General features: G+C 39.9%; 2 long non-coding RNA genes and 1 pseudogene across 2 annotated transcripts; 2 read left to right on the top strand and 1 right to left on the bottom strand.

Moving 5' to 3' along the window:
- Nucleotides 1-41,031: 41,031 nt before the first annotated feature.
- Nucleotides 41,032-42,503, bottom strand: LOC119524019 (annotated as a pseudogene).
- A 4,511-nt stretch (nucleotides 42,504-47,014) lies between these two features.
- On the top strand, nucleotides 47,015-50,542 carry LOC119524240. The gene is made up of 6 exons (XR_005214770.1): nucleotides 47,015-47,084; nucleotides 49,454-49,569; nucleotides 49,823-49,888; nucleotides 49,995-50,116; nucleotides 50,379-50,408; nucleotides 50,513-50,542. It is a non-coding gene; the product is annotated as an uncharacterized LOC119524240 (long non-coding RNA).
- A 58-nt stretch (nucleotides 50,543-50,600) lies between these two features.
- LOC119524238 lies at nucleotides 50,601-55,042 on the top strand. Its single transcript, XR_005214769.1, has 8 exons — nucleotides 50,601-50,636; nucleotides 50,863-50,922; nucleotides 51,034-51,640; nucleotides 52,073-52,619; nucleotides 53,886-53,949; nucleotides 54,055-54,168; nucleotides 54,278-54,343; nucleotides 54,883-55,042. It is a non-coding gene; the product is annotated as an uncharacterized LOC119524238 (long non-coding RNA).
- The last annotated feature ends 17,047 nt before the right edge of the window (nucleotides 55,043-72,089 follow it).

Consider the following 72,089-nt stretch of genomic DNA (forward strand, 5'->3'; position numbering starts at 1 on the left):
CTTTCAAGATATTAATAATTTAGTAGAAGCACAGAAACATAAGCAAATGCTGTAATACATCATGTTTTATGCTGTAACAGAAATGTATAAACTAGTAGAAGACAGAAGAAGCAATGAAAAGTCTGTTTTCCCAAATTGTGGTTAAGCATCTGGAGAAACTTCTGATACAGATTACCTAAAAATACTGGATAAAATACAAGAAAAAAAATTTTTTTTAATGCATGATGAGGCAGACAGGAAAGTAAGGAAAACTCCCCGAGACCAGAACACAACGAGAAATCTAAATCCCAAATATCAGAGAAGTCTGGAGCCAGTGTTTGCCCCGAGGGCATCTGCCATGCCTGGTGGCCTCCAGCTTGGCCTTTCCCCCACAACCTGGGAGACGGAGACAAAGCTTGGGGTTCGCACATGGTGGAAGGCTGCCGGGACTCCCAGGTATCCAGTGGAGACTATCACAGGCAACAGAATCAGCAGGTGAACTGGGAGGTAGCAGGGACATTTTCCTGTCTCAGTGTTGATAGAGGGAGGAAGAGAATCACCTACAAGAATGCATTTGGTATGCAACAATTTAGCAGTGATTGATTTTTTAAATTGCCTTCCTGAATGATAAAATCTCCCTGGGGAACTAAGAGTGACAGAGTAGTATAATGCAGGAATGCTGAAGCCCAAAAAAGGTCTGCCTCTTACCCCAGGTGAGCTCTGCCAAGCCCCTTGCTTCCCTGACCTCAGCTTATTCACCTATAAAATGAAGGAGGTTGAGTATATGATGCCTATTGTTTCTGTTCCATTTAGAGAGAAAATTAACTAAACGTGATGATGAATTTAGAAAATTTTTTAAAGAATTAAAAATTTAAAAATTTTTCAATAAATTTACAAAGCTCTGTCTAGTAGAATAATACATAATTTATAAAATGTTTTTTGGCCAAGTATTTTGTAATTAAGACAAACTTCATCATAGCAGAAAAATGACCTAGCCTTTTGGCTATATTTCTATAGATAAATATATCTTTTTTGAAAATAGATAATTATATCTTAAACCCCCATTAACAGTCCTAATCCATAAATCTGCAGATGAGGAAAGCGCTTATTCACAGGTGTGTCGGGGGTTTGTAGTACAAGTTTATACATCCTCTGGATATGATAAATTCTGGAAGTTATAAAGAAACACAGCCCAACCTTATTACTCAGAAATGACAGGGAGTATAATTACTTCCTGGCTTAATTGGACACGTGCTATGAATCCAGCTGTGAGCCTAACTAGGAAGAAAAAGATTACTAGTAGAAACTATAATACAGTGTATATTTTGTTTTTATATATATATATGTGTGTATATATATATAATATATTATATAATGGCCAGGCAGTTATAACTGCCAGCAATAAAAGCAGAAACCATTTTCTCAGCATGCTTTTATTATGTGCACCTGTGATATCATTATCATTAATTTGAATCAAGATTGAAAGCTCAAGGGTCAAAAAGCTATTTCTTCTAGCACCTTGTCTTGAAATCCAGGGGAGCTTTGTTAGGAGCAAATGATTTTCTAATTGTACTTTATAAAAATAGGAACCCTTCTTAGACCACAAATATTTAAAAAAAAAAACAAAAAACAAAGAAAACAGAGCTGATAGTTTCAGAAGATGCCATTGGGTAAAACAAAATCAAGGATTCAATTTAGAACCCTTTGCAATGTTCTTTCATGGTTATTAATTTATTCCAATTCTAATCCTATGTTCAGAGCTTCATTTGTGTCCCATCCCATTTGGTATTTCACAGCATTTTAATACCTAAATTCTCACACCATTGGTGTGTGTGCATGTTTAATTTTTCTAAATTATTTTCTGAGCTAAACCTAAATTTGGGAACTTCTTTTTCTTAATGGCCTCTCTGTAGAGGCCTATATAAATAGGTGAGGACTTCTCCTGTTCCCTGGCCCAAATTTTCCACTGAACAACTGCCGAGATTCAACCCCACCCAAACCCCACCTTGAGACCTCAGCCAAATGGCCCTACTGACCTTTCTACTGCCCCCCACTCCCAAAGGTCAAATACCTGACTTAAATATTTTTTACACCAGGGTCTATTTCATACTTCCCTGCTATTCTCTGTTAGCAGGGCCAATCCTGCTACCCTTGGATCCCAGGTTAACTCAGGAGCACAGCCCTCTCTTTCTGTACTATCTTCTTAGACTGCTTATTAAACCATAGGCTCTCAGCTCAAACCTTCCCTTCCACTCTGCTCTGTGCCTTTCTACTGCCCCCCACTCCCAAAGGTCAAATACCTGACTTAAATATTTTTTACACCAGGGTCTATTTCATACTTCCCTGCTATTCTCTGTTAGCAGGGCCAATCCTGCTACCCTTGGATCCCAGGTTAACTCAGGAGCACAGCCCTCTCTTTCTGTACTATCTTCTTAGACTGCTTATTAAACCATAGGCTCTCAGCTCAAACCTTCCCTTCCACTCTGCTCTGTGATGCTGGGCCTGGGACTCGGCAGACCTCACTGCCCCTTTGCCATCTGGCACCCTGTTAGATTCTGCCAGGAGGGGTTGCTAGATGGTGATGGAAGGATGGAGGAGGGAGAATGGGGCTCCTTCCTATTTGCTTGCTGGTCTTCCTGTCAGTCTTATTCCAGACATGCTTTCTGCTCCTTGGCAGCAGCAGTTGCTTCCAACTTCAAGTATTTTTCTCCATCCCCTCAGAGGTACCAGTCCCAGCTGACTCAGAGCTGCCTCCTCCGAGATCTGGGCCCCAGGCTCTATAGACCTCTTCTCAGAAATTTTAGGTTCTGATAGCCCCAACTTCTTCCATTTGTTCCCATAGGCCTAGGTGGCCACTGATTTCTGTGGTAGTGACTATCTCTGTGTTGCCTCAGTGTTCTCTTCTTGTCTTTTCAGTCCTCGGATACCTATTTAACCTAGTGCCTATGTTAAATTTTCTCTGTTAAAATAACTGGTATGTTTCCTCCTTTCTTGGCTGCATCTTGACTAAGACTCTTCTCCAGAGCCCTCTAAGTTTCTGACTTCTCACACATGCCACATATTGATAGAAGGGAGCCTGGAAATATCCCTGGCAACTTGCCTAGGGTTTACCGTCCCTTGTTGAGATCTATGTGATCAACCAGTTGGGATTATTGTCCAACCCCCTCCCCCCTTCCCCCCCCACACACACTGTAGACCCATAAACCCAACGACTCTGTCCAAGGGCTCTTTTTGGCCTTTGCTCAGAAAAACCAAGTTCGCTGCCATGGAACTATAGCAACTAGCTTGGGTCCAGGGCACCCCTATCTTTGAGTCCAGCCTTAGCAGGATCACCTATGTCTTACTCAGTGTCAGTCTGCTTTCCATTCCTACTGTTTAGGAGCGAGTTGGCCCCTCCCTGGAGAGTCACACCCTAGCTGATGGGGTGGGGGTGGGGTGGGGGGGCACTTCTAGACAAACCCAAATATTCCTCATCTTAGTCCCATGGGGCACATTTTCTTAGGTACATTTATATTCTTCAAGACAAAATGGGCCTTAAAAGTTATCTATCATCTACTCCAACCTTTCATTCTAGGGAAAATCTATAAATTCTATACTTTACAAAATGACAACAGTAGATAAATAAAATTTTAAAAAATGGTTGACTAGATAATCTGTATATATAATTTTCCCTTTACCTGATGCTGTCAGGCAGCCAAGAAATCAAAAGGAACTCTTACAAAATACATATATATTTTATTTTGATCTTTAAGCCATGAGGTTATAATCTCAAAAAATGCCAGATTTAAGAATATGTAAATTCTATGGAGGAGCACTAAAGCAATTTTCCTACAACCATTCAGAGCTGTCGTTCCTACAAATTGTAATTGTAGTGAAATAGAATGTTTCCAAATCATGATGAGGGGAGGCAGTGTTCTGTGATCTGGGACATGCAATGCCAGCTAAGAATGCAGTACATAATCTGAATATCTAGAATACAAAATGGAAACAATAAGAATATGCTAGGGCATATTAAGCTAATATTATACAGTTATTCAAAACAGTTTACAATGGTTTGGTCCTTTGAGCATCCAGAGCCAAATTCTGACAAGATCCCATTTAATCCTATGCATGTTCTAGTCTCATACTTGATTATGACAGTCTCACCACTATTAAAACAACCATGGTTATGTACATTTAAAAAGCACTTTAAACAACGAATTTTGAGTTTCTTTTCCTCAGAAATGTAAAAGAGCAGCTGGAGTTGAAAAATCAGGATGGTTATCTGTAGTTACATTTAAATGTCCTTATTCCATTCAGAATGTTAGTTATCTATTAGCTATCAATTGCTGCATTAAAAAAAAAACAAAAAACAAAAAAAAACAACTACCCCAAATCTTAGCAGCTTAAATCAACATTTATTAACTCCGTTTCTGTGGGCCAGGAATTCCAGAGCCCCTTATCTGAGAGGGTCTGGCTGAAATGCTCTCATGTGGTTGCAGTCCAGCTATGGACCAGGGCTGCGATCATCTGAAGGCTTGACTGGGGCTAAGGACCTGCTTGCAGGCTCACTTACATGGCTACTGGCAGGCCTCGTGGCCCAGTGGGATGTTGGTCAGAGGCTTCCGTTCCTCCACAGGGCTACACAAAACATAGCAGTTTGCTTCCTTTACAGGGAGTAATCAGAAGAGAGCAAGCAAGAGAAAGAATATGTCCCCAAGATGGAAACCGCAGTCTTTTTAGAACCTAATCTCAGAAATAACATCCTATCACTTCAGTCACATTCTATTCATTGGAAGCGAATCAGTAAGTCCAGTCACACTGAAAGAACAGGGATTATGGTCTACCAGGAGGTGGGCATCACCGGGGCCTTCTTGGAGGCTGCCTACAAAACTCATAATCACCGAGGAGAAACTGGATATAGTTGACTTGAAAGCAAAATAGATTCCATAGTTTAGCAAAGTGACTCTGGCCTCCACCAAAGAGAAACTGTCTATTCAATTACAGATATATATGGGTGTTGGGAGTGATAAGGAAATTTCACTTTAAGGTCAGACAGAAATACTCTCATTTCAATTTTATGTAACCACCCCTCCTCTTCTTAAAGAGCTCAAAATATTTATTTTTTGGTCTCTCATTTATCCTGGGTCTTTTTAGGAAAGATAAGGGATGGCAGCAGTATTGGCTCAACTGTGGTTTTGAGTCCCTAAATGCATTGTTAGTTTCATTATTGAGATTATTTGACTTGCATGATTCACTCAGACCACATCCCCAGCTGACATTTTGACTGCAGTTTTGTAAGACCCAAAAGCAGAAGACCCAGCTAAGCCACACCAAGACCCTTGACACAAAAAATCTGCGAGATAATAAGTGTGTTGTTTTAAGCCACTAAGTTTATGGTAATATTGTTATACACAAACAGATTTCTAACACAGATGGCCAATGATTAGTTTAATTTGCAACCTCCAATCACTGGAACAATGAATGAGGTATTCACTATCCTTCTCAATGAATTTTTTCTATCCCAGATTAATAGCTCACTAAATATTCAGAGCTGAAAGGAGCCTTGGACAACATCCAATCCAACCTCTAATGTCCGGATGAGGAAACTGAGGTATGGACAGGCAAGTGACTTGCCCAAGCTCATACTAAGTCAGACCTCCTGACACCCTGTTTAAGCTTTAATCATAACACAGTTGGCTTTCCTATCTGCTTTCCTCAGCCTCAATGAGATATTTTGGATGTATCAGTCATCTTTTCCTGCATAAAAAACAATTTCAAAAATCTGATTGTCATACAACCACAGGCAGTTATTTCTTCTTTACAGGTAAGCTGGAGGTGAACTGGAGTTTACTTTATCTTGGCTGGGCTGGGCTGACTCCAAGCTGAGAACTGGTCTAAGTCTGTTCTGTTCCATCTGTCTCATTGTCTTTAGAGTGGTAGCTACCCGATGTATGCTTTTTGCAGAGTGAAAAGTAGGACTGAAAGCGCTTTTCAAGCTTTTATTTTCTTCATGCCCACTAACATATTACCGGCCACGCTCAACATTAATCAATGGGCAAGGAAGTATCCCATAGAGGTGAGGTGGGGGAGTGAATATTAGCTGAACAATAAGTCAATTCATCACACAGAGCTAATGAGAAAAGAGAAGAGGAACTCCCAGAGCCTGCATTTTTCTCTGCTTAGGTAATACTTGCACATTCTTAAAAAAAAAAAAAAAAAAAAAACTTTTAGAGGTGAATGACTCACATTTGTATAATTCAAAGGAACATCTTCAATGCAGGATCCAGGCCATGTAGAGGGTTCCTTGCATGACTTACCACAAAGATGATGTTTTGGAATCTTGTGCTATTCCTCATCCACACCAAGTTGGAAGCAGACTGTGGCCTTATAAGGCCTTATGCAGGCTTACTAACATAGACTCTGATGAGAACTTGTTAAACTTTTTGGTGGCAGCCAAACTTATATAGTAGTTGTCGAAGCCCACATCATATATTACAGGGCCTTGCATTGAAAGGTACATTGTAAACTTGCAAAAAAACAGCCTCTTTCTTGAAACCTTTTAACAATGACCTCTACCAGGGAATCGACAAAATATGGCCTGTGGATCAAATCTAGCCTGCTAATTTTTTTATGTAATTCTATTGCGATATATTCACATACCATAAAATCATCCAAAGTGTACAATCAGTTGTTCACAGTATCATCATATAGTTGTGCATTCATCACCACAATCAATTTTTTTTAACATTTTCATTACTCCAAGAAATAAAAACAAAAAAAAGAATAAAAATTAAAAGTAAAAAAGAATACCCAAAACATCTTATACTCCTTTCCGCCCCCCCATTATTCATTTACTTTTTGTCCTCCTTTTTTCTACTCATCTGTCCATATACCGGATAAACGGAGTGTGGGCCACAAGGTTTTCACAATCACACAATCATCCCGTATAAGCTATATAGTTATACAATCATCTTCAAGAATCAAGGATACTGGATTGCAGTTCAACAGTTTCAGGTATTTCCTTCTAGCTATTCTAGTACACTAAAAACTAAAAAGGGATATCTATATAATGCATAAGAATAACCTCCAGAATGACCTCTCAACTCCATTTGAAATCTCTCAGACACTGAGACTTTATTTTGTTTCATTATTCTTCCCCATTTTGGTCAAGAAGGCTTTCTCAATCCCACGATGCCAGGACTAGGCTCATCTCTGGGAGTCATGTCCCATGTAGCGGGGGAGGGCAATGAGTTTACCTGCAGTGTTCACTTAGGGAGAGACAGGCCACATCTGAGCAACAAAAGAGGTTCTTTGGGGGTGACTCTTAGGCACAATTATAAGTAGGCTTAGCCTCTCCTTTGCAGTAACAAGCTTCATAAGAGAAAGCCCCAAGATCGAGGGATTGGCCTACTACAATGGTAGTCCCCAATACTTGCGAGAATATCAGGAATTCCCCAGGTAGGAAAGTTTAATATTTCCAGTTTTACACCAGTCCCTCAAGGGGGCTTTGGAAATACTTTTTATACTCTGTCCAAATTACTCTTGGATGTTTCGGGGTTTCATGCTAAGTTGTAGAAACCAACCAGATCTTAACCCCTATTCAAAGTTCCACATAATTGTGGTATTTGACAAAACTGACCATACAAGTTACACTATATAGCATGCTGCAGAAAATATAGATTTTCCACCAAATAATCATCTCTTCCTTTGGTTTCACATGGAAGTCGAAGTTTTAAAGCACAGTCAATATCATCCTTTTCCCTTTATTCTGGTTTACCTTAGTCTTAACAAAGTCCATTTTGTTCATATCTCTAATTAATGTCTGATCTCTTTTTCAGCTTCTTTAACATTTGCTGTATGGGATAATGCTGACATTCATAGCTACCAAACTCAGGCTCTGAGTCTTAGGTGTCACACAGATACCTGAAGTTCCAGGGACCAACCAGGTTATACACAAACAGCTGATCATCTCAGAATTTAGAAATAACCATTACAACTCATATATAGATGTGACTGCTATAAGACTTTACAATCTAGGAACCTCTACTGTAAGCCTTCCCCTGATAACCTATGCTCTCAGATTCAATTCTCAGAGTTTGCACATTGTGGTTAGTCCATATTAGTGAGGCGTTATAATGTGTGTCTTTTCAATTCTGGCTTATTTCACTCAACATATTGTCCTCAAGGTCCATTCAGGGATAAGGCTGGATTGGTTCACACAGCTGAGGTTCACACAGTTTTCCTCTTACAGGTCTATTTTAACTTATCCAGGATTCGAAATCCAAAAAGCTCTGAAAACCAACCTTTGCCCTAAGTTTGATGCAAATTCATTTGGTGGCAAAACTTGACCTGAATCGACATGTGGCAATTTTAGTCTCAATTTATTCTATTCAACATGGATATTCATATGTTTTACTGAGAAATAATAAGGATTGGATTCTGGATCCTGCTGAGACATATAGGTGCAATGTCTGTACTTCACTGCCTTTCTAAAATCTGAACTCTGAATTTTGCTGGCCTTGTAGGTGTCATAAAAGGAGTAGTGGTCTTTACTCCTCACTTACCTCCCCACCACACACAGACTCACCCCAAGGTTAGACCTTGAATTAATCTGCCCAAAGGAGCCTTTGGGTTTGCAAAGCAAACACACTTGCTCAAAATCACTGCTTCAGGGACCATAATTAATAGGAATACCATACTAGTATCACACAAATACTAGGGACAAATAATTAAGGGCTGAAAAGAACTACGAGGTGTTTCGGGTCATGAGAATTGTTTAAAATGTAGAGTGATGAGGATTGTACAACTAAGTGATAATAATATGAGATATGGATGGATTATCATGGACATAACATATGCTTTGTGAACTTAGGAACCCCCTACTTAATAAATCAAGCCTTCAATGGTAAGGCTTGCTCTGGTGAAACTTATGGTTGACAAGGGGAGGCTAAGCCCACCTGTAATTGTGCCTAGGAATCACCTCCAGAGAACCTCTTTTGTTGCTCAAATGTGGACTTTTTCTCTCTAAGCCCTACTCTGCAAATAAATTCCTCCTCCCCCCCACCCTGCCCCAACATGGGACAGGACCTCCCAGGTGAGTGAGTCTCCCTGGTGACATGGGACACGGATTCCAGGATGAGCCTGACCCTGGCATCAAGGGATTGAGAATGCTTTTTTAACCAAAAAAGGGAAAAGAACGGCAATAAAATAAGGTTTTAGTGGCTAGGAGAATTCAAATAGAGTCAAGAGGCTATCCTGGAGGTTACTCCTATACAAACTTCACCGAGATATGCCAAATGACCACAGTATGATAAGCCCAAGTCAACAGTAGTCCCCCAAACCCTAAAGAATACCCAGATCCCTATCTGAGGCTCTATAAAAGTTTCACTCACTAACTTTATTCTTCGGAAACTTAAATCCTTCAGAGAACTCCTATGACAGCTAAGTCCCAAAACCCAGAGGCAATAACCTCTTCAAGAACATCAACCAGGTGTGTTCTCTTGTTGCATAAATCTTTTCAACATGAACAAGTCAGAGTGGTTACTGCCTAGACATCCCTGAAATTCAGGAAAGTGTTTAAACTAGAAAAAGGGGTAGCAACAGACAAGATGGAATTTAACAAAGGATTATGAATACTGAATCACTGTATAATTTTCTTTTCCTTAGTTTCTAGGATATTAGAATAGTTAGAAGGAAAGGATTGAAATGGTGGAACTGTTGCCCATAGCGTCCTTTGAAATTTGCTCTATAGCTACTTGTTAAATTGTAATGTGAAAGTTATCACCTTTTTGTATATATATTTCACAATAAGGAAATAACTGAAACTATGGTGCTGTAACTCATAACATTTTTGGAAATTTCCTATATAACTACTTGTTAAATCATACTTTGAAAGATATTATCTTTTTGTATATGTATTTCACAATAAGGAAATAACTGCAATTGTGGAATTGTAACCCATAACATTCATTGAAATTTGCTAACTACTTATTAAATTGCACTTGGAAAGTTATCACTTCTATTTATATATGTTATATTCTACCATTTAAAAAGATGATTAAAAAAAAAAATCACTGCTTCGGGCCTGAAAATTTCCAATAGGGAGGACAGAGAGGAATGGCCATGAGACCCATGCTCTAAAGAAGGCAGATCTAGGCCCTGACCTTGGAGTATCACTCATTCTTGGACAGGAAAATGCAGAAAAGGAAACAAAGCAGTGGCTGAACTGGGCCCATTTAGTTCATCCCCCAGCTTCTCCTATCAGATAAGCTGTTCCCCTTCTTCATGAATAAAAGTCAGAAGCCATTTTTCTTCCCAGTGAAATCCATCATAAAAACAGGAGGCCAGAGGACTGGCATACCATCCTCACTGTGGGAATCACTGGGTTGTGACCTTGGATCCAACTTTCTACATCTCTGGGCCTCAGTTTCCTCACCTGTCAACTGAGGGATGAGGAAAGGACACTGGTCTTTACTGGTCATGTTTATATGCATTCTACATGTATTATCTTATATAATCATCAAAGAAGATACAAAATTCTAGGCAGCAAGAACAGAGAGGTTAAGCAATCACCCACCATGTAGTAGCCAATTATAGGTCCAGGAGTCAAATCCAGGCCTGCCTTACCATAAAACCAACTGCCCCAAGTGCACACAACTAGCTTTCAAACCCTGTGATTTCCACAAGGTGTCCATATACTTTATTTATTTTGAGTTCTGCCATTCCAGAGAATTGCTTTTCAATGTTAAATGAGGTCATCTGAATGCACACCATTTGTATCATTCCCTTTATTTTCTTTTTCCCTATGGAAACCAGCCACTTTTGTATAGAGAGTTAATTTGTAATTCAGGAAAGAAAGAAAATAAACGATTGGTATGTAGTCAGTTCCTGGTTCTGCCTGCATTAGAAACAAAAGATCAGCTAGATAGTGGCACAGGGCCACTCTTCCTTAATGTGCTCATTGCTATGGATGCTCAGGTCCACTTCACCTCCCTCTTCCCTTGTGACCCAGAGATAATAAACCTCCAAAGAGCTTGCCGGAGGCTAGTAAGAGTCTAAGTTGATCACATCTTGGATGAATCTAATCTTATTTGAGGCTTTTGAGAACCTTCTTCTGACCTCATTAAACCAGCTTTCTTTCTGGGCACAGACATGCATGGGCTGTTTAAAAATGAACTTCACATGGTTATTTAAGAGAATGTGTTTTTCTGCAAGCTAAATAATTACTATAAGATTTCAAGCATATCATTCAGACTTTACTACATAATCTCTCAAAACATTCAAGGAATATATAGGGTCTTATGGTTTGCTTTATGTTACCTTCCCCCTTATGAAGCCTCCCCGGAGCCCTGACCACTTTTCCCCAGCTTTGCACACCATTCACACACACCTTACCAATTGGTAGCTTTCTATTCAAAGCTTCAATGGATTATAGATAAATTTTCCACTGTGGGAACATTTTCATGTTTAAAATTAAAATTACAGCATAGCTCTGAGTAGCATTTTAAACTGAGACACCAAGTCATACCTGATACAGATGAATCATTTTATAGTGTGCAACAAACTTGACAGGCAGAGCAAGATGTATCTGAAAATGTAGGCATTGGCTTCTAGCATCTGTCCACGTAAACCTATCTTTAAAAAATGTTCACATCCAACCTTCTTTGGGGAGATCGGGAAGCATCGGGATGACTTTTTACCCAATCAAATATCAGATTTTCCTATGAATCAGGAAGAAGGTTCTAATGTTTATTTAAAAGGGATGTCTTCTCTTTTTTTTTGTAAAGGGACTTCTTAACAGAATTGTGTCTAGTGGAGTGCTGGAGCTTCGCATACTGACCCACAAGAGCTGATTGTTAGATGCTCAGAAATTTTGCGGTTTGGCTGACATCACATTGGTAGCTTGAATTTGTCCAGGGTCAGAGTATTTACACCACAAGAATCAGTAAATGCTACAATTCAGGGCTATTATTACGATTATTATTATTATTTTGGAGAGCTGGTTTACAAAGATACTACAGATTTGGTCTCTTCTTAAAAAAAACAAACCAAACCAAACAAAAACACAACTCACTAACAATCAACATTATGCATGAAATGCCTACCATGTCCTTTTTAAGATGGTGGATCCACCCCCACCCCTCGAAAAGAACAATTTTTGTATTGTGGAATTTACAACCCATTTGAGAAAAGAAAGCAACAAAGGAATGCAGCAGTGACCATGAGGATGCTAGGAGTTAAAAGAAGAGAGAGAAAGAGGTGGGCACACACATGGCACCAGGCCTGAAGGTCAGGCAGGACAGGAAAATGGACAATAAGGCAGAGAAAGCCATGGAAAAGTGGCAGTAAGCTACAGAAGGAATAAAATCCACCAGGAATAAGAAAAGAAAATGTGGAGTGAGAAAGTACAGTGGTGTGGGGATAGCTTGCAACTGCCTTGTGAAGCCTTTCTCATACAACATCTCATTCTGATCCTCAAACCAAGCCTGAGAGATGACAGCAATTGAGGCTCAGAGAATTCATGTGACACAGCTGTACGAGCACCTGGTCTGAACAAAAGATTTGTCTTATCCTGAGTTCAGTATTTTTCTCACTGTACCAGGTTGACTCTGCCCATATACATTTTTAATCAAGTAACAAAGAAAAGCAGCAATGGAAAACACTATTAAACAAATATTTAACACATCCTGGTTTACTTTAAATGTGCAAATAGGATGTACTCGGTTGCTTTGACTGACTGGAAAGTGTAACTTCCAAGTATAATTGCTTTCAAGAGTTAAGCTACACTTTCTCTGCAAGGCATCCAAAGTACCCAAGCCCACAACCTCACCGTATTCAATCCTAACTCTTGACGGGAAACAGAATAATAACTAGAGCTCAATTTCTAAGAAAAAGACAACATGGGACAAGTAAAAAATAGTGTTATCTAAACTATGAGGGCTGGATTCTTAGGTCCCCTGAGAGTCAACTTCTCTAAAAGAAATATTTTTGTTCTTCTCCCCAAACCATACACTAAACCTCAAAATGAAGAGACAAGAACTGAACTTTGGGGTTTAAAATTTTCCAGTAACCTGAATCTCACAAACAATGTTGAGTGACAGAAGCCAGACACAAATGAAATACTTTCTCATTTCATTTCTATAAAGTACCAAGAACAGGCAAAACTGATCTGTGCTGTTAGAAGTCAGCTCAGTGGTTACCCTTGGTGGGGCAAGGGGTGTAGTGACAAGAAGTGGTCACTAAAGAGACTTTTGGAATTTAGGTAATAGTCAGTTTCTCCATGTTTACACAGGTATGTTCATTTTGTAAAAATTCATTAAGCAGTATAGATATAGGATGTACACTTTTTTAATGTAGGTTATACTTCAATAAAAAGGTACTTAAATATTTCCTTCATCCTTAAATAGGATAGAGCCAGGATTGCAATACTTTAAGGCACAAAAAAATGACACTGGAAAATGCTTGGTAGTAAGAACGTGAATTATGGGAAGCTTGGTCCAGCAGACTCTGGGAAGGAGCAATATTAGGAGGTTGAAGGGAAGAGGGCGATGAAAACAGGAACACTGTCATGTAGCATCCTTCCAAGTGTGTGCCAGATTCTAGCTGAAGGATACTCAAGAGGATTAGAGATGCGGTAAGAGGTGGTCTCAGGCCCCTGGATGACACATAAATAATATCAGGATCTGGTCCAGCCCAGGGCCATTTTCCCATACTTCAGCAGACTGGTTGCCCCTTGAGATCTTAATTCAGAAAGACATGATTTCAGATAAAGATGGTAAAGGCCAGTCCCATCCAGACCAAATAAAATAGATGTTCAACAGGAAAAAGTGGAGCATAGGACCCCTTGAATCTCACTCTTCATTACTCCAGCAGATACTAAAGATTGTAGGATTTTCAAGCAGAAAGAGATATATAATTTAAGAGACATACAATCTTATCCCCTTTCTAGGCTGTCTAAGCGTATTCTTACACAGAGTTAGATCATTAGGGAGGTCCAGGTTACATTAGTCTCTTACCCCACCCCCCCACTCCCCAATCAAAATTGCTTTCTCCAGGTTATACCTTGGAGTAGGCATCTGACTCTTTTTCTATGCTGTGGAGCCCACTGGCTGTCTCGAGAAGCCCATGGGACCCTTCTCAGTATAAGGGTTTAAATGCATAAATAAAATGTATAGGCTTACAAAGAAGACCACTTATACTGAAATTCAGTTCTCAAATTATTTTTAAAATTTGATATAGCAACATGCATGCATTCATTAATGCATTACAAATAAGAGCTGGCTGGGGTCTTAAAACAATCATAATTTCAAAGTAGTGGTGGGAACAAAGGAAAATTTCAAGCTATCTGCAACAACTGTATTGTGATAAGATTATATCTGTGATTTCTATTGGTGGCAAAGTTAAAGCTATTACTAAAACTCTGTGAAGGCTTCATTCACAGTGGAAGGAAATGCTAAATGTCAGTTAAAGGTCAGTGGAAATAAGGATGTAATTTTTTTCTGTCCAAGTCCATGGACCCCATGAATTCTACCCACAGACTTGGTATCTGTGGATCTTTGTCAACAACCTCTATTTTAAAGTATATTCTCAGCCTATTTTCAGATATAATATCCACTTGAAAATAACATAACTGTTTTTTTTTTGTAAAACAGTTTAACATTGTGCAATGTATGATTCAAAGTCTCCTGAATAAAGGGCTTAGATTTTAGTATTAAGAGAAACTTTTCTCTGTAAAATAAGCAGGGTTATGTGGAAAAGTCCTGCTTACATTTTTACCCATATCAAATTTTGTATTTATTAACAGTAACTATATTTATTCTTATGGCTTGCATATTCAGTTCCTCTACCTTTTCATGAGTTTAGATTTCCACTGCTATTGGATGAGCCTAATTTTACTTGTGTCTTTTATTGTAAGCCATCACATGGTTTTTGCTTTGTTTAAGCAGGGTAGTATAAATACATAAGTAACAATAATTGTCCCATCATGTTTTTGGCTGCAGGGCCACCATGAGGATCCAGGTCTCCTGTTTCTAAGCTCCTGGCCCACAGGCCCCGTGAACTTTCCTGGGCACAAATACTTGCTTACCACTTCATTATTTGCTTGCAAAACTAACTAACAAACTAGATATTTTAATCCTGAAAAGATAAGGATAGAAGGTTTCATTTCTAGGGACAGATGAAAATGACATCTGAAAGCCCATTGAGGCAGACAGGCAGAAGGAACAAAATCTGCTAAGGATAACATATACATCAAAACTCACATCCTTCCAGTGTAGGAAAAGTTTCATAGATGCTTTCCATTGTAAAGAAAGGATGAAATCATTTTTAAGTGAAGCAGTTGTGCTTTTTACTTAATCTGTCCATCACATGAGAATTTGAAGTGGCTTTATGAAAATTCCAAAACGTTAGCAAGGTGGCTAGCTTAGGAAGGACCAAATATCCTGCTCAAGAGAACACCATTGAGACTCTCTATTCTCTCTGGAACATTCTTGAGATTTAAAATTTAATGTGGATCATTCTATCCTTACCTTTAGGTTGGAGGAAGAAAATGAGCCCATCATCAATGCCATATTTCCATATATTTGAAAATCCTAGTAAATAATAGGCATAAGATTTAGAACTACCTTGTGCTATAATCGAATATGGATTTGTATTTACATAGGAGGGATTGGTCTCCAGTGGACAGGAGTTGCCTTTGAAAAATATCCAAATATAAGAAACAGTTTGTATGCTGGAGGGTCCACCGGGGCTGACTTCTGGGCAACAGTATAATTTCCTCTCATGTTCTAATCTTCCCAATCCATATTTAAATGTGATTTCTTTTTCTTGAACTCATTTCAATTTTAAAATTCTAGGCTTTAGGGAGAAAAATTAGCAGAAGAATGCATTCGTTATCTTTAAAGATACTAAAGTGACAGGAAAGGTCTTATCATTCTTTGTATTCCCTTCATTGTACTGCTTTCATGATATATAATAAATCTATTTACTGGACCAGAAAGGAGCCTTCTGAGGCAGTCAAGAGAGAAGAGAGATGAATTGTGATAATTTTCTTTGCCCTTATTTCACAAATGCTGTGGGTGTGACTTTCTTCACCATTCAGCTTGAAAGTGACCGTTACAGCAGATGACTCCACCCGAGAGAGGCAAGACTATAAATGTTTTCTCCATCCTTTTGCCTCTACATTTGAAGTGGGCACTACATGGGTCATTGCTACTGGGTTTCGGTGATAATCATCAGAGCCAGCTCCCTGAAACTTTTGGGTCTGGCCACCCACCCTGCCCGCCAGACCTTCAGACGCCTTAAAGTAGTCCTCTCTATTAGAGTCCTCAGGAGACGTTCATAACTTCAGGGTAGACATTTTAACAGTTTTGTCAAAGAGACAAGAATTTTTCTCACTGCCCCTTCCCCCACCTATTTTATTTAAAGCTTTCTGGTTTAATGTCTTTCTCCTCCATTGTAGCCCAGACACCAGGCGCCTCATGGGTGCGAGCCTCAAGGTCTTTGTGCAGGCAGGCCTGGTACTTGAGAAGATGAAAATCTAAATTGCAGATCTAGAGCCAAATCCATACAAATAAGACATAGGATGATCTATAAATGCTATAAATGCAATCAGAACAACAGGAAGCAGGTCCTGAAGGATTAGAAAGTACCACTCAACTCTCCTATCTAATCTTATGGAAAATTGTCCAAAAACAAAAAGCAAAATTAAACTTCCCCCGAGACTTTTATGACTCTCTTGTCTTCCACCTGCCTGTTGCTTTCTTGTATCACAGAGTAATAATAATACCAACCACTGATGGAGAGCTTCCCATTGCCAGGCACTGTGCTTTACATGCATGGCTTCATCTAATTCTTGCACCAACTCTGTGGTATGTGCTGCTCCTTTCCACATTATCCAGATGAAGAAACCGAAAATTAGAAAAGCTGGGTAAAGTGCTGTGGAAGTCACAAAACATTTCTAGCTTTCTGCTTTCTGGGAACATGTCAGGCTTGCACCTTGTGGTTGAGCAAGGCCACATTGACCAGTTCTGGCTGAGGAGATGCTAGTGGAAGTGACAGGTATCATTTGCAGGCTGAGAGCTAATTGTAGGTTTAAGACCCTCCAGAGCTCTCAGTTCCTCTCTGCCTCGGCAACTGGCAACATTCAAGATGGTGGCTGCTTCATCAGCCTGGGTCTTAGATTGAGGAGATGCAGGGAGGGCTGCCAGCTGCCCTGCAATGGACATGTAGTGTAAGAGAGAAATAAGCATTTGTATTACAAGCTGCTAAGAACTGGGGCTGTTTGTTGCTCCAGCACAACCTGTCCTCTCCTGACTGACACAGATGCCTCTTAGAGCCCATGGCTGGCCAAAGCAGAGATTATCTGATCCCCAAGTCCAAGCTCTCAAACAGAATGATATATTATCTCATGTGATATTAGGCAGGCCAGCCAGATCCTCTTTCTCAGGCATTTAAACAGGAAATGTTAGGAGAGAGCTTAGCAGCAGTCAAAGAAGTGAAAGATAAATGAAAGGGGGTCCAGGAACTCTTAAAGGTGAAGGATGGCAGAATGAGCTGATCACCCCAGTTGCCCTTGACCCTGCCAGTTCTCCAGATTTGTTCCTGTCTATGTGGGGCCTGGATGTGTGAACATTTCTGGGATCTCATGAAATTTGGGTCCACGTAATTGCCTCATTGCAACCAATGGAGTTTAATACCAAAACAAACTGTGTTTGAGATACAGGGTATGTAAGAAAGGAATAAGTTTCGTTTTCACATAGAGACAGCATGGAATAAGGGAAATGGAGGCAAAACCAGTTTAAACAAGCCCCAGACAAAGAGAAGAGAGAATCTGCCTGCTCCTTATATGGAAAAGTAACCATAGTTACTGGAATGTAAAGAGATATGAGGTAATATCAGAGGCGGGAACTCACAGCAAAAAAAATAAAAATAAAAATTTGGGGGGGATAGGCTGATCAGTTCAAAATCTCAATAATGAGCTAGTTGGCTCTCTGGGATTGGCTGTACAAATTAAAATCTCAAAAGATGAATTAGTGTTCTCGGATAGGCTGTAACCTCTGTAGTACCCAGTCAATGGGGAAACAGGGGAGGGACTTGCGAATTAGGAGTAGGAGATTTAAAGATCGCCATTCTCTTCCTCTGGCGCGCCAGCCTTCCACGTGTTTGGCTGGACGCCCTATCTTGCAAGATCGTAAATAAATTCTTTTCTCCTCCAGAACCGAGAGAGCGTTTATTCCCTTACAGGTACCGCTTTATTTCCGACAACTTGGGGGCTCATCCGGGATCCAAAGCTTCGGAGGGGGACCCCCGAGGTGGACAAAGGGAAGGCGCGCCCCGCTGATTGAGCGGTCTCGGACTCTGCCATTGGGGGCCCATCTCTGGCAGCTAAAGGGCCCGAGACCAGACGCTTGGATCTGCCGGTTGTGGATGAGAAAAGGGGGAAAAGGAAAGGCTTGCCTCTGTTTGACCAGGCAACTCCGTGCACGGACCAAGGTAAGGAAAGTAATATATTGCCTTGGTGGTCGGGAATTCCTGATGAGTCTGGAGCTGCTTGTGTGTGACTGAGACGTGCGACATACTGCACGAAGCGAGTGCGGAGTCTCAATCTGCGGTTCCCTTCTCCCGCGAGGGAAAGGGCCAGAGACGGACGAAGCAAAAGGAACTGAGAGAAAGAAGCCCAGACAAGACTCAGGATGGGAAATAGAGGCAGTTGGCTGGCCAGGGAAGAAGAAAAGGGGGCACCTATAGAGTCCCTCGGGGACATCCCTCCAGATAGCCCACTAGGTAGGATGTTAAAATATTGGACTGATAGCGATCAGAACAAGGGAAGGGACAAAAAGAAAATGATTAAATATTGTTGTTACATTTGGACTGAAGAAAGCATTTCACCGTCAGATGTATTCTGGCCAAAGTATGGGACAGAGGAGGACTGGCTCTGTGCCAACCTTGTAATTTATGTTAATGAGAAGAAACCCTTTTCTAAGGAGGAGTCTGATTATGCCATGTGCTGGCTAAAGAACAAAAAAACTCCCCTCTACCCTGTGAAAGATAAAAACCCAAACTTGGAAGATGAGTTGGTAGAATCTAAACCCTGGGACCCCTTATTAAGCCTTCCTCCTCCCTACTATTCCCCTCCTCCTCCAGGGCAGAGATTGTTAGAGTCTGAGGACCTAATAAAGTCCACACAGGTTCCAGGGGAATCAGGAGGCCCATCGGCGCCAACTGCCCCACCAGATATGACCCATCAATGGTTGAGGAAAGAATTAACACAGTGCAAAAAGGATGTACAGAATTTTCCATTTCCAAAAACTCTTGAAGGAAAGAGAGTAAGGGAACATCACCCCGTTAAATCCCTTTACCCCTTGAGGGAGGTGCCTATGGGGCCAAAGGAAGTCGGGTATGTAAATGCCCCATTAACGAGTGCAGAAGTAAGAAATTTTAAGAAGGAGATGAAATCGCTAATAGAGGACCCAATGGGGCTGACTGAGCAAATAGATCAGTTCCTAGGCTCTAGCCTATACACGTGGTCTGAACTTATGTCCATATTAAACATCCTCTTTACGAAAGAGGAGAGAGGAATGATAAGAGGGGCTGCTATGAAAGAATGGGAAAGGCAACACCCGCCAGGGCAAGGGGTGATGGCAGCAGAGCAAAAATTTCCAAATACTGACCCCGATTGGTATAATAATGATAAAGAGGATAGGGCACAAATGAAGGATCTCAGAGACCTCATTGTAGAGGGAATAAAATTGGCAGTACCCAAATCTCAAAATTTGGATAAGGCCTTTGAGGTAAATCAAGAGAAAGATGAGTCTCCCTCTGCTTATCTACAAAGATTGAGAGAACAAGTAAGGAAATATTCAGGTATGGACCCTGATGACCCTGTAGCCCAGGGAATGTTAAAGGTCAGCTATGTGAGGGGATCTTGGCCTGATATTCGGAAAAAGATCCAGAAAATAGATGGATGGATGAATAAGCCATTGGAGGAGTTATTAAGGGAAGCACAGAAAGCATTTGTAAGAAGGGAGGACGAAAAACAAAAGCAGCAGGCTAAAGTCATGATAGCCACTGTTGACCACTTGGTCAAGAAAAGATTAGAAACAGGAAATGGAGGATGCAGACAGAGGGGAGATAGGGGAGGGGGCTGGGCTGATTTAAAAAAAAGGAGCAAGGAAAATGCAGAACTCTGCAGGGTGTTATCATTGTGAAAAGCCTGGCCATTTCAAAAGGGAGTGCCCAGACTTACAGAAGGAGGGTCGAGTTATACCGCTAATGAATTTTGAAGACTAGGAGAGTCAGAGGCTCCTCATCTCAGAAGCCCACCGGGAGCCTTTAGTAAATTTAAAGGTGGGCCCATATCAAGAGGAAATTACATTCTTGGTAGACACTGGAGCAGCTTGCTCCTCTGTAAATCATCTTCCAAAGGGGGCCAGGCTCTCTGGCAGTTCCCTCACCGTCACAGGGGTAAAAGGGGAGGGATTTAAAGTTCCCATTCTTGAACCTACTAACATTTGTTGGGAAAATAATCAAATCATAGCTCCCTTGTTGCACATCCCAGAAGCTGGGAGTAATTTATTAGGAAGAGACCTAATAATACCTATGGGACTGGATTTAGAGGTAAGGAATGGACGGATTGAGGTTTTGGCCCTGCTCACTGAAGAAGATGAAAAAGACATTAAGGAGGAGGTATGGGTAAAAGAAGGAAACAGGGGAGGGTTGCAAATTCCCCCAATTAAAATCAAGTTAAAAAAGGAAGGGGAGGTTGTGTGCCAGAAACAATATCCTATTCCTCTTAAAGGAAGACAGGGATTCCAACCCATCATTGAGGGTCTCCTTCGAGATGGACTCTTGGAAACCTGTATGTCCTCTTTTAATACTCCCATTCTCCCCATTCAGAAACCAGATGGTAGCTGGAGAATGGTGCAGGATCTAAGGGCCCTACCCTCCCTCGAAGGATTTAGTTCCTGCAAGTCTGTGCAGGATTCATGAGTAGAGAAGAGAATGATTGCTTTATTGGCTCTGGACCTCGATGGCTACATAATTATACTCTTTACTCATGAGATGGAACGGAAGTGACTGTGTAAACATATTACATGTCATTACCGAAAATCACAATGTGGCTTCTTCCTGGCTGCCCGGCTAAATGCTAAATTACCAGCTGTGCCAGGGAGGGCAGAACCAAAGAAAAACACAGGGAAGAGATTGGCTACCAAGATGGGAACATTAGTGGAAACTTTGATGTGTGATTAAAGTGCTTTTAAAATATATGAGAGACATTAAAAAATGCATACATAATTCCAATATCTTAACAAAGATTTTCATTTGTTTGATGTTCCTTCAAACTTATCCATATGAACTTATTTGTTTCTAAGTTTGATCAAACTATATACATTTTATTCATTTGGCTTCTTTAACATTATTTTATAAACACTTTCCCTTGATCTTACATTTTCATCAAAAAATTTTTAATAACAATGTTATATCTCATTGTATTTATACACTAACACCTCCTTTATTTAATCATTTTCTTGTTACTGGATGCAGATGCTTGTGTTTGTTTTTTTTTAATCCATTGTAAAAAAAATTCTGCTGTAAATATCTTCATACATATGCAATTTTCTCCTTTTGAATATTCCTACTTCCTCCATTCTAAGATGCACATTTTTCTTTTTTAAATATATATCAGGTTACATTTTGGTATCAAGATGATGGTATTTCTTTTTTTCCTTTAAAAAGTTATAATTACATTGATGTTGCATTTTTAACTGTCTTAGAATTGGAGAAATATAATGCTTCTATAATATAAATTTGGAATAGAGGGTTTACTGAGGCAAAAGATATAAAGAGATTTATGAAGCTTGATATGTATATTAAAATGTATTCTAAAAGAACTTTGCCAGTAACAACTTTAGCAATATATGTATGTTGCTATTTTCCCTACAGCTTTGCCAGCATGAGAGATTTTACTTTTTTCTTTGATTTTAATAGTTTTAAAAGATGCAAATTGTTCCCTCATTATTATTTTTACTTTAATTTATTTAGGTATTCTACTCTTTGCATGTGTAGGAGCTCTGATGTAAGAAGAACAAAAGACAAAATTGAAAGACATCCCAGAAACCATTCAAAAGAAAAGGCCTTGATGTTCAGTCACTAATTTAGAAGGAAAAAAGTAAGAGGTTCCATCCAGCTCCCTGGCTCTTCGCTTTTCATGTTGTTATTATCGGTTCCTCTGCCATAGGCAAAACCAGAAGAATCCTGGGCAGCCATTTCTTTACAGAATCATAGTTTTTGAGCTAGATGAACCCTTAGAGACCTCTGGTCAAACCCCTCATTTTGCATATGATTAAATGAAAATCCAGTGAGATTCAAACTGTTCAGGATGTTGCAGCTACTAAGTGGCAGGGCTGAAATTTGAAACCAAGGTTTAGGACTTTTCTACCATGCTACTCTACCTCTTTGGTGCAAATGCCATTTGAGGGCAGGGCAGTATAATATTTAGGCTCAGGACATTATTAGTCAAGAAAGTAAATTTTTATGATTCTAGATTTAAGATTACAAAACTAAACATTATAGAATTAACCTACATCTGAATCTGTTGCACAAAACTAGAAGCAAATGTCATCATTCCCTATAAAAGTCTTAGGCAATGAATTCTAAATAAGATGTCTTAAGTTTAGCAACTCAGATTACTAGGTGATTAAGCCCTCTGGGGAACTGAATCACCGTGCACTTGAATTTTTCTCACTGTAGATTCAGCCTTATTACTTACTAAATATTGATGCTATGCTCACCTTTTCCAAACCAAAATTAACACTTGAATTTTACATCTAAACAATGGCATATTTTTATCCCATCACCTTTAGCATTTTTCTATTTCTAATCTTTCATGATCTTATAAAATTTTCCAAAACTGTTAACCCAAGACATAGGCTTTATCAGTCTGTGACAACAAAATTAAGTCACATTTCCATTACAAACCCAAATTGCTATGGCATGAACTTAGATCAGCAAAATTTCTGGAACTGGCCCTCCTCAAAATGTTTTGACAGCTATTTTTGAGGTCCCTAGGGTAATGTCTCGTGAATATCTAGGACTAGACGTCATCTTTCCCCCTGCCTCCTCATCTTTCTTCCACATGGTCACCTTTCTGTGCAGTAGTGCCACTGGACACCACTGTCCTCCACTGGTGACCATTCTCAATCCGTGCCTATTGTAGTCTCAAAGCAAGGTTAGCACTTTTCTGAATTTCCCATATCTAAACTGTGAGGATGCCAGTTTAAAAAGCATGTCTTGAAGCCTCCAGGAAAAGGAAACTGAAGACAGAGAATAACTTAAAACAGCAGATATCTTTAGATAAAAAAGCAGATATCTTTAGAGCTGATAAGTCCAAACCCAAAATATAAAACCCTAACTAATTTCCAGCAGTCCCTCACATGGCAGGGAGCCAGCTTAAAAGGAATCAGGGTACTCCAGGTACTTCCCTACCTTGGAGTTCAGGCCTATTACCCCTGAAAGATCAAGTCCTCCCAACTTTCCCAAGCCCAAGCCTGGCTTTATTTCCTATTTAGAACAACTGACAAGGAAAATACCCATTCCCTTTGTGTGTGTGGTGGTGGCGGTAGTAGGCGGGGAACACTATACCCATTCAAAGGATGGGTCTGGGCTCCACAGCCTGAACAAGATAACCACAGTGGCAGGCAGGCCATTTTCCAAAGTCTGAATTTTATACAGTCTTAAATTTACCCTGCCGGAGGGAAAAACTTTCCCTTCAGTGGAAAACTATGCATTGTCTAGGGCAGAGGGCACTCGTTTGAATGATCTGAATCTATGGGAGCTCTCTTACAACTCGATAAATTGTTGATAACTGATGCAAAATGTTTGTTGTCTGTAGATATGCAAATTCTGTCCTGTCTGGTAGAAAGGTAGAGACTCAATTGACTTCCCTTCCCCACTGTAGAAAAGGCCAGTTTTGTCCCAATTTGCATATTTATTTCAATATTCCCGATTTATAACTCTGTCTATTCCTTATATTTCCCTTTGAACTGGTTGTAGTACCTCACTGTTTTCCCCATTAATGAGTTGAATAAAATCTTTAACCAGTGTTCATTTTCCTATCTCTATGAAAGTCATGATTTTGCCTGTTGACCAAGAAATAACAAACTAAACTACAAGGAAACAAATGTTTATTTGGGATCTTAGAATTGCAATTATGGGAGCACAGATTCAGGTAGCAACCCAATTTGTATATCATCTTGGTATTTCCCAGCAAGGGTTTTTAAAGAAAAAGATTACATAAGTTGTTTGTGATCGGTGGATATTTGGGGTGCTCCAAATGTCCTTCAGTTTACATAGTTTACTTAGTCCCTTACCTTGTGTTTTGTGGCTGGTGTCTGGATATCTTTAGGGTTTTGAGGAACATTGTTGCTAGAGGCTTTGCATACTTTGGTAGTTTGTGGTATCTGGCTGAGACCTGCATCAGAGTAACCTCTAGAATGACCTCCCAATTCCATTTGAAGTGTCTTAGCCAAAGTAACTCTATTTTGTTTTATTTCTTTTTACGGACTCTAAAGAAAACTCTTTAACACCATGTATGGGACCATAAAGCCTTGTTAGTTTTTGCTACATCAAGTCTAGTTTAGTTCTTGTTATATTTTTCCATCAGTATGAGGAATGTAGAAGGTCAGGTCCACCCGTCCCACACCACCTCCTCCCACTGCATAACACACACACACACAATATACAGGCACATATACACAATTCCAAAAAATAAGCAATCTTTTTTAGCCATAAAACAGTCTAAAATTCACCTGTAAGAAGACAGTGTTCTCTAATTCAACAGAGGCACAGTCCTGGTGATATACCAAGTTGAACATGAAATATCTCAGTTGGAAGGGTCTGTATCTGGGTTACTTCCCTATATCTGGGACTTCTTTAAGAAGGCTGAGTACTTTACTTTCATCTATACCAGAGTTCCTCAACCTCCGCACCATTGACATCTTGGAGTGGATAATTCTTCGTTGTGGGATGTCCTGTGCATTGTAGGATGTTTAGCCACACCCCCACGAGATGCCAGTAGCACACCCGCCTTTCCCAGGTTGTGACAATCAAAAAAACTTTAGTTATTGCCAAATGTCCCTTGGGGGCAAAATCACTCCCAGTTGAGAACTACTGATTTATGTCATTAAAAGTCTCCCAAAATGGTTCCTTCTAGAGTACAAGGAGAATCTCCCCAAAGATAAAAGTAAATGTATGCAGTGAATACATATCAACATGAATGAGTCTCAGAAATAGTGTTGAGTGAACACAGCAAGTTGCAGAATGCTTTGCACAGTGACATCCTACTTACGTAAATCTGAAAATCACAAAACCTTATAATGTATATTGTTTATTGAAACATACATATGGAGTGTCGAAAGACAAATTGGAGTCGAGTTTGGAGATGACAGCATTTTATTCAGGACACCAAAAGTTTTGCTACAGCAAGGAAGCAAGATCACTTGTAAAAACAGAAGTAGCTTTGAGCTTCTAGGGATGGCATGCAATTTTTATAGACATAAAAAAGGAAGTTAGCTTGAGTCCTATTGATTGGACAAGGGGTTGTCCGTCTTATAGGGGTGGGTTTAGGACAGGCAGGCTGTATTTTGTATTGGGTCAAATGAAACTAACTCGAGGCTTGATTGCCTATCTGGGTCGGCTGCCTTGGTGGGAATTTCAAATTTCCAAAGATTTCAAGAGGAAACTCAAGTAGGAGTTCAAAGAGAAAATAGGGTACAGGTTTGTTAGTTTGTTTTGCTTTTGCTCTGAGATGTCCCCAGGGCTTTCTCTATATAATTTTATCAAGAGTAAAAGCAAAAAACTATGAGCATCAAGAACACATACCAATTTAATGAGTAGAGTTTCCTACGGGAAGGGAGGAAGGGAATTATGACAGGCAAGGCTTACAAAGGAAAATGCAATTGTATCTGTAATGTTAGGCTTATTTTTAAAAGAGAGCTAAAACAAGTACTGCAAAACATTATCATTTTTTTTCCCTTTTGGGCAGTGAATATTATGTTACTGTACATACTTAACTGCATTTTTTAAAAATTCACAATAAAATAAGAAAAATACATCTTAAATTTCTAATATTCTTTGAACCCATGTGTTATTAATTTTTCAATCATCTGTTGTATATTGTTCATACTGCTGCTTGCCTCCACAATTATAGGTAGCTATGAGTTGGCAGTGTTTATAGAGTGGTTTCTGGGCTCAGAATCTAATGACAACCATAATTTAATGCTATCACCTTATATTTATGGAGCGCTTTATATTTCTCCAGTACACTTATGTCTATCTTCTCATTTTATATTCACAACTTCCATCACTTTCAGTCTTAGGCTCAAGTATATTCACCATGTAAATTTTTTTTTCCCAAGGGGCACAGAGCTTTATTCTTTCCTTCCAAGGGGGTCTACACTTACTCAAATTTGAGAAATACTGAACTAAAGGAAACCCATCAATCTGAAGATGAAGGCACGAGGCTCAGACCAGTCACACAACTGGGAGGTGGCAGAATACAGGAACTGGACCCCAGACTTACAATTCTAAGTCCACTGCTCTTGGAACTAGGCACCACACAGTCAACTTCATTTGCTACCTAAGAGGGTAGGTTACATCGCCAAGGTCCTTTTGGAATCTAGAATTTTAATTATGGGTCCTAATGAAAAACAAAAGCAAAGAATTAAGTCAGGTTTTCTCAGTAGTATTAGATTAATGATTTAAATTTGGCAATAAATCACAAGCTTGTATTACTGAGAGTCATAATATAAAAAGAATGGCTGAGAAATCCAATTAGACTGTCTATGTGTAGGACCTTGTACGTATTCCTGTCCCTTTCCTGCATGTGCCTTGAGGCCATGTTTCTGTCTACTGCTATTTTTGTAGTTCTTACAGATTTTCTATGGGCACTGGTACAGGTTTGTTTCATTTAAATGAGGATGGTCTGGCTAAATTCCTAAGAGCAAAATGGTAAACACAAACCAGTTATTTCCGCTCACCAAAGGGAAAACTCCTGAAATAACGACAACATAGCATTTTTGACAAGACTCTTCAATTTTTAAAAAGGAACCCAAACATAGGAGCTGTGATATTAGAAACACTGCTGACACACATGTAGGTATTGATAACTTTTAGAAGAATACTTATATATCCAGAGGCCTAGGCCAACTACTATAGGAAAGTAACTTACTGTGAAAATAGTATTTTTAACAAGACTGTGATGAATTCCAGAACAGCTGTCAGAAGACACTCCATGCTAATCAGATGCTTTAAATACAGTCAAGCCTATATGCGGAATGGGGGCTTCTCTCCAACATTCAGTCAAAGGTAGCAAACAGTGTTACAATGATGCACCTGATGCACCTTAATTCTTCACCTTTCTTCTGGAGAGAAAAGTTCACGGCCTCTTGTGCACTTAATTAGCAAAACAAAGCACCACAGGGAAGCCCTGCTGACCAGAGGAGAGTTTCTGCAGAAGTTAATTTCTTTCTTTACTCTTTTCTTAAAATATATTCACTATATATGTCTATGTATTTACAAAACATTTAAATTAAATATGAACCTTGTATTTAAGGATGAAGTTACCAGTAATATTTCATCTTTCTGTGTGGCTTAAAAAGCCTGATGGCCAGCAGGATTTTTTTGTTGTTTCTTTTTTAATGGACCATATGCCAGAATGTCATTTGGTCTACTGAGCCTTTGGTTCTGCCTCTCTGTCTCATTGTTTCTTTAAAAGAGTCATCCCTTCTCTAAAGGCTGCATGTGAAAATACACAGTGGAATGGAGCTTTAAAATGCACACCACTTTCGTATGTGTTATGTGTAAAAGAGACAGAAGGTATTTTATTATTGTATCTTGACTGTAGAATAAGCAAGATATACTGACTTTATGCTCAATATCCACGTTTTAAAACAATGCTTCCTTCAACTGCAAAAAGGTGCTGTTCCACCCCGCATGCATGTTATCAGTGGGACCATCCAGAGGACGATGGCTATCTTCTCCACTGGTCATGTTCATATTGTCTGCTTCCTGATCCTCTGTCTCTCCAGTACTGTCCTTGACTTGAGTGACCAGACCCATAGCCTGTTCTTTGGTAATTAGAGCCTTGTCTTCACCATGTTGCTATAAGCTCACAAGTTGACTAGTTGATTTTCCTTGGAGGCACACAGCCTGGAGCAATAAAAGCATGCAAATCCTTGGGGCAAAGAGGTATATCAAGAGGCAGCATAAAGCTTTAAATGGGTTTTCTAAAGTCTGCAGCTCTCCTCTTGCGGAGGCAAGATTGAAACAGGCCAGGAATGTGTCAAAGCGCAGGCCTTGGATTCCCGGCTACTGGTTCAGCCACAGTCTTTTCAAACTAGGTGTTCCCCCTGGAATGTTCATCTGTAGAGGCTTAACCAGGTCTGGATGCTTCAGTGGGTTCCCCGAGTACACAAACCACTCCTTTACTGTGGAGCAGGCGCTAGCACCATCTCTACAGTCTCCCAGCGTGAGTGAGTAAACTCTCTGTGGAACACGACCGTAAATGAAGGCCTGGCTCGGTAGAGCCTGATCAAGCTCATCTTTCAAGGTGTTGCCGCATTTGATCTCTCCACTGCACATAATACTGTACACCAGATAGCTTTCCACTTGGACATGATGTATTCTTACAACCACGAATCCCTGCAAGCCTCTCACACCCACAACGGAACTCCTGGAAAGGATCCTTCATCTTAAAGGTCGGTTCATTTCACTCTCTTCTTTAGGAGTCCTGAGGGCTTTAAAAGGGTGCCTAGTATTATTACGCTCCAGGTCTCATGCTACAAGCTGCGGATACAACAATGAAGAAGACAAAGCCCCTAAAGGAGATGTTGAATTTTGAAAGAAGGCGGCAAATTGAAGTTAGTTGGAGAAGAAGAAAGCAGATCAGTGGTTGCCTAGAGACGTGCGCGCGACCACCTGGAGACTCGCCTGCAACCTGGGCCGCTGCCGCTGCACCACCGCAGCCTCCGCCGCAAATGCTCCAGTCACCGGGTAAATTCATAAAAAACGCTTTTTTTTTTTTTTTTTTGCCATCTACTTTAGTTTGGGTTCCTCCTGAAGCAGACTGAGACAAGGGTCCTAGTGCAAGTGGTTTCAGAGGTGATCTCAGCAAGCACTGATAGGGGAAGTGAGAGGGAAGGGAACTAATAAAGGACACACTATATATAGAGCAGGTTACAGCTGGGGGCAATTGAGGCTAATTCTGCTGGGGAAGTTTGGGAAACAACTTAGAACATGCCTCAGAACTCGGCTCATGGAGAAACATGGAAGCTGGGGTATTTTGATCCAACTCCCAGCCCTCATTGGCTGAGGACTGCTCTGAGTTGACAACTTTCAATTACTCGGCCTGCCCCTCTCTGGGTCAAGAGAGAGCCTGTGGGTGGAGAGTCACAGGTGGTTGTAAAATGGATGTCACTAGCTTGTGCTGGAACCATGAGTGCTGGGGAGAAATGGGCAGAGCATGGAAAACATCTGCTACAACACCTTCCTAGAGGTGTGTACTGTATTTTCATATACTGTCTTACATTTACAGTTTATGTAACATTTTCACAAATATCACAATAAATCAGATGAGTAGGACCTTATTTTATTTGTAATGATAAATCCCAGCTAAATCAATTTACTTGCCTGAGGCTTGAAACAGTGTCTTTTGACCCCAAGTCCAATGCCCACTAAGTTGCCATATAATGGTCCACTAACTTGCATGGCTGCTGTCTCCCTATCCTGGGGGTTATTAAACTATGGTCTGTCGAGCAAATCTAGCCTGCCATTTTTTTTTTTTTTTTTTTTTTTTTTTTAATCTTCATTTTATTGAGATATATTCACATACCACGCAGTCATACAAAACAAATCGTACTTTCGATTGTTTACAGTACCATTACATAGTGGTACATTCATCACCCAAATCAATCCCTGACACCTTCATTAGCACATACACAAAAATAACAAGAATAATAATTAGAGTGAAAAAGAGCAATTGAAGTAAAAAAGAACACTGGGTACCTTTGTCTGTTTGTTTCCTTCCCCTATTTTTCTACTCATCCATCCATAAACTAGACAAAGTGGAGTGTGGTCCTTATGGCTTTCCCAATCCCATTGTCACCCCTCATAAGCTACATTTTTATACAACTGTCTTCGAGATTCATGGGTTCTGGGTTGTAGTTTGATAGTTTCAGGTATCCACCACCAGCTACCCCAATTCTTTAGAACCTAAAAAGGGTTGTCTAAAGTGTACATAAGAGTGCCCACCAGAGTGACCTCTCGGCTCCTTTTGGAATCTCTCTGCCACTAAAGCTTATTTCATTTCCTTTCACATCCCCCTTTTGGTCAAGAAGATGTTCTCCGTCCCACGATGCCAGGTCTACATTCCTCCCCGGGAGTCATATTCCACGTTGCCAGGGAGCTTCACTCCCCTGGGTGTCTGATCCCACGTAGGGGGAAGGGCAGTGATTTCACCTTTCAAGTTGGCTTAGCTAGAGAGACAGGGCCACATCTGAGCAACAAAGAGGCATTCGGGAGGAGGCTCTTAGGCACAACCATAGGGAGGCCTAGCCTCTCCTTTGCAGCAACCGTCTTCCCAAGGGTAAAAACTGTGGTAGAGGGCTCAACCCATCAAACCACCAGTCCCCTATGTCTGTGGTCATGTTAGCAACCATGGAGGTGGGGTAGGCGAATACCCCTGCATTCTCCACAGGCTCCTCAAGGGGGCACTACATCTTTTCTTTTTCCTTGTTTTTCTCTTTTTTTTTTTTTTATAACTTTTCCTTCTTTTTTAAATCAACTGTATGAAAAAAAGTTAAAAAGAAAACAAACATACAATAAAAGAACATTTCAAAGAGACCATAACAAGGGAGTAAGAAAAAGACAACTAACCTAAGATAACTGCTTTACTTCCAACATGTTCCTACTTTACCCCAAGAAAGTTACCTAATATAGCAACATTTCTGTGAACTTGCTCCTACTATATCCATCAGAAATTAACAGACCATAGTCATTCCTGGGCATCCCCAGAACGTTAAATAGCTTATCTGTTCTTCTTGGATTATTGTTCCCCCTTCCTTAATTGCTCTCTATTGCTAGTTCCCCTACATTCTACATTATAAACCATTTGTTTTACATTTTTCAAAGTTCACATTAGTGGTAGCATATAATATTTCTCTTTTTGTGCCTGGCTTATTTCGCTCAGCATTATGTCTTCAAGGTTCATCCATGTTGTCATATGTTTCACGAGATCGTTCCTTCTTACTGCCGCGTAGTATTCCATCGTGTGTATATACCACATTTTATTTATCCACTCATCTGTTGAAGGACATTTGGGTTGTTTCCATCTCTTGGCAATTGTGAATAATGCTGCTATGAACATTGGCGTGCAGATATCTGTTCGTGTCACTGCTTTCCGATCTTCCGGGTATATACCGAGAAGTGCAATCGCTGGATCGAATGGTAACTCTATATCTAATTTTCTAAGGAACTGCCAGACTGACTTCCAGAGTGGCTGAACCATTATACAGTCCCACCAACAATGAATAAAAGTCCCAGTTTCTCCACATCCCCTCCAGCATTTGTAGTTTCCTGTTTGTTTAATGGCAGCCATTCTAACCGGTGTTAGATGGTATCTCATTGTGGTCTTAATTTGCATCTCTCTAATAGCTAGTGAAGCTGAACATTTTTTCATGTGTTTCTTGGCCATTTGTATTTCCTCTTCAGAGAACTGTCTTTTCATATCTTTAGCCCATTTTATAATTGGGCCGACTGTACTATTGTCATTGAGTTGTAGGATTTCTTTATATATGCAAGATATCAGTCTTTTGTCAGATACATGGTTTCCAAAAATTTTTTCCCATTGAGTTGGCTGCCTCTTTACCTTTTTGAGAAATTCCTTTGAGGTGCAGAAACTTCTAATCTTGAGGAGTTCCCATTTGTCTATTTTCTCTTTTGTTGCTTGTGCTTTGGGTGTAAAGTCTAGGAAGTGGCCGCCTAATACAAGGTCTTGAAGATGTTTTCCTACATTATCTTCTAGGAGTTTTATGGTACTTTCTTTTATATTGAGATCTTTGGTCCATTTTGAGTTAATTTTTGTGTAGGGGGTGAGGTAGGGGTCCTCTTTCATTCTTTTGGATATGGATATCCAACTCTCCCAGCCCCATTTGTTGAAAAGACCATTATGACTCAGTTCAGTGACTTTGGGGGCCTTAGCAAAGATCAGTCGACCATAGATCTGAGGGTCTATCTCTGAATTCTCAATTTGATTCCATTGATCTATATGTCTATCTTTGTGCCAGTACCATGCTGTTTTGGCAACTGTGGCTTTATAATAAGCTTCAAAGTCAGGCAGTGTAAGTCCTCCCACTTCGTTTTTCTTTTTCAGAGTGTCTTTAGCAATTCGAGGCATCTTCCCTTTCCAAATAAATTTGATAACTAGCTTTTCCAAGTCTGCAAAGTAGGTTGTTGGAATTTTGATTGGGATTGCATTGAATCTGTAGATGAGTTTGGGTAGAATTGACATCTTAATGACATTTAGTCTTCCTATCCATGAACATGGAATATTTTTCCATCTTTTCAGGTCCCCTTCTATTTCTTTTAGTAGAGTTATGTAGTTTTCTTTGTATAGGTCTTTTACATCTTTGGTTAAGTTTATTCCTAGGTACTCGATTTTTTTAGTTGCTATTGAAAATGGTATCTTTTTCTTGAGTGTCTCTTCAATTTGTTCATTTCTAGCATATAGAAACATTACTGACTTATGTGCATTAACCTTGTATCCCGCTACTTTGCTAAATTTGTTTATAGCTCTAGTAGCTGTATCGTCGATTTCTCAGGGTTTTCTAGATATAAGATCATATCATCTGCAAACAATGACAGTTTTACTTCTTCTTTTCCAATTTGGATGCCTTTTATTTCTTCGTCTTGCCGGATTGCCCTGGCTAGCACTTCCAGCACAATGTTGAATAACAGTGGTGACAGCGGGCATCCTTGTCTTGTTCCTGATCTTAGAGGGAAGGCTTTCAGTCTCTCACCATTGAGTACTATGCTGGCTGTGGGTTTTTCATATATGCTCTTTATCATGTTGAGGAAGTTTCCTTCAATTCCTACCTTTTGAAGTGTTTTTATCAAAAAGGGATGTTGGATTTTGTCAAATGCTTTTTCAGCATCTATTGAGATGATCAATTGATTTTTCCCTTTTGACTTGTTAATGTGTTGTAATACATTGATTGATTTTCTTATGTTGAACCATCCTTGCATGCCTGGAATGAACCCCACTTGGTCATGGTGTATGATTTTTTTAATGTGTCTTTGGATTCGATTTGCAAGTATTTTGTTGAGGATTTTTGCATCTATATTCATTAGGGAGATTGGCCGGTAGTTTTCCTTTTTTGTAGCATCTTTGCCTGGTTTTGGTATTAGATTGATGTTAGCTTCATAGAATGAGTTAGGTAGTGTTCCATTTTCTTCAATGTTTTGAAAGAGTTTGAGTAAGATTGGTGTCAGTTCTTTCTGGAAAGTTTGGTAGAATTCCCCTGTGAAGCCATCTGGCCCTGGGCATTTATTTGTGGGAAGATTTTTGATGACTGATTGGATCTCTTTGCTTGTGATGGGTTGGTTGAGGTCTTCTATTTCTTCTCTGGTCAGTCTAGGTTGTTCATATGTTTCCAGGAAATTGTCCATTTCCTCTACATTATCCAGTTTGTTGCCATACAGTTGTTCATAGTATCCTCTTAGAATTTTTTAAATTTCTTCAGGATCTGCAGTTATGTCACCTTTTTCATTCATTATTTTGTTTATATGGGTCTTCTCTCTTTTTGATTTTGTCAGTCTAGCTAGGGGCTTGTCAATCTTGTTGATCTTCTCAAAGAACCAACTTTTGGTGATATTTATCCTCTCTATTGTTTTTTTGTTCTCTATGTCATTTATTTCTGCTTTAATCCTTGTTATTTCTTTTCTTCTACTTGGTTTAGGATTGGTTTGCTGTTCATTTTCTAGCTTCTTCAGTTGATCCATTAGTTCTTTGATTTTGGCTCTTTCTTCCTTTTTAATGTATGCGTTTAGTGCTATAAATTTCCCCCTCAGCACTGCTTTTGCTGCATCCCATAGGTTTTGGTATGTTGTGTTCTCATTTTCATTCGTCTCTATATATTTAGCAATTTCTCTTGCTATTTCTTCTTTAACCCACTGATTGTTTAGGAGTGTGTTGTTTAACCTCCAGGTATTTGTGAATTTTCTAAGTCTCTGATGGTTATTGACTTCTAATTGTATTCCATTGTGGTCAGAGAATGTGCTTTGAATAATTTCAATCTTTTTAAATTTATTGAGGCTTGTTTTATGTCCCAGCATATGATCTATTCTGGAGAAAGTTCCATGAGCACTAGAAAAGTATGTGTATCCTGGTGATTTGGGATGTAATGTCCTGTATATGTCTGTTAAATCTAATTCATTTATCAGATTGTTTAGGTTTTCAATTTCCTTATTGGTCTTCTGTCTGTTTGATCTATCTATAGGAGAGAGTGATGTGTTGAAGTCTCCCACAATTATTGTGGAAACATCAATTGCTTCCTTTAGTTTTGCCAGTGTTTCTCTCATGTATTTTGTGGCACCTTGATTGGGTGCATAGACATTTACGATTGTTATTTCTTCTTGCTGAATTGCCCCTTTTATTAGTATGTAGTGGCCTTCTTTGTCTCTCAAAACATCCCTGCATTTGAAGTCTATTTTATCTGAGATTAATATTGCTACACCTGCTTTCTTTTGGCTGTAGCTTGCATGAAATATTTTTTTCCATCCTTTCACTTTCAGTTTCTTTGTGTCCCTGTGTCTAAGATGAGTCTCTTGTATGCAACATATTGATGGTTCATTTTTTTTTATCCATTCTGCGAATCTATATCTTTTAATTGGGGAGTTTAATCCATTTACATTCAGCGTTATAACCGTGAAGGCATTTCTTGAATCAGCCATCTTATCCTTTGGTTTATGTTTGTCATATTTTTCCCCTCTGTCTATTAATATCCTTTATTGGACCCATACCGAATCTCTTTAGTACTGAACCTTTCTCCAAGTCTCTCTGTCCTTTCTTTGTTTCTCTGTCTGTAGGGCTCCCTTTAGTATCTCCAGTAGGGCAAGTCTCTTGTTAGCAAATTCTCTCAGCATTTGTTTGTCTGTGAAAAATTTAAGCTCTCCCTCAAATTTGAAGGAGAGCTTTGCTGGATAAAGTATTCTTGGCTGGAAATTTTTCTCACTCAGAATTTGAAATATATCGTGCCACTGCCTTCTTGCCTCCATGGTGGCTGCTGAGTAGTCACTACTTAGTCTTATGCTGTTTCCTTTGTATGTGGTGAATTGCTTTTCTCTTGCTGCTTTCAGAACTTGCTCCTTCTCTTCTGTGTTTGACAGTGTGATCAGTATATGTCTTGGAGTGGGTTTATTTGGATTTATTCTATTTGGAGTTCGCTGAGCATTTATGATTTGTATATTTATGTTGTTTAGAAGATTTGGGAAGTTTTCCCCAACAATTTCTTTGAATACTCTTCCTAGACCTTTACCCTTTTCTTCCCCTTCTGGGACACCAATGAGTCTTATATTTGGACGTTTCATATTATCTATCATATCCCTGAGGTCCATTTCGATTTTTTCAATTTTTTTCCCCATTCTTTCTTTTATGCTTTCATTTTCCATTCTGTCATCTTCCAGGTCACTGATTCGTTGTTCAACTTCCTCTAGTCTTCTACTATGAGTGTCCAGAATCTTTTTAATTTGGTCAACAGTTTCTTTAATTTCCATAAGATCATCCATTTTTTTATTTAGTCTTGCAATGTCTTCTTTATGCTCTTCTAGAGTCTTCTTGATTTCCTTCATATCCCGTACTATGGTCTCATTGTTCATCTTTAGTTCTTTGAGTAGCTGCTCTAGGTGCTGTGTCTCTTCTGGTCTTTTGATTTGGGTGCTTGGGCTTGGGTTATCCATATCGTCTGGTTTTTTCATATGCTTTATAATTTTCTGTTGTTTTTGGACTCGTGGCATTTGCTGAACTTGATAGGGTTCTTTTAGGATTTGTAGACCAATTGAAGTCCTTATCTTTAATTTATCAGATCAACAGCTTCGTGGAGTACACTTTCTCTAACTAACCAGCAGGTGGCGTCCACGAGCCACCTGTTCTCCACAAGCCAGTTCTCCCCTGCTTAGCCTTTTTGGTGAGTGGGGGAGTGAGTCTTGTGGGGTCCAATTGGTGTACCAAGCTTGCGTGTGTATTTGGTGTTGCCTGCCCTGTATATGGGGCGTGTTTCTGGGCAGTCAGGGAGGGGGGGTGGCTCTAACAATCAAATCTCCCTGGTGATCCTAGAGTTTTAAAGCTGCTGCAATAGTCTAATCCTTCAGTTCAGTCCTGCCACAGTTTGTCTCTGCCACTGACCCACAAGTCCTTGGTATTGGCGTATGGCTCCTGAGACTTGCAAGTGGGCCCCTCTTCCAGGCTGTGCACCCCGGGTCCTCTGTTGAGGGATGACTGTGCTATGTCACAGGTGAGTGCCGTCCCCCCAGGGCAGTTCTGGGCTGCTGGGCTGTGTAGGGAGGCTCCCCGTCTGCTCAAATGATGGCTGAATGGGGCTTTGTTAATTCACACTGCTCTACCTTCCCAACTCTGGGACAATTAGCTGAGGTTGCAGGGAAGGCTAATGTCCACGCCCAGTTTTGTGGTGTGTGCCTGTTATTTGAAGCACTTCTGTCACACAGGGTTGTCTGGGGCAGTTCTGGGCTATGGGGCTGGCGATGGGCAGGAGTGTTTCCTGTCCACCAGGATGATGGCTGTGAGCGGACACCCCCCTTTTCTTGGGAAGTTGTGGTGTTTAGTGAATTTTCTCAGCCACTGGATTATTGCCTTTTGTCTCAGAGCTCTCCTAGTTCTGCTCTTGACTTGACCTGCCCAAATTGCAAGTCTTTGAAGCTTTCTGTATTGGGCTTCTTAGAGTAATTGTTTTAGAAAAAGAAAAAAGGATTAAAGAAAAAAAAAAAAAAAAAGGGCCCTCCTCAGAGATCTAATGGGTTATTGAAATGCTAAGAGACAAAGCAACCAGGGCCATTAAGGAAAGGTCCACAGGGCAGAGAGATCAGCTTTTCTTTGGGATTTGCATATGCGCCTCAGGGCCTGAGCTCGGGCCTGAGCTCTGCCCTTCCCCTTTCTATGTTCACCAGAACTCCAAAAATCCTCCGCTTTTATTTTGGAGTTTTTCGTGTTGTTTTTTTTCTATGCCTGTCTCCTCTCTGCTGGGCTGGCTGCTCTGAGATTCTCTGGTGTCTGGTCTCCGTCTATCTATGGTTGGAGTTTGGATCAGCAGAATGAGTTTCCGATAAGGGCTGCCACTGCAGTTCTCCCTTCTCCTTCCTGGAGCTGACAGCCCCTCCTCCCATGGGACTGAGCCTGGCAGGGAGGGGCGCGGGTCCCCTGGCCGCAAAAACTTACAGATTTCTCTGATCTCAGCAGTTCCACGTTTTCATGAGTGTTGTATGAAGTATGCCCAAAGTCAGATTGCTCTGTGGTGTCCAGTCCACGCAGTTCCTGGCTTTCTACCTACTTTCCTGGAGGAGTAACCAAAACATACAGCTCACCAGTCTGCCATCTTGCCCCGCCCCCTGCCATCTTGCCCCGCCCCCCATTTGTTTTTGTAAATAAAGTTTTATTAGAACTCAGCCATGCCCACTCATTTTCATACCATCTATAGCTGCTCTCATGCTACACTGGCAGTATTGTGTAGTTGCAACAGAGGCCTGCAAAGCTGAAAATATTTACTGTCTTACCCTTTACAAGAAAAGTTTACCAACCCCTGCTCTATACTATAAGTTAGCAGAAAAGTTAACATTTTCGAGAATTTTGTGAACAAGCTTGTAAGATGAAAAATACTTTTATTACTTATAAAAATTCCATTTTTATAAAGTGGGTTAAGGGCAAGATAGTCTTTAAAAACCCCTTCCATAAGAACAAATGTTGGCCATTTGCCTTAAAACATGTATCAAGAGCCAGGAACAAACTTGAGGCATTTCCATCTCTATAGAGGAATGAATTATAAACACCTAGTCCAGACACAGAAAATAGTTATCATTCATTGTGCCAAATCCCAACTGTTTAAAGATTGTGTGGATAATGATTCCAAACCTATGTCCAGGCTTAGTGAAAGAGAGGGTCATAATTGGGGAGTAATGTCTGCAATGGGCGTAGGAGGGGACACAGAGTCACCTGTCATGGGATGGCAGGAGAAAAGAGCAAGGAGAGGAAAGCATGCACTTAGAGTAGATAGTCAGAGCAGGCTTTATCTTCTGTGATCACAGGGAAATGAGGAAGACTGCTGAAAGAGAAGCATACAATAAGCAGGAAAAACCGAGCTGGGGTCTTAGGCTCCTATTTGGAAGGTGTTCAAAACTGGCAGCCTTCTTTGGTTTTGTTTTGTTTTCATTAATAGACTTTATTTTTTTTTTTTTTTGGTGTATTTTTTTTATTAAATTCAGTTTTATTGAAATACATTCACACACCATACAATCATCCATGGTGTACAATCCACTGTCCACAGTATGATAACATAGTTATGCGTTCATCACCACAATCTATCTCTGAACATTTTCCTTACATCAGAAAGAACCAGAACAAGAATAAAAAATAAAAGTGAAAAAAGAACACCCAAATCATCCCCCCATCCCACCCCATTTGTCCTTTAGTTTTTATCCCCATTTTTCTACTCATCCATACACTAGATAAAGGGGGTGTGATCCACAAGGTCTTCACAATCACACTGTCACCCCTTGTAATCTACATTATTATATAATTGTTTTCAGGAGTCCAGACTGCTGGGTTGGAGTTTGGTAGTTTCAGGTATTTACTTCTAGCTATTCCAATACATTGAAACCTAAGAGGTGTTAAATAGACTTTATTTTTAAGAGCAATTTTAGTTTTACAGAAAAATTGAGCTGATAATATAGAGTTCCCATCTACTCTTCTCCCCCACTCACGGTTTCCACTTTTATTAACATCTTGCCTTGGTATCATACATTTGTTACAATGAATGAACCAATATTGATACACTATTATTAACTGAAGTCCATAGTTTACAATAAGGTTCACTCTTCCTGTTGTATAATCCTTTGTTACAGAGAACAGAATATTCTGGGCATATTTCGAAATGGTTACTTTCCCTCTCCCGTTGCCCAAAGCAGTGGAGATCTTTTCCAATGTTCACCTTGAGAACCTGGTGGGGCCCCTGAAGTTAAAACACGTGAAAGTATGGGGGCCTCACCAGGATTGTCAAGCCAGTCCACATTCAGAATCCAGCAATTCGTCAATTTATCAATTACTATTTAAGTGTTTCTACCAGTTATTGGTGCCAGAGGCTTCTGCTCCCAGTAAACTGTGATTTTCTGTTTTTGCCTATCTCTTCAGTTTTACGGGTGTCAATTTGCCCTGGGACCACAATTCTCTGGTGGATCTAAGAAGAGTTGTTCATTTTCAGTTTGTTCAGCTTTTTTTCCTATTGTAAGGATGGGAGTGATGACTTCCAAGCTCTTTACATGTCAGAAATCAGGAGGCATGACCAGTATACAAGACGCATCACCAGTATACAACAAGAGGCAGTATATACCTGAGTGTGATTAGCTGATGACCCATGGGGATTAGATATATTGATTACTGCCAACAGCTACTGACCCGTTCATAAAACCAACTCTTCATCTAAAATCATATTCTACAAATACAGGATTTTTCTGAATTATTGGTCAAATTAAATGCAATTTTCAAAAGAGGGACCTTTTAGTGAGATGTGGTTTTATGGTTGGACAAGATTTCTATTTCTGCTGTAATAAATTCCAATGGACCTTTCAGTGACAGAATGAGTTTCTTGAAAATTCTGTGCATGGCAGTTGTTCATTCTCAAGCAATGTTGCTCTGGAACGTGCTTTCTCTGAGTTGTAAGCAGTCCTCCACCCCACCTCATGAGTTTCCAGCTCCTTGCCCTTGAATCTGAAACAGGTTGGTGGATTCCAGCCTGAGAGACCTACTGCTTACTAAGACACTCTTCCTAGGATGAATGAGCATTGGACTAGAGACAAGAATTACAGCTTTTATTCGAGTAGCTAAATCTGTGACTATATCTTTCTAAATTAAGTCTGTTTTGTTATGGCCTGTCTCTAGATTGCAATTAGCAGTCTTATTGGTCAGGATGGTATGGAGAAAATAAAAGAACCTCATGCTTTTAAAATTTTATTCCTTGATCCAGTGGTTCTCAAATGTGGCAATTCTGCCCACCCCCCACCCCAAGGGACATTTCACAATTTCTGGAGATATTTTTGGTTGTCACAACTGGGGTGGGGGGGTGGGGGTGGGGTTGCTATTGGCATGCAGTGGGTAGAGGCTGGAGATACTGCTAAACATCCTACAATGCACAGGATGGCACCCCACAACAAAGAATTATCCAGTACAAAACATTAATAGTGTCAGTGGAGAAATCCTGCTATATTCTGAGAAATTAGCCACCACAGCCCATAACTCTCCTTGGCTTACCAGGATCCTAATGACATCATTATTCTTATCTCTTTCATTAATTTTTACATTACAAAGATCACACTTCTCTCTGGACCGACTCTTTTTCTTTTTCTTTTTTTTTTTTTTTTTAATAAATTTATTTTTAGGGAAGTTTTAGGCTTATAGAAAAATTGCACAGAAAGTTTCCATATACACCCCCTACACATACCCCCCCCCCCATAGTCTCTCCCTATTTTAACTGTTTGCATTACAGTGTGGCACATTTGTTACAACTGATGAACCAATATTGACACATTATTAGTAATTAAAGTCCATAGTTTGCATTAGGGCTCACTCATTGTGAATATAATTCTCCAAGGTTTTTTCTTTTTTTTTTTTTTAAATCAGAGAAACTTTCACAGTATCTTAATCTAGGACAAAACATTAAAATACAAAGTACATACACAAAGCACCATGTATTTTCAATCAGTCGCCCATCCTCTGATTCCATGTTAGGGGAGACTGGGCTAAAGCCATGTTACTGTGCTCATGTCAGGCACTGGGTCAACCGATCCATTTGGATTCAGATCAGTAGGTGAACAACATTCTTTCTTTTTGCATTTGGCTGAATAGATTATGTAGACGCTTCTCATTAGGAAAATTCCAGGAATGACTGAGAAGTAACTTCCATAAATCAAAAACTGAATGCTGACCAGAAGCCCCAGGCCCTGGTTGTCAACCAGGGTCACAGTTAGGATGGTCTGGATCAACAAGGCCAAGAAGGTGTTGATTCTGAACACCAGGGCATAGCGTTCCATGCTAAGATTCACAGCAATCTGAAATACTGCTATGGTTATAAGAAACATGTAACTTGACTTGACTATCAAAAGACCAGCATAGCAAACCCAAATATTAGTTGTGTAATGCATGAGAAACAGAGAGCCCGCATCTGCTGCTAAGAAGATCCCCAGGGCCAGCTCCCCCACGAGATCCCAGTTGACCTTCACGTAGCCAACTGAGAAGGCTGCCAGGGCCCCTCCAAAGTTTGTGAGGGCATCCACTGCTCCATTATATATTGCAGAACTTTGGGACAGTGCCTTGTAATCCCACAGGATTTGAACATAGCTCAAAACCTGGTTAAAACTGGCTGTGGATAAAGCCCACCAGAGGGACCAGTAAAAATGATGCTTTGAGGAGTAGCACTCCCTCAAGTCATGGAACCACAGTGTAAAAACTCTCAAAGCCACATTTTCTGTCTTTGGGCTGCCCAACTGGCCATCATCCATAGGCCCTGAAATGTTGATGGACTCTCGGTCTACTGGTTGGTGATCCTTACGGGGCTCATCTAAGACAGCATCTTTTGCTGATGGCCTTTGAAGAGCTTCTTTGCTGGGTTTTGCATGGAAGAACATACTCTTCTTGGGCATTGGCAAAAAAAGTGAGAAAAGGAAGACCACAGTGACAGAGGCCAAGGATATGACATTGAGGTAAAGGTACGACATGTCGGCCAGGGATGCCAGCACCTGGGCCAGCACGGAGGCCGCCGTGTAGGCCACCAGCATCACGCTCCGACAGTAGCTGCTCACTCGCTGGTAGTGTTCCGGGCTGACCACACTGTATATGTAGGCATAGTAGGCCACCTCAGTGGCAGAGACCAAGCCGTAGGTGACCTCCAGCACCTGCATGGCCATTAGACCTTGACCGAATATGAGCAGCACCTGGTTCACAATGAAGCTGATGCCCTGTAAGATGGTAACTGGCTTGTAGCGGACGTAGTCGGTGATAATGAATATGGGAGCAGCAGTGCCAGGTAAGAATATGTCCACAGAGGAAGGATGTCGTTTGTGATCACACTGAGGCTCATATTTTTATCTGGTCCTGCTAAAAAAGGCACAACAAATGGTTCTGATGGCCTCATCATTGAGAAAAATCCAAATAAGCAGAGAATTACAGTGGGAAAAACCCAGGAATGGCTTGGTAAAGTTTGGCCACAATCCATGTCTGATTAAACTTTGTGGTCTCCAAAGCAAGGGAAGGAGAGGAGCCCGACTCTTTTTCATAAGGCCCAAGGTTTTCATTTTGAAATCCTACCCCACAAATCCCACAAGTCAATGATTCACAGTAACAGCTACCTACTGGAGGCTTAACTAGGTGCCAGAGCCCTAAGATTTAAACAGCCTTGAAAAAATTATACACTGTTTGGCAGGCAGGTTATACATGGAAAATAAGTAATAATACCAGGTAACTCCAAATTATAGGTATTGATAAAATTGCAGAAATAAACTTGGTGGAGAGAGGACAACCAGCATCTTTTGAGTTACTGAGCTACAGATATAGTTTACAGATGTTCTCTGATCTGGTCTTCATAGCAATCCCATGGGCGGACTTGTTTTTGTCAAATGAAGCAGTCAAAAAGGGAGCAGGGTGATACTTTAAAGGCAGTTTTCCCCCTTTCTGCTAATAACTCAAATATGTGCCTTGAAGAAATGTAGAAGTTAAAAAAAAGTCTAAGGAGGAACATAAAATCACCCTTATTCTACTTTTAGAGATATCTGTTTAGCACACTTCTGTGCAGCTTATTGTTTGCATGTATAATGCATTTTAAGTTTACCTGGGTTTATACGGTATATATCACATTATATATTTTCCTCTCCCCACAATATTATACTTCATGGGCACTTCTACAGCTCAATAAGTACTTTCTAAAGCATGATTTTTAATGGTTACATAATCATATGACTACTTCCTGATATGTTTGACCGTTCCCTTTGATGTGTGGCAATATTGTTCCGAAAAAAGAAAAATAAGAAAAGAGAACAAAAGGATCAGAATATTTCATTGGTGTATTCAAACACCAAACTTCAAAAACAACAACAAAAAATACCACACCAACACAAAGAATAGACAACAGATCTTTGATTTTTCCATCCTGCCTAACAATGCTGGGTTTTATAAATATCTGTGAAATGATGTACAAATTCACGTACACAGGTGTTGATATTTTTCACTGGGCCCAGAAAAATATGATTGTTGCGATATCTGCTTCTATAAAACTGATAAGATAACAAAGTTAAGTCATCAGAATTCATAACTGGGTTTCATTTTTAAGATAAATAGAATAGCTTCAAAGAGGTACCCTGTTGTGTGTGTGCGTGCATGTGTGTATGGTCTCTCTTGACTTTTTTTTGTATTATTTTTGTAAAGTACCAAAATAGTAATTTTAGTGTCAGTCTCAGAAGTTCTAAGCTTGTTACATAAAAAAAATTGTTATTAGTGTAGTGTATTGTGCTTTTATTCAGACATAATGATCAATATATGAGCCATGAATTAATTTTAGAGTACAGAGTTAATTTTAGAAATCATCTAAATTGTGGCCTGAGAGAAACTGTAAGACTGCTAAGTATAAGGGACCTTGGTGAATCAGGGTGTGCCAGGGCTGGAAGCCCAAATGCCAGACCTTGTCTTCTGCTTAGCCTAAACCCAGGACCAGCTGTCCTTGATGCCATCTGATACAAACTCTTTAGTTACACTCTCACTGCCAAACATTTTCTTCAATAAAGTCAAATGATAAAGGAAAAACCCCAAATGATACGGATCCCATAAGTTTTGGACAAAAAATCCAGTTAGTAGCACATTAGACTGATTCTAAAGCACATTTCATTCCCTGCAAGGCAAGAAATGATTGCATTTGAATTCAATCTATATGGGTAATAAGATCATTACTACCAAAGAAGGTAATCATTTTCACCAGTGACTCAAAAAACAAACAGAGGGATGGGTGTGAAGTGGGTTTAAGAGACAGAAAACCTTCTCAGGAATAGTTCATGTTTAATTATGGCACCCAAATTGTTTCTTGTGGCTGATGCTTTCATTGGCTGACCTTGGTGAGTGGAAGTGGGGAGTAGCTAAGAGTAATCCTGAAGAAATATAACATTTTCTTTTAAGAAAGGAAAATTGGCGATATACCAGTTTTATATTTAGCATTACTGTAGTCTAACATATCAGTATTCCATTATTGGGGAAGGTTACAGAAAAAGTGGGAACACTAAGGGAAATAAAGAAATAGTAAGCTAAGACCACCACTGTCATGAAAAAAAAATAGACTTATTTATTGCAGGTTGCTTCTGCTGCTCTCTGAGCATTCTGAAGGAAATAGTCACAGAACTGCAGCCACATGGCATGCTTTTTTTCCCCCAGAATTGCCATAACATTGGCTTACACACTGGACATTTTATTTTGTTTTCAAAGAAATTACAGATTAGGATTCTTGTGAAATCTAAATGTCATTACTGATAAGAAATTTAGGTTGTCCCAAAAGCACAATAAGAATTTTACATGGTGAGGAAAAGAAAAGATTTGCTTTGGTAAATGGGTATCAAATATATATACATGCACACGCGCACACACACACATACATATGTATACAAATGTATATATATGTGTGTAATTTTTTTTGCTAGTTCTAATAATATTTATTGTATCATTTTTTCTAGGAAGTTTCTAAACTTTGGACTTATTGAGATTAGGTAAATCCCTGGCCAGCATAAAAATCATATTGAGTAATTTGTAATAAATGTGCTTAACCATCTTTTCCATCAAGTATAAAAATAAAGAAAATAATATGTTTTAAGGCATGTCTAGAGCAAACTGACATATTCCTTCATCCACAAAGTCACATCCAATTCATGAAAAAACAAGAGACTGAGTTGTCACTACTCTGTAGTGTCTCTCCCTGTTCATTCATTACTTTATTCAGCAGCATATCCTAGAAAATCATTAATAACTAGCTCTCCTCAAACAAAAAGCCCTGATGTGTAGCATTTGTCAGTTCTGCCAGCCTGGCCAGTTTCAAGGCCACTGATCACTGAACACCAAGTGATAAAGAAATGCTGATAATCGGCTCTCATGCGATGATAAGGGCTGCCTTGAGCACTCTAATGCCCATAACCAGGAGAGAAAGGAATATTTCAGAACATGCAACTGCTTAGAATGCTTACATCATAATGGACTACTGGGAGGGCAAGGGCTGAAGCTGGCAAGGCAGGCAGGAGTCAGAGCATGAAGAGCTCGACTCCCTCTCCAAGATATTCAGTGACTATAGCATTTGGCAGATGCTAAGGTAGGAGATGATGGTGGCTCTTACGATTGTAGTGACCATAGTATTTTGAAGGAATCCAGGGAAGAGATGACAGTGACCCTAACCATATGGTAGTGTCCATGGGATTTTGTAGATATCCAGGGAAGAAATGAGGGTGTTCCTACCTAGGTAGTGGACATGGGATATTGAAGGGATATAGGTAGGAAACAATGATAAACCTAACCATGGAAGTGATCATGGGATTTCACAGGTATCCAGGTAAGAGAGGATGTGTCCTTAGCAATGGAATTTATCTGGGAGTTTGTAAGTATCCATATAAGAAACAGCGTGTTTCTCAACCTGGTACAGACCAAAGGCTTCTGTGGGTATCAGGGTAAGAGAAGATGTGTCAAAACCATGATTGTGACAAAGGTATTTTCCAAGTATCCAGACAAGAGATGACAGTCAACCTAAACAGTGTAGTGAATATGAGATTTTGAAGGCATTCAAGTTAGTAGTGATGGTGACTTGAACCACGGTAGTAACCATGGAATTTCCACATATGCCGGTAACAGATGAGGTGTCTCTAATTTCAGTTATCGCCATGGTTTTTTTTCAGGTTCCAAGAAAGAAATGAAGGTGAACTTAGCCATGATAGTGAACATGGGATTTGGTAAGTATTGGGTGAAAGAAATAATGTGGGCTATAACTGAGTGGAGACCAGGGTATTTTGGAGGTGTCCAGGTAAGTAATCACGTGTCCTAAGCACAGGAATGACCATGGGATTTTGAGGTTCCAATGACTAGATGATTGTGAACTTAACAGTGGAAGTAAATGTGAGAAATTACTGGTATCCAGATAAGAGATGACACTGGCCTTCAATACATTAGAGATCTATGATTTTCAATTATTTAGAGAAGTGATGATGGTGTCCCAATCTCTAACTAGATGCTGACCTTAAAGTTCTGCAAGTATCAAGGTAGAATTGTTGATGATTCCCCCAATGATGGTGGAGTCCATGGGATTTTTCAGGGTTCCAGGTAGAAGAAGGTGTTTTCCTTTAACATAGTTGTCCTCATTTTTTAAAAACAAGCTCCAGTCAAGAAATGATGATGAACCTAACAATGGTAGTGAAAGTGGCACTTTGCTGGTATCCAGGTAAGAAACGTACAGTATACACCATCTCATTTTCAGATACCTAGAAAGTGATTATGGTATCACTAACATTTGTTAGTACCATGTTTACTTCTAGCTATTCTTGTAATAAATATGTGTCCATACCAATACGAGTAAGCAAGATATTGTACTGTTTTTCTAGTTTAGAGATAATGTGTGTATAACACTGGAAGTAACTAGGGTTTTGCAGGTATCTAGGTAACTTCTCAGGGATTTACTCACTGTAGAAGGGCTCATGCGATTTTTGCAGATACCCAGTCAAGAGTGATGGTGTCTCTAACTAAGGTGTTGACCTTGACATCTTAAATCATCCGGGTGGAGTTGATGGTATGTCAAATGATGGTGGTGACTGTTGGATTTTGCATGGGTCCAGATAAAAGGAGATGTGTCCTTAAACACATTATTTACAATGTTTTGGGTAACAATCAAGATATAATGATGAAACCAAAAGTAGTAGTGAACTTTGGGGTTTGCTGCTAGCCAAGTAAGAGATGATATTGACTTAGACCCACAGTAGAGACCTTCTGAATTTCAGTTATCTACATAAAACTGACTGTGTACCAAATTCTTAATAATATTTTGCAGATACACAAATAAGAAATTATTGAGTCCCTTCCAATAGTAGTAAGAATGAGTTTTATTTTTTTCTTGTTTAGAGATTTGTGTTTAACATTGGTGGTGAGTGAGGAATTTTCAGGCGTCCAGGTAAATTATCATGGGGTTTCTTATGACAGTAGTGGCCATGGGACCTTACTGATGTTCAGTCAAGAAAGGATGGTGTATCTAACTACAGTGTTGAACTTGGAATTCTTCCAAGTACTCAGGTAGAGTTGATAAGTCCCTAACTGTGGAAATGACCAAGGCAATTCTCAGATGTTCATGTACAGAAGAGGTACCCTAAAAACATTCATCAAAATGTTTTGCATGATCTAGGTATGAGATGATGATAGATGCAACAATGCTTGCAAACATGGGGGATTACTGGTATCCAGGTAACTGATAATGTAGGCCTTAACAACAACACACTCTCTGATCTTCAGAGATCTAAATACGTGATAATGGTGTCTTCAACATCGGCTGTGGTCATGGGATTTTGCAGGTATTCAGATCCAATTGATAAGGATCCTTACAAATACTTGTAGGAAGATGACCTTAATGTTCTCCAGTTTAGAGGAAATGTGTGTTTAATCTTGGTAGTGACCAATAGTTTTGGAGGTATCCAGGAAACTTATCATGGGGTTCTTCAAAACAGTAGGATCCAAGGAATTATTGCAAATGCCCAGTTAAGAGAAACTGTGTTTCTAGCTACAGTGTTCACCATGAAATTCTGCAGGAATGCAGGTAAAGTTGTTGGGTACAATTAAAGAGGAAGGAACCAAGGATATCTGCAGGTCTCCAGATGGAAAAAGATGTGTCCTTAAACACATATTTGCAAAAAAGTTTTCTGGTTCCAGTTAAGAGATCATGACGAACCTAACACTGCTCGTTAATGTGGAACATTGTTGGTATTCACGTAAGGAACAATATGGGCATTTGCCACAGTAAAGCCCATCAGATTTTCAGATATCTAAATGAGTGAAGATGAATCCCTAACACTTGTTAGTATCAAGTTTTTTGGCAGGGATTCAGTAAGAAATGACAGTGCCCTAACCAGTAATACTAAGCATGAAATGTTACTGTTAACATGTTTAAAGAAACTGCATGTTTAATCTAGGTAGATTGAGTGAGGGATCTGCATTTATCCAGATGAGTTATTTTGCAGTTCCTCACCACGTAGTTATCATATTTTAGAATTTTAGTAGGTAGACAGTCAAAAGATGCTGATGTCACTAACTACAGTGTTGACCTTGGATGTCAAGAAACACCAGGTACAGATTGGGGTCCCGTCAAGGTATAAATAACAAAGTTCCTATACGGTATCAAAGGAGAATAAGATGTGTCCTTGAAAAGAAAAGCTGCTAGGTTGTCTAGATTCCAGTAAAAACTTCATGGAGAATCTAAACCGGATGGTTAACATGGAACATGGACAGTAATCATCTACGTAATGGAATGTGTGGGCTTTATAAAACTCTTCAGATATACACGTAACATAAAATGAAATCCATAACAATACATACCATATTTCTTATAGACATTCAGGTAAGACATGGTAATCTTTCTACAAACACAAGAAAGCATAAGATCGGAATGAGTTCTAGTTCACAGAAAATGTATGAAAAAACACACAAGTGACTAAGAGATTCAAGTATGCAGATAAGTTATCATCATGTTCCTCACCAAAGTAATGACCATGGGATTTTTATAGTGGAGTAAAAAGATATATTTGTCTCTAATTGCAATATTCAATTTTGATTTCGGCTATATAAGGTTAGGTGAAGGAACTCAAAAGGATAGAAGTGGCAAAAGATTTCTGAGGGTAACCAGGTTGAAAAAGAAGTGACTGAGGGATTTAAAGGTATCACAAGAAGTTACTACAGTGTTCCTCAACAAAGTGGTGATCGTGGGATTTTTACAAGTGTCTACTCAAGAAATGTTGGTGTCTCTACTACATTACTGACCTTGGATCTCTGCCGTGATGTCGCTGTAGTTGAGGGGTCCTGTCAGGGTCGAAATAACTAAGTGTAGTTTTTCAGGTGTCAAGGAAGAAACTGAGGTCTCCTCCAAAACCTTTCTCATGCTGTGTTTCTGTGGTTCAGAAAACGGAACGTGGTGAACCTAACTATGGTCGTTAACGTGGGGCACTGCTGGATCCCAGGTAGTGTGGAAGTGGGCCTTCACTGCAGTACAGACCATCTGATCTTCTGATATCTAGGTAGGCGATGACGAATTCTCTTTACACATAGTAGTTGTGCTTTTTCTCCCCTAAGTTGGTACTTCCACTTTGTGCAGGGATTCAGTTTAGAAATGGTAGTGTCCCTCACACTCCCACAAAGCACGAAATCTTACGGTTTTCTAGCTTAGGGAACAAATGGGTTTGACCCTGGTAGTTGGTGAGGGATGTGCAGTTGTTCAAATGAGTTCTTTTAGGGTCCCTCTGCACAGTAGTGACCTTGGAATTCTTGCAGGGGTCCAGGCAAGAGAAGTTGGTTTCACTAACCGTGGGCTGACCTTGGAGTCCTGCAACTATCCAGGTGATATTTGTGGGTCCTGTAATGCGGGCAGTGACCAAGGTAAATTGTCGAGGTCCAGTGAAATCATGCGTGTTCTTAAACACATTTATCATTCTATGTTTTTCAGGTTCCAGTCAAGAGATCTTGGTAAGATAAAGCTGCTTGCTTACGTGGGATATTGTGGAATCCAGGCAAGGGATGATATGACCTTTAACCGCTGCACAGACCCTTATGTCTTCAGTTATCTAAGTAAGTGATGAGGAAATGCCTACCACCTTTGGTACCATGTTTCCTTGCAGGCATTCAGATAAGAAATGACAGTCTCCTTACCAATACTACTCATCATGCGGTCTTAGCATTTGCTACCTCAGAGACTCGGGATGGCCAATGCCGGTAGTAGTGAGGGAGGGATTCGGGGTATCCAGATAAGTTATCGTCGTGTTCCTCACCAAAGCAATGACCATGGGATATTGGTGGTGCCGTCAAAAGATGCTTTTGCTTCTAATTTCAGTGCTGACCTTGGATTTCTGCAAGTTGTCAGGTTAGTTGAAGGGACTCAAAAGGGGAGAAGTGGCCAACGTTTTCTCAGGGCATCCAGGTTGAAAAAGAAGTGTTCTTCAACACGTGTCACTCCGTGTTTTCCAGTTTCCAGTCCAGACATCATGTCTAAGCTGCAATGGTCGTTCACTCTGGACACTGCTGGAATTCAGGTAAGGGATGATGTGGGCCTTAACCAGAGTACAGACCACCTGAGCTTTCCGATAGCTAGGTAAGTGATGATTAAATCTCTACCTGTTTGTTACCATGTTCTTTGGCAGGCATTCAGGTAAGAATTCATAGCCTCCCTATGAATACTCGTAAGCATAAGCGTTTCAAGTTTCCTAGCTGAGAGAATTCTGTCTTTGACCCAGGTAGGAGTGAGTGACTTCCAGGTAATTCAGGTAAGTTACACTGGGGTTCCTCACCATGGTAGTGATCATCTGACTTGTTTTCAGGTCAAGACAATTAGGTTTCCCTGACTACAGTTTTGACTGTGGAATTCTGCTACTCTCCAGGTAATAACCTTGGGTCCCCTAACGTTGGAAGTAATCAAGTTAGATTTCAGGGTTCCAATTTCAAAAAAAAAGAAATGTCCTCCAACACATTAATCACACTGTGTTTTTCAGGTTGAGGTCAAGATATCCTGATGAAGCTGACAAGGGTTGTTAACATGGGACGTGGCTGCTATCCAGGTAAATGATTCCAAGGGCCTGAACCACAGCATAGACCCTCTGATCTTCAGCTACCCAGGCAAGTGACGATGATTTCTCTAGCACATTCTGATGATGAAAGCCCTAACACGTGTAGGTACCATGTTTTTTCTCAGGAGACTAGGTAAGAAAGGATTGTGCCCCTCCAACTTTTAGTAACTTGAGTCTTTCTGTTGATAAGGTCAACAAGATATGCACACATGCATTTGATCTGGGTACTGAGTGAGGGATGTGCAGATATCCTGATTAATATTGGTTCTCTCACTAATTGGCCCTGTGATTTTTACAGGTGTCGGGTCCAAAGAAGTTGGTTTCTCTAAGTATGCTCTTGACCTTGGAGTTCTGGAACTTTCCAGGCAATACTCATGGGTCCCTTAACCCTGGAAGTAACCAAGGTAAATTGCAGGGCTTGGTTTAAAAACTTCGCAACCCTAAACCTCTTTGTCACTATGTGCTTTTCAGATTCTTCCTCAAGAGATCCTGGTGAGTTCACCAATCAATCAGTCAATCAGTCAGTCAGTCAGTAAGTAAATAAATAGGTACATAAATAAAAAGAGTGCTCATCTATGTGTAGCTTTGCTGGAATCCAGGTGAGGGGGTGACGTGAGCCTTAGCCACTCTAGAGAGCATCTGATTTTTATATACCTAGGTACAAGTGATGATGAGGGTGCTAACATTTCTGTAGCACACACGTGGTTAATCATGGCAGTGAGTGAGGGGTTCAGGTATCTGGATAATTTATCATGGCATTCCTCACCAGAGTAGTGACCGTGGGATTTTTGTAGGTGTCTGGTCAAGAGATACCGCTGTCACTGATTATGTTATGGGCCGTGGATTTTGGCAAATGCCAGCTAGAATTTTGGGCCCCATCGCACTGGAAAGCACGAAGGTGTTAAGGGTGTCTTGGTAGAAGAGCATGTTTCCTAAAACACCTGTGTCACAATATATTTTTCAGACTCTGTCAAGGGATCCTGTTCAAGCTAACAATGGTTGTTAAAATGGGACACTGGTGGTATCCAGGTAAGTGATGATGCGGGCCATAACCACAGGACAGACCACCTGGTGTGATATCTAGGTAAGTGATGATGAATCCCTAAAACATGTTGGTTCCATTCTTTCCATACAGGATTTCAGGTAAGCAATAGTAGTGTTCCTACAATACCAGTAAGCGTGAGAGCTTCCTAGGTTCCATGTGTGAAAATGTATGCTTCAACCCAGTAGTGAGTGAGGGATTTGAAGGCATCAAAAGAAGTTACTACAGTGTTCCTCAACAAAGTGGTGATCGTGGGATTTTTACAGGTGTCTACTCAAGAGATATTGGTTTCTCTACTTCATTATTGACCTTGGATCTCTGCAGTGATATCAGTGTTGTTGAGCGGTCCTTTCAGGTTCGAAGTAACTAAGGGTATTTTTTCAGGTGTCAAGGAAGGAACCGAAGTTCACAGGTAGTTTTGCTATGGTCCTTCACCACAGTACAGACCATGTGATCATCTGATTTGTAGGTAAGTCATTATGAAATCTAACCCATGTTGATGATGCAAATCCTAACAAATGTGGTTACTAGTTTTTTCAGACTTTCAGGTAAGATATGACACCATCCTGACCAATGCTTATAAATTTTATACCTTAGTGTTTTCTAGTTTAGGGTAAATATGTGTTTAAATCTGATAGTGAGGGAGTGCTTTTCAGTTATCCAGATAAGTTTTCTTCGTTTTTGTCAACACACTATTGACTGTAGTGTTTTCACTATTTTCATTTCAAGAGATGTTGGTTTCCCTCACTATGGCAATGACCTTGGTGTTGTTCATATATCCAGGTACACATGATGTTTTCCCTATGTTTTTGGCCCAAGTTTATTTACAGTCATCCAGATCATAGAATATGTTTTTTAGGTTCCAGTCAAGGGATCATGTTGAATCCAGCAATACTCACTCATGGGGGATATTGCTGGTTTCCAGGTAGTATTAATATGGGCCTTATCCATAGTACAGACTATCCTATCTTTAGATGTTTAGGTAAGTGTTGATGATATCCCTAATACTTATTGGTACCATGGTTTTTTTGCAGGTATTTGGGTAGGAAATGATAGTGTCCCTCACAATACTAGTAACCATAGTAAGCATGAGATCCTACTGTTTTCTAGTTTAGAGAAAATGTGTGTTTAATCCTGGTTATGAGTGAGGGACCTGCAGGTATTCCTGTAATTTTGCATGGTGTTCTTCACCCCAATAGTGAGTATGGGATTTTTGCAGATGTCCAGTCAAGGGATTTTTGTGTCTCTAACTACAGTGTTGACCTTTGACTTCCACAGTTTCCAGGTAGAGTTGATGGTTCCCTTCAAGTTGAAAGTGAGCAAGTTTACCACATATGTCCAGGGAGAAAAAGATATGTACTTGAGCATATTTTCATATTCTGATTTCCAGGATCCAGTCTAGAATTCATGTTGAACCTAACAATGTTTGTTAACTAGGTTCGGTGTTGTTACCCAGGGAAGGGATAATGTGGGCTTTACCAGAGTAAATACCATCTGACTTTTAGATATCCAGATAAATAATGATGAAACCCTTAACATTTGTTGGTACTATGTTTTTTGCAGGCATTTTATAAGAAATGATAGTTTCCTATCAAAACTTATTAGCATGAGATCTTACTGTTTTTTAGCTTAAAGAAAATATATTTAACCCTAGTAGTGAGCAAGGAATTTGAAGGTATCCACACAAGTTAACCTGGTCCTCCTTACCACTGTAATAACCACAGTTTTTATATAGGTATCCAGTCATGATGTGATGTTGTCCCTAACTATGGTGCTGACCCTGGTTTTACAAGTATCAGGTAGAAATGATAGTTCCCTTTAGTATGGTAGAGGCAGTGGGATTTTACTGGTGTCCTGGATGAAGATTTATCCCTCTTTTGACTATGGGTTTTTGTAAATTCCAGTCAATAAACTTGTGACCCTTCCCATGGTCCTTCACAAGATTTGGCTGAGAGCCATGTTCTCGATGATGGTGGATGCACCAAAGGTCGAGGTCATGGGATTTCCCGGATATCCAGGTAAGCAGTGATGGTACTCTTAAACCAACAGTGTGACCATGTGTATTTTCAAGTGTCATCAAAAGTTATAGTGATCCTAACCATCATAGTGACCATGGGATTTCTGCAGGTTTCCTGTCAAGATGATGTTATGTCTACCTAAGGATACTAACCTTGGAAATTAGCAGGTTTCCAGGTAACAGTTGATGTTTCTTTAATCAAGGTAGTGTCCATGCAATTTTGTAGTTATCCAGACATGGGATGATATGTCCCTACAGTAGTGTTTATCCTGGCCATGTAGGTATTCTGGTAAGAGATGATACTGTATCAGTTACCGTAGTGACCACAGTGTTTTGGCAGGTATCCTGGCAGGTAATGATGATGTCTCTAACTACCGTGTTGGACTTCATTTTACCATGCTAGTGGCCTTAGGAATTTTACTTGTCCAAGTAAGAGGTGATGTGTCCCTAACCATGTTAGATACCATGGGAGTTTGCAGGTATCTAGATAAGTGATGATGGTGGTCCTAACTATGGGAGCAGGCATGGGATTTTGTGGTTTCCTGGTAAGACATAATGTTGTCACTCACCATGGTAATGACCATGGATTTTTGCAATTTTCCAGGATAGAGATGATATTTCATTAGTAGTTACAATGCTAACCATGGAATTGTGCAGGTATCTAGGTAAGAAATAATATGTCTGCAACTATGTTATTTACTTTCTGATGTTTTAGGTATTCTGAGATGACGGTATTCCTAGCAACGGCAGTGCCCACAGGATTCTGCAGATACCTAGTCAAGAGCTAATGATGGCCCTAACAGTGCTGGTGTCCATGGGATTGAAAGAAAAATGGAATACTTTTCTTGGTTAATTATATATTTTGTTAAATGGATGTTAATATTCAACAAGTTTTAAATTGTCACTCCCAATCATATTTTCTTATGTTCTTTTCCTTATTTGCTCGATTTCTACATAATGGCATTTGCATCAGGAATCTGAGGCCCACATTTAAGTAAATATTTTAATATCTGAGAGCCATTAATACAAACATATTTTATGTAAAATTTGTTCATTCCTAAAGAAATTAGACTATAGATCCAATTCTTGGTTGAAGAGTTAAGGGAGATAAGGAAGAGGAATATTAGTGTGCACACTGTACAGAAAACCATTTGTACTTGTACCTGAGTGATATGAATAGGTATTAGAAGAGAACATATGTTAGAAAAATATGTGAAACACCCTACAGAATAATGGGGGATTTGAATAGCTTTTAGGTATTAATTCATTATTTGACTTATATCATTAAAACAGAGAAAATGAGAGCTGGATAAGAACTTGATGATCAACTAGTCCAACACCACTAGCTAATGAATATGATCCCTGAGGCCAGAGAGGTTAATCAAGGTCACACAGTGACCTAGTTGCAGGGACAAGTGCTCTCTCCACTGCCCTGTTTCCTTTGTTTGAAAGCCTGAGACCAATTAAAAAGCAATAAAGTAAGTGCTCATGTGCTTATGTGAATCAATACATCCCAGGAAATGTACTTCTAACTGGTTGGACTCTCCTTGATGCACTTTCTTTTTTTTGCTCAAATATTCAAGGTAAAATTTTCCTTGGTGAATCTCCGGGTCTCAGTCCTAAGTTCCCAGCTGCCCATGGCCCCAATGACAGGAAGTACTCAAGTCTGAATTTCAATTTAGTAAAGTAAGATGCTCTTGCCCTTTCATCCTCCTCTGACACTACCCTGCTTCTCAGATCCATTTTATGATCATTGTTCATCTGACTATGAAATCACTAATCTGCATGTCAATGCCATTGACTATATGTCAGACCAAGAGTCATCAACTCCAATTCCACAGGAAGACAGAAGACAAGGGCTAATCTACAATCACAGGTGAGGATAACGCTGGAGAAAGAAAATGGAAGGAATAGGGATGAAAAATTTTGACAAAATCCCTTCACTTCTGGGCCATGTAGATGATAGGTACTCAGTAAATAAGTGATGAAGTAAATTAATGCTTCTTAATTTGTGTATGATTATGGACTGGCTCATTCAATGGCCATTCCTACTTTCTTCTAGTGTGAGAAGGCAAGAAAGAACAAAGCTCCATTTCCCAGTTTCTTGCAACATAAGTGTAAGCGTGATTCAGATTCCACTGTTAGATGCAATGGTGTGTAACATTTATTGGAACTGAGTCACAGGTAGAAAGGCAGGGAGTGGACATCCATTTTGCTGGCCTGAGGAGTTTAGAATTCATAAAACAAAGAGGCAAACCAAAGCTAGAGATGTAGCTTAGGGTCATAGATTCTATTTAAGGAAACTGTTTCAATTTTACATTTTTCACTCCTAATTTAATATTTTACATACAATATTGTCATAGGGATAAAAGAAGTTCAAAATCAAGAAAAAGCTAACCACTATACCATCACTGGGAAACATGAACATACTTTCAGTGTTCCTCTATTTTCTACCAGTTATTATCCATATTTAGCCGTATTGTATAGGTACCATAAGATTGATATAATTTTGTATTCTGATTTCTTTCTCTTAAAATTATGTTGTAAATATATATACACATATATTTTACTATATTGAAAAATACAAAAATGACAAGGAAAACATTGTGTAAATCTATGCATGTGTAAAACATTCATTCATTCAGCAAGTGCTAACTGGTGCAAGGTCAGGTCCAGGCTCTGGGGATCAGCAATGAGAAAGCCCATGCCCTAAGATTACATTCTCCAGGGGATTATGGCTACAGTGATCCAAACTTCCTAAGGTCTCTGGGATAGTACCACCTCAGTTGATTGTCCCAGTGTAAGTTAGTAATAGTTTTCACTCTCAAAGTTGTCCCAGTTTGGATGATACATTTTATGGTCACCCTGGATATAATAGATAAAATACAAGTAAAGACATTAATTGCAGAGTAATAAGGACCATAAACAATAACCTAAGATAAGGTGATAGTGAGTAATTGGGGATAGAGGCTGCTTTAGTTTGAGTAGTCAGGAAAGCACTCTCTGAGGATGCGACATTTGAGCTAAGACTGAATGACAGAAAGGAGCCAATCAGGTAATGATTCAAGGAATGAGCATTCTAGGAACAGCAAATGCAAGCAGATGTGTTTAGGGTACTGGAAAGAGACAAGGCAGAGGGAAAGTACTGCATGCATGGAAGAGTGTAGCCAAAGACGAGGCACAGGGGTAGGCAAGGGATAGATCTTGCAAGGCCTTGTGCAATGGGTGGTAACTGAAAGAGAGCCATGTGATCTAATTTGTGCATCCAGGCCCAATTTATTCAAATCCATAGGACAGCAAATCACTATCCAGTGAGCCTTCCCATAATTAGAAACACAATGGAAAACAACAGACAGTACCATTTTAGGGAAAATCCTATCAGTTTATTACCAACACAGGAATGAAGGATAAATTATTATATGACTTCAAGTTTAATATCAAACTTAAATTAAATTCCTGAGAAGCATGTATATTTACAATTTTCCCCCTAAAGCATTAAAGGATAAAATAACTCAGTGTTCTCAATTTTAGAACTTTAGAACAGACTTGTGAATAAATGCAAATATTTACAAGTTTAACCCAGTTCCCCTCTCATGGTTAATGCCATTAGTTAAGGATTTATGCAGTTTGAACATGATTGGGACAAGTCTCCAGAAACAAGGAAATGGCAATTTGGGGCTGACTGAGTTAGTCCCCATGGAAGGAATGAGTTGGTACAGGGAGGGAGGAGGAGCAAAAGGCCAGAAGCCTAGTAGAACTCCTTGGTAATCATTGTTCCAAAAGCTTCCAGGTTCCTTCTGAGTCATTTTAAAGAGGCACATCGCAGAGGGGTAACTCCATCTGACCAGACTTGGTCTTCCAAGGACACAGCCCTTGGAAGGATGTAAGGGCCAAATTCCTAATCACATTCTGCTCACCAAACCATGTCAGCTCAGAGGGAGGGACACCCCTGGTTTAAAGGGAAGGGGCCATGCCCAGAAGGGTTGTCTTTTCTATACAACGTGAAGGCTTGGTTTGTGCCTAGTTATCCTGTGTTTGGGGGACTCACAGGGCCCTTCTGGGCCTCTAATTAGCCCGCCTTACTGTCTAAATGTCTTAGCAGATGCACCCTCACTAGTTTGCTAATTCTGTCTCCTGGTTCTCAACCTGGATATAAGACTATGTTGATTACATACAGGGCATAAAACAAATAGAAGCATTTTCCATTGTTCATCCACAAATAATTAGTTGCTAGAAGCTGCTCTGGAAAGCAGGATTACACACAGCACACACACTGCTGAATCCATCATTATGTTAAGCTCTGCCCCTTCCTAGTGCCAGGATTCCCAATAGGACCTCCATCACCCCTTCTATCTCCATTTAGTACTTCTAGTCTTTTCTAACTCCCCCAGGACTAAGTTAAGTTAGATACTAACGTGTGGGAGAAGTTTCGAAAACAACACTTTTCATAGCAGTGGTTGGAACTAATGGTGTTTTTTCATCTAAAAATGTGTTACAAACATTAATTAAGCTTATGGTCCCTGGTGGGCTTAGGCAGGGAGGATACTCACTGAGAATTTCAACTTTTCCCCAAGCTGCACAAAATCTTCATGGAAAGAGAAGCTCTGGGACTTCAGCCTAACGGTCCTTTTCTTTAGATATCTTTAGAACTTTTGTAATGCTCAGAAAAAGTTTTACATATCGTCAGAACTTTTGTGATGCTCAGAAAATGGTCTTTTGTAATGCTTCATAAAATGAAATCCTTTGGAACACTTAATAAAACAAAGTCCAGCTAATATGAACAACTTGTCAAAAAGTAGTGTTTTTTTTTTTTATTATAGGAAAGTGTGTATCTATTGAGTCAGTGCAGTAGGAAAAGGGAGTAACTGCAAACCTAAATAAATTCAGTAAGACATTACTGATCTCTTAATAGGAAGGGAAAAAATATCCCTAGCAGGTATAAGAAGGAAGGATATGAGAGAATAGATCGTTAAAAGCATTCTTCCCATTTCCTCTTTCTGATGCAGAAATCCAAACAGAATAGCTTCAGAAGAAACACCTGGAGAAGCAGTATCTCCACTTTCAAAACGTACAAATTTACAGGCATAATGTGATGGTGAAATTTATTCATGGTCGTTTTCATCTAAATCGGTGGTTCTCAACCAGGGGTAATTTTCCCTCCCTTCCCCAACCCGAGACACTTGGCACTGTCTGAAGGTATTTTTGGTCTTCACAACTGGGTGTGTGTGTGTGTGTATGTGTATGTATGTGTGGTACTGGTAACTAGTGGGTGGAGGCCAGGGATGCTGCTAAACATCCCACATTGTATAGGAGAGTCCCCACCACAAAGAGTTATCTGGCCCCAAATGTGAATAGTGTCGAGGTTGAGAAACCCTCCTCTGACTCATTAGCTTGTGGGAGAGGAAATACATGGCAGCCTTTCCATCTGCTCAGTCTGGGCTGCCTTCATTAGGTCTGAGAACCCAACCTCTGCAAAGAGTCTAAAGGACCTTTTCCTAGTTATAACACTGTCAATTTTCTCAGAAGATAATGGCTTTACTTTTATTTGAAAGTGATCAGTGCTCCTCTTATACAGAAAGACATATACTCCCAAACCAGTGATTGTCTACTGTAATGTAGCAGATGGGACTATTCTTCAGCAGGTATTTACACCTCTTCCCCCACTAATCTCCATGGGGGTCGGGGGGGGAACCATACTTCTCTGCCCCATTGACCTGGGCTTGGCCATGTGTCGTGCTTTGGCCATAGAACGTGGGTATAAAGGACTGTGGGCTGGTTCTAAAACTAGACTTTGAGAGGCATCATGTGGTCACACTTGCCCTTAAAGGGGGAGTGCCAATCTCCTAGGAGAAGGCCATGCAAAGAAAAGATCAAGGACCCATAATGAGAGCAGTCCAGCAAACCCCCTCCCTGAAGCAAAGTACAACCCCATCCTCCAACCCCCACCCCACCCCAGCCAGCCAACCTACAGAACCAAGAGTGAGAAACAAATGGTAAGCCATTAAGATTTGTGGTGATTTGTCATGCAGCATTATTTTGACAAGAGCTAACATGTACTATATTGCCCTTAGAGAAGGAGTAATTGACCCTGCACAGGGGAGATGGCAAAGACTTCAGAGTAGAAGTAACATTTAAGCAGCTTACTCTTAAAAATATAGACTTTTGAAAAAAAGTTGGAAAATATGGAAATTAAAACATTAAGTCAAAGGTGGGCCAGTTGACCAAGAAGGTAGTAAGCCACTCCAGAGTGCCACCCCCCACCCTCCCCACAGAACTTTTGAACAACCGGTAAAAACTGCCAGAGCCATCTTCCTCAAAACTCTAGGAAAGAGTTAAAGGGTGGAAGTAACTGAGCAAGTACCAAATCAAGAAAAAGAAGCTTTAAAAATGGTAGGAGCTGCCTGTGGCATGCTTGTTGGCCCCTCTACCACCCCTCCCTGACCAGATATGGAGCCAGCCTTCACTCACAATGCAGGTCCCTGGCCCTGTTCTGCAGGGAGCAGAGTAAACCCTAGGTACACCTGGCAGGCCTCTATGTTGATACCTATCTATTGGGTAGCAAGCAGTGTGAAAAGCTGAATCAGGAAACTTGTCTCTGCCTCACCCTCTAAAAACTTGCCCTGCAGGCAGAAGCAGCTTGCAGACAGCTAAAGCAGTATAAGAAACAAGTCAAAGTGGCCTGGGGCAAAAGATTACAGGATTTAAGAGATACAATATACCACCTGGGAGGAGGGGGGAGTCTGTTTCCTAGGGAGTAGAGGGGACATTTAGATTCCTGTAAACTGGGGAATTCCTAGGGCCAGGAGTGAGCATAAGCCCAGGACAAGATACAGGCTCAGAAAAGAAGAGGAACCTGTACTTCACTTTAGCCTCAGGCTATTCTTCTTGATCAGAGGGGAAAACTCTGAAGGAGGATACCAGCCAATGCAGAGCCAATTTTCAAAGAATAAGAAAAGTGTTTTTTGCATTGGTTTGTTTGTTTGTGTTAGCTCCTGGCACTCAAAAAAATCTCTGTCATATCACCAGTTGGATACAGACAGCACAAGGACTAAATCCCAGAGTTAACCCTTTAAAATATGAAACAAAAAATGAAGGTCAATCCAAAGGAACAAGATAAAATTCAGAAACCATCAACGAAGAAGACCACACTTTGGACATACTGGAAAAAGACATTAAAAAAAAAAAAGTCTATCAATATATCAATATGCTCAAGGAGATAAATGAAAACATGGAGAAAAGACTAAACAATAACTGGAAAATAATGCATGAACAATATAAGAATCTCAATAAAGAGGTAAAGATATTAAAAAGGTACCAAACAGAAATACTGGAGTTGAAGACCACAATAACTGAAATGAAAAATTTCCTAGAAAGTTTCAAGAGCAGATTGGAACTGGTGGAAGAAAGAATCAGTGAACTTGAAGACAAGACAACAGAAATAATTCAGGCTGAGAAGAAAAAAGAAAAAAGGAATGAAAAAGTAAACAGAGCCTAAGAGACCTGTGGGACACCATCATAATATACGCATTATGGGAGTCCTAGAAGGAGACAGAGAAAAGTTCAAAAGGAATATTCAAAGAAACATTGGCAGAAAACTTCCTAAATTTAACAAAGGACATGAATATACACATTCAAGAATCCCAACAAATCCCAAACAGGGTAAACCAAAGAGAACTATGTCCAAACACATAGTAGTTATACTGTCAAATGCAAAGGACAAGGAGAAAGTTCTGAAAGCTGCAAGAGAAAAGTGACATGCTATGTACAAGGGAGCCCCAATAATATTAAATGTCAATTTCTCAGAGTACTGACAGAAAACAATTGCCAACCAAGAATTTTATGTCCAGCAACACTGTCATTCAAAAAGGAGGGAGAGGATAAAGATGACGAAGTGAGAACTTCAGGGCCTCCATCCCCCCCACAGAAGTTTTTAACAACCAGCAAGAACTGGCAGAAACCTTTTCAGGCTCCAGAAAACAGTTGAAGGACTGCAGTAATAGGTGAGTGCTGAATCAAGAAAAAGTCTTCTTAAAAGCAGTGGGATCTCATGGCACCCTGGCTGGCCCCTCCCACCCCTCACCAGTTCAGTGTGGAGCCAGCCCAGCCTCCTAGTGTGGATCCCTGGTCCCAGTTCCAGAGGGAGCAGAATGGACCTCATGTTCATGCTAGGAGCATCTGTCTGATTGTGGCCATCCCAGAACTTGCCCTGCATGTGGAAGACAGCTCAGAGTGCTCTCCTACAGAAAGCTGTGGGAGAACAGTCAACTTGCACTGCCTGGGGCAAGTGATTGTTGGCTATAGGACATTCAGTGCATTGCATGTGACAAGGATGAATCTTGAAGACATGCTGAGTGAAATAAATCAAACAAAAAAGGACAAATATTGTATGATGTCACTCATATGAAATAATTATAAATAGCAAATTCCTAGAGGCTGACACTAGAATACAGGTTACCATGGGCCAGGATGAGGGTAGGGAATAGGGAGTTAATGCTCAATTGGTATAGCATTTCTGTTTGGGGTGATGGAAAAATTTTGAGAATGGATGGTGATAATGGTAGCACAACATTGTGAACATAATTCATGTTATATATTTGAAAGTGATTAAAAGGAAATTTGGGGTTGTATATATGTTATTAAAATAAACATTTTTTAAAAACCATAGGACTATACCATATAAAAAGTGAACCCTAATATAAACTATGGACTACAGTTAATAGTATATTTATAATAATATTGTTTCATCAATTGTAACAAAGGTACCATGCTAATGTAAAGTGTTAATAATAGGGAAGATTGTGTGTGAAGGGTAGTATTTGGGAACTTTGTTTGTTCTGCATAATTTTTCTGTAAACCTACAACTTCTCTAATAAAAAAAAGAAAACAAAAGAAAGTCAAAGGGATTACATCCACTAATTTTTAAAAATATTTCCATAGAATCCTTCCATGCCTTTATGCATTCTGGGATTCTATCATTTGTGTTTAACATATCATCAGTCATCAGTGTTCTTACATAAGAGCAAATATTCTTTGAAAATATCATTTGTAATGGTTGTATAATATTCATTGTAGCAATAACTTGGGGTTTCAAGAACAAATTGAAGCACACCAGAAGAACATTATTTTATTTATTTATTTAAAATTATTTATGGAATCCTTACTATGTGCCAGGCACTGTTCAAGGCATGAGAACAGCAACTGCTATAAAGCAGACAAAGTTCCAAATGTCTACTAACAAGTGACTAGACGAATGAATTGTGGTCTATCCATACAGTGGAATACCACTCAGCAATAAAATGGAACTAACTACATGCTACAACATGTGTGAACCTCAAAAACATGCTAAAAGAAAGAAGCCAGATGCAGCAGACTACATAATGTATGATTGTATTTACATAAAACTGTAGATAGATATTATCCTGACAGAAAGCAAATCGGCAGTTGTGGGGGGCAGTAGGGAGTGGCAGTGATGGGGGAAAAGGAATTATAAGGGCACAATTAACCTTTTGGGGGGGAATGGATATGTTTATGATCTTGATCATAGTGATGTGTTCACAAATGTATAACTTTGTCAAAATTGTAAATGTGTGCAGTTCATTACATGTCAATTATACCTCAATAAAGTTGTTGTTAAAGTAATGGGATTAGGGTAAGGGCTGTAGAAGTGAAGAAGCATTATGAGCAGAAGGAAACACTTGTACAAAGACAGAGAGGCATTTTATTTAATAAACACATAGGATTTACCATGTACTAGGCATGGGTCCAAGAGTTTTACAAATATGAACTGATTTTATCCTTACCCCTCCCTATCACCATGAGTTAAGCACTATTATTGCCATCCCCATTTTGCAGATAAAGAAACTGAGGCACAGAGAGATTAGGTAATTTGCCCAAAGTAACAAAGTAATTATCACAGCCAGGCTGTGAATCCACGAGCCTGGGTCTATAGTCCATGCTCTTCAGAACCACACTGTGCTGCCTCCACATATGTAGGAACACAGTTAGTAGTGTCTGCACGTATATTTGAAGAGCCCATGTGATGGAAGCTCAATGAGCAGGGAGGAGAGAAGAAGGAGGAGAGCCTGGGAATATAGGTTGGGGTTAGGTTTATTTAAGCATAGAAAGTCCAGTCCATATAACATGCGGCTATATTGGAGACCTGTGAATACTATTCTTTGTTTTGAAAGAACTAATTTTTGTTAATTATCAAGTACTAATGATCTCCTCAATGGAAGATATTTTAAAGCAAAATTTCTACTAACCTTATAAAGGCTGTAGTTCCAAATGTACAAATTGATCAGATAGTGTATTATGCTTCCCAAGAGCTTCAGAATCAGGTGACATTGCTCACAAAAAAAGAGACACATTCCCTTTCAGAGCGGGCATTTGCAGGCTTTTCTTTGTACCCACTTAGGGAGATGAAAATGGAAAGAGAACAGCAGAGGCACAAAGCTACCTCATTAGAGACTACAGAACTGCCACTGCTTTTCTTTCTGGCTTTAACACAGATCACCTACAAAATCTCCTTTGCTTGTCTAAAGCTCTGAAAAGAACACAATTGGAAACTGGGCTCTCAAAGGCTATTAACTGAAAAAGTAGGCTGCCAAGATCCTTGAAGTTGATAACAACTACAAAATACACTTCCAGCTGCAGATGAGTTAGGAACAAGAGCCTTAATTTCATGTGTCTTCTTGAGTCCAAGAGCTCATTGCTGCTCATCTTGACAGGTCTTGGGTCACCTCATTTTGGATTCTGGCCTCCATACAGAAGACTTCTCCTAAGTCTTTCTCTCCCTGTTTTATTTCCTGCCTAAATATATCTGCAGAACACTGAAGAGTGGATTATGTCCTTAGCTTGATGACCCTTGGTTGAGTTCAGCAGCTCATTCCTCACAGAAGCCAGGAGGGTTGACATAGCCCCCTCCTCCCTTCTCCAGCTTCTGTGTGGCTTCCATTTTATAGAATGGACACCAGCATCTGGGCCTCCTCCCCACACCCATGCATTTGAGAGTGCACACTTGAGACCTATGGGCTAGATTCAGCTTTCACAAATATTGTCTTTAGCTTATAGCATTTAAAAACAAGTCTGAATTCATTGCCAACTTTCAAACTCAGATACAGCAAGTAAACATTTGTATTCCTAGCTATTCTTAAAAGAAAATCTGTGATGGATTGGGTTTCAGTCTTTGTGCTGGCCTTGAGATCTCAAGGTCAAGCCTTTGTGCAACCACTGACAAAGCAATGCAGGACTCAGAAGCTACTGAGGGAATGAGATTGCTGCTCCACTCATTTAATTTCCCCCACCCTTAAGTTTTTTCCTTCTCCTTCCATCAAACGATTTATCTTTTATCTTTTGGTACCCTATGAATATTTATAAGTCACTTCAAATTTGGGGAGAAATGAAACACACACACACATAATTATATACGCATATATTTTTAAAAATCAACCCCGATACGTGTTCACTGAAAGGATGAATGAATCAATGAATCAATCAAGATGTGTGTGCGTGCACGTGCATGTGTACAGGCATACCTCAGAGATATTGTGGGCTCAGTTCCAGACCACCGCAATAAAGCAAATAGCACAATAAAGCAAGTCATGTGAATTTTTTGGTTTCCCAGTGAATTTAAAAGTTATATTTACACCATACTGCAGTCTATTAAGTGTGCAATAGCATTATGCCTAAAAAAATAATGTCCATACCTTAATTTAAAAATAATTTCTTGCTAAAAAATGCTAACCATCGTCTGAACCTTCAGAGTCGTAATCTTTTTGCTGGTGGAGGATCTTGCCTCCATGTTGATGGCTGCTGACTAATCAGCGTGGTGGTAGCTAAAGGTTGGGTTGGCTGTGGTAATTTCTTAAAATAAGACAACAATGAAGTTTGCCACATTGATTGACTCTTTCATGAAAGATTTCTATGCAGCATGCGATGCTGTTTGATAGCATCTTACCCACAGTACAACTTCTTTCAAAATTGGAGTCAATCCTCTCAAACCCTGCTGCTGCTTTATCAACTAAGTTTATGTAATACTCTAAATCCTTTGTTATCATTTCAACAAGGTTCACAGCATCTTCATCAGGAGTAGATTCCATCTCAAGAAAACTTTTTCTTTGCTCATACATAAGAAGCAACTCCTCCTCCGTTCAAGTTTTATCATGAGATTGCAGCAATCCAGTAACATCTTCAGGCTCCACTTTCAATTCTTTTCTCTTGCTATTTCCACCATATCTGCAGTTACTTCCTCCACTGAAGTACTGAACCCCTCAAAGTTATCCATGAGGGTTGGAATCAACTTCTTCCAAATCCTGTTAACGTTGATACTTTTACCTCCTTCCACAAATCACAAACGTTCTTAATGGCATCTAGAATGGTGAATCCTTTCCAGAAGGTTTTCAATTTACTTTGCCCTGACCCACCAGAGGAATCACTATCTATGGACACTTTAGCCTCGCAAAATGTATTTCTTCAATAATAATACTTGAAAGCCAAAAATACTCCTTGTTCCATGGGCTGCATAATGGATATTGTATTAGCAGGCATGAAAACAACATTAATCTCATTGTACCTCTCCATCAGAGCTCTTGGTTGAACAAGTGCATTGTCAATGAGCAGTAATATGTTTAAAGGAATCTTTTTTCTCAGCAATAGGTCCCAACAGTGGGCTTAAAATATTCAGTAATCCATGTTATGAACAGATATGCTGTCCTCCAGGCTTTGTTGTTCCATTTACAGTGCACATGAAGAGTAGATTTACCATAATTTTTAAGGCCCCTAGAATTTTCACAATGTTAAATAAGCATTGATTTCAACTTCATGTCTCCAGCTGCATTACCTCCTAAGAAGAGAATCAGTCTGTCCTTTGAAGCTTTGAAACCAGGCATCGACTTCTCTCTAACTATGAAAGTCCTAGGTGGCATCTTCTTCTGATAAAAGTCTGTTTCATCTACACTGAAAATCTGTTGTTTAATGTAGCCACCTTCATCAATTCTCTTAGCTAGATCTTCTGGATAACTTGCTGCAGCTTCTACATCAGCACTTGCTGCTTTACCTTGCACTTCTACGTTATAGAGAAGGCTTCTTTCCTTACACTTCATGAACCAACCTCTGCTAGCTTCAAACATTTCTTTTGCAACTTCCTCACCTCTCTCAGCCTTCATAAAATTGAAGAGAGTTAGGGCCTTGCTCTGGATTAGGCTTTGGCTTAAGGGAATGTTGTGGCTGGCTTGATCTTCTATACAGACCACTAAAATTTTATCCCCATCAGCAGTAAGGCTGTTTTGCTTTCTTATCATTCATGTTTTCACCGGACTAGCACTTTTAATTTCCTCCAAGAACGTTTCCTTTGCATTCACAACTTGGTTAATTGTTTGGCACAAGAGGCCTAGCTTTTGGCCTATCTAGGCTTTCGATGTACCATCCTCACTAAGCCTAATTATTTCTATCTTTTGATTTAACGTGAGAGATGGGCGACGCTTCCTTTCACTTGAACACTTACAGGCCATTGTAGGGTTATTAATTGGCCTAATTTCAATCTTTCTATGTCTCAGGGAATAGGGAAGTCCAAGGAGAGGGAGAGAGATGGGGGAACAGCTGGTTGGTGGAGCAGTCAGAACACACAGAACATTTATCAAGTAAGTTCACCATCTTATATTAGCGTGGTTCATGGTGACCCAAAACAATTACAATAGTAACATCAAAGATCACTGATCACGGATCACCACAACAGACGTAATAATGATGAAAAATTTGAAATATTGAGAGTATCACCAAAATGTGACACCGAGACATGAAGTGAGCACATGCAGTTCAAAAAATGACACCAACAGACTTGCTCAATGCAGGGTTGCCATAAACCTTTGAGTTATAAAAATGCAATGTCTCTGAAGCACAACAAAGCAAAGCAAAATAAAATGAGGTATGCCTGTATTCTCAAAACATCCAAAGAGAATTCTGCATTGAATTCAGAAATAAATATAACATTTGAAAGGCAACTTAGTGTTTAACAAACTCTTAAGAAGAATAATATGTAATAAGCAGGGGGAAACATAACATTCACAAGTTAAAAGAACTCATATCTGTAGGGTACTTCATGGTCTACACAGTACGTCCCCATATATTGTCTCCTAGTTCCACCTCCTCATTATTACTTTTCTATGATGGGGTCATTATCCCTATTTCATCAGGAAGAAGCTCAAGCTCAGTGGGGTTCAGTGATGTGCCCAAGATAACAGAATTAGCGGTTGATGGATCCAGGACTTGAACCAATGTCTCTAAGGATATGGGTTGCCCTACTGTGTGGTCCACTCCAATCACAGCTCATTCAAATGATGAGACAGCCCACATCTTGTCATTTTACAAACTTCATCACTATAGCATCCATCCCCCACAGCGTTCTGCACAATAACAGGGAGTTCCAGTAACCTGAATTCTTTGATTTCCATTCTCTCCTTTTCCTCCCTCCTCCATCCTAGACCCCCTAACTTGTTCAGCAGACTCTTAACCAAGACTCACACCCAAAGAGCTGATTTCCAAATATCCTTTGGAGACAATATTCTATTCTTACACAAGAGATGATAGTTTGGTTTTGTTTTTTAATTGGCAAAACTACCTAGGTCACTTTGCCTTCTGGGAAATTCCTGATCTGTTACAAATACATTAAAATAAATCTTTCAGAAGTAAGAAATCTTATTACATGGTGTTCTCCTGTGTGATGAATAGGAAGGGGCAGTGTCAGCCAAAGAAGTTAGCTGAAAGGGAGAAGCCAAGGCTGATAATTCCACGGCAGTCACCACTGTCTGGGTGACTCAAAGCAAGGAGATTCCTGGACTTTAGTTTCCCTATGTGCAGAATTAAGCAAAAGAAGAGTGGGGGAGATCTCAGGACCTTCTTTGTTTTGAGGTTCCGATGTTCATTGTGTGGCCTGGTATGTTATTAAGGGACATAGGAAAGCAGACTCTGCCTCGCTGTACCTGCTGCTGACGTGTTACCTCATGTCTCTCATTGTTCTAGTTTGCTAATGCTGCGGAATGCAAAACACCAGAGATGGATTGGCTTTTATAAAAAGGGGGTTTATTTGGCTACACAGTTACAGTCTTAAGGCCATAAAGTGTCCAAGGTAACACATCAGTAATCGGGTACCTTCACTGGAGGATGGCCGATGGCGTCCGGAAAACCTCTGTTAGCTGGGAAGGCACGTGGCTGGTGTCTGCTCCAAAGTTCTGGTTTCAAAATGGCTTTCTCCCAGGACATTCCTCTCCAGCAAGCTTGCTCCTCTTCAAAACATCACTCACAGCTGCACTGAGTTCTGTCTCCCTGAGTCAGCACGTTTATATGGCTCCACTGATCAAGGCCCACCCTGAATGGGTGGGGCCACACCTCCATGGAAATATCCCATCAGTTATCATCTACAGTTGGGTGGGGCGCATCTCCATGCAAACAACCTAATCCAAACTTTCCAACTTAATCCCCACTATTATGTCTGCCCCACAAGATTGCATCAAAGAATATGGCTTTTTTTGGGGGACATAATACATTCAAACTGGCACACTCATCATCTCAGGAGTTTCCCTCATCTAGGCACATCCAGAGGACAAAGATATCACCACTGCACAAGCAGCCTGCAGTGATTAGAGTGACGGGCTCACTTTCATGAGTCAGAGCCCGCATGACTGTGAGCATCAGGGACAGAAGGGCTCTGTGCTGACAGCCCAGCTCTAAAGGTCAGTTGTCTTTCAGATCAAGCACGTTTGTCAGTTTAACCCAATTCTGATATCTAAAGACCTGGGCTGATGGGAAGCACAAGGAGAGGGATGAGGACTCTGATAAGACAGGTCTTCTTTAAATGTTCATTCTGGGCTGCTCCCTTGTTTATATCAAACACCATGTTATTCAAGGTGTCTTCATATTAATGATCTTACTAGAGGCTCATGGGATGATATTGTTTCCATTTACAAAATGTGGAAATTAAAACAGATTTATGACGGCAAGAAAAGAAATGAGCTATCAAGTCATGAAAGATAGGGAGGAACCTTAAATGCATACTGCTAAGTGAAAGAAGCTAGTCTGAAAAGATTACATATTGTATGATTCCCACTAATTGACAATTCTGGAAAAGGCACAACTATAGACACAGTAAAAAGATCATTGGTTTTCAGGAGTTCAGTGCGGGGGCAGGGGAGGGATGAAAAGGTGGGGCACAAGGGATTTTTAGGGCAGTGAAACTATTCTTTATGATGCTGTAAAGGCACACAAACAACATTATGCATTCGTCAAAACCCATAGAACTATACACACAAAGAGTAAACCCTAATGTAAACTATGGGCTTTAGTAAATAATGATGTATTGGTTCATGGATTATAACAAATGTACCACACTAATTCAAGATGTTAATTATAGGGGAAACTGCATGCAGGGAGTAGGAGGAGAGGGGTATATGGGAACTCTGTATGTATTCTATGCAATTTTCCTATAAACCTAAAACTGCTTTAAAAAATAAAGCCTATTAAAAAGAAAACAGAATTATAAATGCTTAAGCAGTGACAAGTTCACACTGCTATTTTGTGAAAGAGCTGGAACTAAAACCCCAAGGAGCTGACCCCAGGCCTGTCTCCCTGCAGCAACCTTGCCCAAAGTATAGTCTGTGGAACAGTCATTCCCTAGGATGTCAATAGGTGTATATATGTATGTATGTATGTATGTATGTACGTATATATGTATAAATAAATAAATAAAATTACTCTCAAATAGATTTGGAAAGTTTTGGGTCAAAGTCCAGCATTTGGCAGACCTTCTCAGAGACTCGAATATGCTAGTATCCATGGCAAAGTTACAATGGAGAATTTGGTACATAGCATTTTCCCAAATCATAAGACCATGCGAACCACTCTTTAAGGGTGTTTCACACAATGAGTGTTTTTTAGGACATACTCTGCTTAACAGTTCACTGCATTAATCGTGGGTTACATCCAATCATGGGTTACATCACAGATCCCCATGAACTGTTCATTATCAAGGCTGAGTTTTATTGGGGTCTAGGGACACAGAATTAGAATGACAGCTCATGTGAAATACGGGAAGTTTTCTGTGTTTATAAATAGTCACTTGTATTCCCTAGGAGAATATCGTCCTCCCCCACCCCATTGACATCAGGTTTGGCCACATGACTTGTCTTGGCCAATGAAATGAGACTAGATATCATTTGTGTGACTTCTGAGGGAAAGGCTTTAGAGCTAGCATGTGGCTTTCCACATATGTTTCCCCCTGCCAAAATGATCAGCAATGGTTTGGATAGAGGTAGCTCCATAGCCTGGGACCTGCAGTGAAGACCCATAATGAGAAATAATACTTCGCTGTTGTAAGCCACTGAGATTTGGGTGCATTTATTACCACAGCATAACCTATCCCATCCTGACCATTACCATTTCTAAAACATTTGTCATCACATAATTAAGTATCAATATGGTATTTCTGCAGCAAACACTTACTAATATGCAATATTTGATAAGTCATCATGATTCCGCAGAAAATTCAGTGGTCTTCAGGTTAGGAGACCTATTTCTAATTTGTTTAGCCCTTAATAATGTCACAGAATTCTCCTGAGCGTCAACTTTTAAAAATGCCTATACTACCTACCTCACACAGTTGATGAGACAATGCAATTACACATACCCACACACATATATACAATAAAGTACTTTAAAACTGCACCATGCTAAGCAAATGTAAGCAATGTGTTGTACTGAGCTGGATTTCAGAATTCCCGCCTTGTCAGCAATGAATGAAATCACCTTCAAGTGAAGAAGCAATGCTCTTGACCCATTTCTCTGGTTCCTTTTCATCATATTTTTACAAATTTTACAGCAGTGGAATACCAAATTAATCAATATTAAGTATTAAAGTTTTCCATCCCTATCAGT

Source organism: Choloepus didactylus, chromosome Y, assembly GCF_015220235.1.
Source record: "Choloepus didactylus isolate mChoDid1 chromosome Y, mChoDid1.pri, whole genome shotgun sequence".
Classification (NCBI taxonomy): Eukaryota; Metazoa; Chordata; class Mammalia; order Pilosa; family Megalonychidae; genus Choloepus; species Choloepus didactylus.